Source organism: Cupressus sempervirens, chromosome 9, assembly GCF_028749045.1.
Source record: "Cupressus sempervirens isolate cs-2001-9-10 chromosome 9, ASM2874904v1, whole genome shotgun sequence".
In the NCBI taxonomy this organism is placed as follows: Eukaryota; Viridiplantae; Streptophyta; class Pinopsida; order Cupressales; family Cupressaceae; genus Cupressus; species Cupressus sempervirens.
In genome coordinates this window covers 828,639,262-828,711,350 of record NC_143126.1, presented here as the reverse complement: position 1 = coordinate 828,711,350, position 72,089 = coordinate 828,639,262, and positions in this window count along the sequence as shown.

The following is a 72,089-nucleotide window of genomic DNA, read 5'->3' as shown; positions in this document are numbered from 1 at the left end:
TATAGAATTCATTTATGTACTCTTGTATAGAAGAAATTTTTTTCTTCAAATTCTAGAACTTATGAAATAGGGTTTGTGAGAAGTCTAATGGTAAAACTTTTCTCGAAGCTTTTTCTCCATCTTGCTCCACATTTTGATATTTTCCTTTTATTTTCTAGTTCATTCCTTCTGGAGGTGATCCCATTATATCATTGCATGTCCCTTTAATTTTGTGTAGGCAAACTTCATCTTTTTTCCCTCTGCCATAGGCTTCCATTCAAAAAATTTACTCATCTCATTTAGCCGGTCTATCAACTCTTCTAGCTTAAGTCTACTAGCATAGTTTGAGACTTCGATCTTGATCCCTTCATTTTTCCCTTCTAAAGCCTAAAGCACTCTATCTTCATAGCTAAACTCTTCCAAGGGTTCTTCTTCATTTTTTTCATTTTGATTAACACCTCTTCGATTTTCCTCTTCATCTGATTTTTCGTCTCCTTGTGCTACTGGTATTCCTTGATTATCCATTCTCTCATTTAGTCATTCAATCTACCTCTACATATCCAACATAAATATTTGCATTGGAGTGACACCTCCTCTTCCTTTTCCTCTTCCTCTCCTAGCCATTTTCCCACTCTGATACCAAATGATGTAGCCCAAACCCCTTTCAAGATAATACTCAAAAAAATAATAACACAACACAAATTTTCAAGACACCAGCTTCTTTATTCAACTTCTCCAACTCTATGCTACCTTACAATGAAAGAAAATGCCTACTTATTACAATTCTAAAATTTACCATATTTGATAATTTTTAGAAAAAAATAGAATTTTCCATTTTTGGTAATTTCCAAAATCCATCCTACAAATCTCAATTTTTTCCAAGAAAAGCCCCCAAGTAAGGCAAGATGAATTGCTAAATAATCTACAAAATCAAGAGTATGATTTCAAATTTATTAAAAAAGAAACTTTCTAAAAAATTGGAAAAAAACACAAGAACTCAATGACAAAGGTCAAGATGAAATTTTAGGCTCTTGAAAAGATGTCAAAAGAACCACCTATCAAGTTGAGCTCCATCATCAATTCAAATAACTCATTCTCATGTGATTGCCTATAAAATTTTAGCCAAAACCCATATCCAAGTCAAAAGTTATGACTCCCGAAAGTTGATACATCACAAAGGTATCGTGAAAACTCTTGAACACATTGCCTTCATGATTGATGATCTTGATGAGATAGAAATATGGAAAATGGTGGATGTAGTAAAAAGAGTTCATGAGGCATCTCATTATGCAGATACATTTCCATTAATGATGAGAGAAGTTCATCATGATCATTGCACAAATAAAGGCCATAATAACAAACTGATCACTAAATAATATGTGATGTACTTACGTCATTATGGCAAAGTGCTTTACATATAGTTATTACTTCTTTGACCTTTGGTACTTATTGGTTTTAAATATGATTATGCTAGAACATCTCTTTTCTCTTTGATTTATGTAAGTTTGACAATCAACAACTTTTTATTTTTTATATGTGGTTTTTATGTGAATTTATAAATGTCTTCCATATTCTTTTTTAACTTATATTAGAATATAAGGAAATTCAATTTTTTTAATTCTTCACATGATGTGTATAGTTACTTTCATAACTCTATATTCAAAATATGTGTAGGCTATACTTTCATAATTCTATATGCATGACTTTCTAATATGTTTGGTATCAAAATATTACTTTATATGGAATCAAAAATATGTGGTAACACAAATAAATCAAACATTAAATTTATTTGCAATAAATCTTAATTCTATGCATAACCCTCACCATCATGTATAAATCGTAAACCTAACCATTATTTTTTTGTATAGATTTATGTAATATGTATCATTAATAGAACTCTAAAATAGATAGCATTAAATGGACATGGAAAATATAGATGAAGTATTATTTATATTGTACATACCAAAAATAAACTAAAATCTAAATGCCTCTCGAACCCAAGTTCTAATTATATGCATAATCCTAAACATAATATCAATCTCAAGATTGCCCATTATCTGAACTTTAACATTAACATTAATCCTAATCTTAAGTATTTGACCTATAATAACTAGTATTGTATCATAAACATATTAATAATATTCTCCATCCTAACTATTCAATCACCCTAATCATAATTCTAATCTCAATCCCTACCATAAACTTAACTTTGATTTAAAGGCTAAACACAATCATAACCATAAAAATAAATTATGACCCTAACCATAAATCCAACCCTAATAATAAACCTTAACATAAATCTAACCCTAACAATAAACTTTAACAATAAATTGTAAGCATATCATGATAAAAAAAAAAATTTCTAACTTGACCACATTTTTATAATCATAACATAAGTCCAAGCCTTGACCCTAACCCTATCCCTAACTTTAATACTAACGTTAAGCATATTTCCACTCTAAACAAGATGATAGACCCAACATTAACATAAAACCTTATCTCTAATTATTATAACACAAAATATATGGTAAGAGTAATCCGAATACTATACCTAACCATAATATAAGTTGTAAAGTTATATTTCAAATATAATCAAATTAATTATTCAATGTGTTATGCACATTGCGACTGCTACTAGCTAATATATACTCTATATATAAAATATGCCAAGATACATTAAGGCATTGAATTTTTTCATTATTCACTTTTAATATGCATTAAAAAATTCAATGCCTCGATGCATCTCGACCTATTTTACATATAGAGTATATATTAGCTAGTATTTAATAAGTAATAACAATTAGTAGCTATACTAATTTAATTACTCATTAAAAAGTACATTAAAAAAAGAATTTATTAAATTATTTATAACATTTAATAAACTTAGACTGAAAAACATATTAAAAATATATTTTAAGGCTCGTCGGCTTGCCTTCTTTTGCAGCAGCCTACTTGTTAGAATGTGGTGATTGATCAGGGAAGTACTGTACATACTCCATAATTCCTCGATGGGATTCAAGGCTATTTTATCAACATTTTATGGCCTACATGTTGTAAGTAATTTTAACCCTAAAGTGGCAAAAAATATAAAAGGGCTTAGGGTTAGGGATTGTTTCATTATGGGTGATCTAAAATTTGCTTCTTGCAGGGATATTGAATTGTAAGGATTACATATTGTAATTAGGTTGTAATCACTAGATTGTAATAATATTTAACTTGTTGTTTCATTGACGTAGCCTAGGGTTTGGGTGAACCACATTGAATCTTGGTGTCTTGTGTTGTCTTTTGTGTGATTTACTATTTTATGATATTATTTATATTTGCATATAATTGTTATTTCTGTTTGAGCTTAATCCTAACATTGCTACGACCACAACAAAGTGTTGCTACCTTAGTAGTACCTGCTGCTACAGGAGCAGTACTAGTGTGTAGCCAATAATAAACCGTTGCTGGCCTTTAAAGGAGGAGGAGGTAATGGGGGTGGAGGGGTGGTGGCCAATGCTCGCCTTTTAATTTTTATTTTTTTTAATAGTAAAAAAAAAACCCTCACCATAAAACATGAAAATCTAGCAATCCAATTTCTTTAATTTACAGTTTTATAATTATCACAGTGATTATAAATTACTATTATAAGTATTTAAATGCATTTTTTTAATAATTTCCCAATCTAGAGCTGATAGGGTAACAAAATTTAACCAATTAAATTTAGTAATTTAAAATTGGTTTTCTTTTTAGAACCCATATCTCGAATCCCAAGCAATCAAATTTTGAAATTCCAAATTCATTAAACTAAGCTTCCAATTTATATACAGATATTTCTCAATCGAAGAATGATAGTTTGCATACAAGGGTTTCAATATTCATTTGTTTATAGACATTTTAGGAGCAAAAACAATACATTCACAACTAGGGTTTTCAGATTAAATAATAGATAATACAATAATGAAAAAAAAATTCCTCTCAAACAAGGGTTTCAACCCAAATAAATTTTGAAATAAATTCATCAATCATGAAGAAGACAATATAATTTCATAGAAGAAACTACTGCACAAAACTCACAAGATTCTATTTGTACCTGATGCTAACCAAATAAAAGCACAAAACATGCAAGCAATTCACTTTCTTTTGAAAAACATATTCCTAAAAATTGACTCCTCCAAATCTTGATGTGGAGAAAAGAACTCTAATTTCCTAATAAAGAGTTTTTCCCCAAATTAGGGCTTCAATTGTGCAATCCCACAAAACCTCCTTTTCCTTTATTATTTTATTATATTTTTTAGTGTAATTAAATATTCACTAATTACAATTACTTAAGCTTACTTCAGATAATGCCTTGCATAGTACTTTGTGATTGAGACACTCAGGAGTTTGCACCTCAATTAAACACATGGTGTAGGAGAATTCCACTCTAGGTGCTAATAGTTATTTTCTCATTCCACCTTTAGTGCACATATCACATTACCATCCTCATCATCACACATACTTCATTACATAATGGAGGATGATCCACCTTTCATGGACATGTGATTCCACCTTGTGTGGGTGATAGCTTATCTACTCCTTATCATTGTCTCTTATCAGCTATCCTATATAAGGAGGCCTATTATATACATTTTTAATCAATCAATTCAATGTCAATCAAGTCCATTATCAATAATAGCATTCTTGAATCTTCATGCAATTGTCTTGCCATTCTCTTGTGGAAGTTATCTTGGCCTTGTTGTAGAGTCACTTAAAACTCTAACATGGTATCAAAGCTCTCATGGTGTGAAGGACTCTTCTCAAGAAGTGCAATCTTGGCTTTACTTATTGTTGGTTTAGCATTGACAATTTGGACATCACAATTTGGAGGAGATTTTGGGAGTCATATTTTCTGACCTTTTATTGCAAGCAAAAATTGGAGTAGAGGAGGTCCAAAAACCCTTAAATTGAATTTTGTTTCGTCCAAATTAGACATTTGAGGCCAAATATAGAGCCATTTGGTTTTTGAAGGTGTGGTGGTGATTTAGAAAAAATAATTTTAGAGGAAATTTTAAAGCAACAATATCTCCCTCATATGGACTCCTTTTTTCAAGCAATTGTTTTTGTTTTAGGATAGAATTTCACAATCTACATAGTGGTGTAGGTGATTTTGGATCTCTGTCTCTAAATTTTTCTAGAAATTGCAAATTCCATTTTTTGCAACTTGCAAGGCTCTATTTGGGCACATTAGGTAACATTTTCAAGTGCAATTTTTTCTGAAAGTGCATGATTTTTCTCTACTTTCTAGATTAGTAATAAGATTTTAGTGATTTGGAGTGGACATAGTACTTTTGAAAATAGGTCTTTTTTGGCTATATTTGCACTTGGTGAATACTTGGATTTTAATTTTCTTAATTGAATCAATAATTTGAAGGAGTTATTAGTTGATTTTAGTCATTCTTTGATTCATTATGGATTTATCAAAAGTTCCATTACTCACTTCATATAACTATCATGAATGGAAACAAGCAGTTTCTAATTAGTTAATGAGTATTGGATTGCTTAGAATGATTCTTGGATAGGATCTAGAACCAGCTATAGGTGTTGTAGAAAGAAGGAAATGGTTTGACAGAAGGGATAAAGCACTTAGCTCTCTTAGATCTACCATCTCCAATGATTTTCTATATCATATTGCATCTCCCACACATCCTCATGATGTTTGGACAATATTGGAAGGAATCTTTGGTAAACTTGATAGAATAAGAAAATTCAAATTGGAGAATGAGCTTATAGGTCTAAGTTTGTGTGATTTTGACAATATTCAAGACTTTTTCTCTAAGTTCAATTCCATTAGATTGGAGCTTTCTAATTGTGATATTACTAAAAAAGATGAGAAATTGATATTATCTATTCTTTCTAAGCTAGGTCCTAAATATTCAATATTTTTTTCCACATTCTATGTTACTATGGATGCTCTTGGTAGTGAATATGAACTTCCTTCTCTTGATGAATTTATAGCTTAGATCACAAGGGAACAAGAAAAGTTAGCACACATGCGTCAATTGAGGCCTTCAAAGAATCAAGCATTGGTTGCAAATGACTCCTCTCCTAAGGCTTCCAAAGAAAAGGGAAACAACACAAGGACCCTAAGCAACATGAAAAAGGTGATGACTCTCCTTCACAACATAATATTGAATCCAAGTCCTCTTCAAGAGAGGACACATCTAGAAGAAAGAGAGATAAATGTGCTTATTCAAAAAATCTAGGACATGATGAGCATAATTGTTTCCATAAGAAGATTGATGAGCTCACTCACATTCTTCAAAAGAACAATATCTAGTTGCTCTCATTAGTGTCTTCTCCTTCTTCTCAATATCAGGTAGCTGCTACATCTACATCATCATCCAAAGGTAAAGGATAAGCACTCATTGATTCCACACATCCCAAGCAAGGTAAATGGCTTCTTGATTCAGGTTCATTAAATCATCTGACATCTTCTATGGATATAATTTCTTCTATTGAACCTTGTACTTCTCCACCTATATTGATGGGTAATAATACATACACGAAGGTTTGTGGGAAAGGTTCTATTCTTATGGGTGAGGGTATATTTAATTATGTTCTTTGTATACCATACTTGACCACTAATATCCTTTCCATTTACCAAATTACTCATGGGGCAAAAGGTAAAATTATTGAATTCACTCCTAATTATGTCTATATTAGGGACATGGATACTAGAGATGTCATAGCTATGGGAGTTGTTGATCATACATCACGCTTGTATTCTTTTGTACATTTTTTTGACAATGATGATGATATTCATGATGTACCTAACCCTTTATCAAGGGTTAATATTCATGTGAGGAGAACATTGGACACTTGAATCATTTTGTTCTTGAGACAAGTGTTGAACTTTCTACTCCTCCACATCCCACTTCTTCAAACATGAGTTCTACTATTCAGCAAGATGATCTTTATGCTTTTGATCTTGTAGTGTGGGATGTATTCTTGGATTCTCTTTTAGATGAGTCTTATAATGTAGATTTGGTTAATACATCTAAAGGGATTTCTCTTCAAGATACTTCTTCACCTTCTTTGGAGATTGGATTTCTCAACTCTTCATGGTCTCTGATTTTTTCACATCTCATAGGTCAACTTGATGGTGTGAAAAAATCTTTGAGCTTGTAGACACCTATTCAGTCTTTAGAGATGCATACATGGAGACCTTCTTCCTCCTTCCTCACTTTTTACATGGAGTGGCTTCTCCATCATTTTACGTTTTTATCTATTCCTAAGGGAGACATATTTCTTATAGACATTGGATTATATTTTTCTTGCAGGTACTCTTCATCTACATTGAAGCTTCTTCATTATGGGGGGGTATCATGTCTCCTTATTTCCTTCATATGGGGGGTGATCATTCTTCATATATTCATGATGTATGCAGTCTTGAGTAATCTATCCATCCATGCATATTGTTTTCATCTATCTTTTGGAGGATGGTTTTTCCCACGAGGTTTTCTCTCTATCTCCACTTTATGAGATATTACATTTCATATATTGCTTTGCATATTGTACATGGGTACCTAAAATGGCCTAGTAGCTAGGACCCATCTTGCATTGTGAGTTTAACTGTATTCCCCTAAGTTTCACTTAAGGGGAGGTCTTGGTGTAGTTAAATATTCACTAATTACACTTACTTAAGCTTACTTAGGATAATCCATTGCATAGTAGTTTGTGATTGAGACACTTGGGAGTTTGTACCTCAATTAAACACATGGTGTAGGAGAATTCCACTCTAGGTGGTCATAGTTGTTATCTCATTCCACCTTTAGTGCACATATCACATTACCATCCTCATCATCACACATACTTCATTACATAATGGAGGATGATCCATCTTTCGTGAACATGTGATTCCACATTTTGTGGGCTATAGGTAATATTTTCCTTATCATTGTCTCTTATTACCTCTCCTATATAAGGAGGCCTATCATGTACATTTCAAATCAAACCATTGGATGTCAATCAAGTCCATTATCAATAATAGCATTCTTGCATCTTCATGCAATTGTCTTGCCATTCTCTTGTGGAAGTTATCTTGGTGTTTCATTTGATCCTGGTGGTGTTGTAGAGTCACCTAAAACTCTAACAATATTTTAATTTCATGCATAATTTTTTTGTAATTAATTAAAATAATATTTATTAATCTAATTCTTTATTAAATCGAATGCTTTCCCTCTTTAATTAAATCAAAAAAATATTTTTAAAAAAAATATTTATTAATTTAACTAATAATATTATTTAGAGTTTATTCTTAAAATGAAACTCCTAAATAATAATTATTAAATTTAAATAAAATCTTTTAAATTTAATTAATCTATTTATTTAATTTCTCAATTAATCAAGTATTGAATTCTCTTTTTAAAATTTTCATTAAATTAAATCATTAAAATATCTTTTAATTTTTTTTAATTATAACTAAAAAACACAATGGACCCACAAATCCAAATATGAAAGCTCAACTGAAGGACAAAGCATAGATTCAAACTCTAGTGTCAAAATCATGAATTCACATCACTTGACAATTTTGGATGGGTAAACAACTCAGATATTTGTCTTACTTTGTAAGACAATTAGCTAAGATTAGGATTTGGACTCAAGAATTATCTCCCCACTTATACCATTGAGATACTACGATAGGGTACATTCACCCTGGTAATTCAGGGAAGTTGATACCTGGCACCTGCAATCTGCATACAATCCATCCATGCACATACTCATATATTCTAAACTAAATAGGAAATGATAGGGAGTAGTGCATCATGTAGATCCCAACTAGTAGGTGAATACGACTCCCTCCCTCAACCACATCAGGAACATCAATCATAAAGTAAAACAAACTAGTACGCCATACACTTGCAAGTATGGGGTAAGTGACCATAGAACTACATATAAATAATCCATCTACTAATCATCATGGGATAACTAAAGTCACTAAATGAGCATACATATATCATCATTGAAAAAATCATTAACACATGAAATAACTAAGTAACCCATCAAATATATAAAAGAAATCAAGCATGCCTTGATCACTTCAGCCAAAAGTATCCCCAAGAACATAAGCTCATCACTAAAAAATGGAACTATCAAGGTGGTGGACTAGGACTAGAAGAAAGAGGCATGTAGTGCCCTATTGAAGCACACAAGTGGGAATCAAAGTCAGGTCTTGGCTTTGGCATACCCACAACTGGGGGCACCAATACGAACGGTCACACTTTTTTGAACATCCATCGTGACCTTGTCGAAATTGAAGACATTCCTGAGGAAGTTGAAAAGAGAGCCTACGACAATATCCCAGACCAAATCTTCCTAGGAGACTCTATTCTCCAAGAACTATCCATCCACCTCATTGACCTGCCACTCACCCATCCACAACTCATAGATTGGGACCAACCAAGCATCATACACATTGATGAGTTCACATCAGAGGAAGCACTTCTGAGATTCATGGGAGCCAAAACTCCTCATAAGCAAACAAAGATAGATTCTACCTATCTCTATAAGCTAGCTCCCAAGGGGTATTTTGGAGAAAATCCCCAACCTAGTTCCAATACACCCAAAACTAGAACTAAGGTGAATCCAGGACTAGCTAAGGCAGTGAAGAGAACCCCTCAGCAAGAAAATCTAGAGCCACAAGCAGAACATGAGGATTTAGTATTGCCTCCTCAAAATAATCGACTAGAGGTATCATCTATTCTAATTGAGGATACTAGAGAAGTCAACATCGGTTCTTCAGAGATCCCTAGACTTGTTCACATTGTTGCATCCCTATCACAAGACCAAGTTGATCTCCTCTTTGAGGTCTTAAGAGAGAAAATTGGCCAATTTGCATGGTCATATCAAGACATGCCAGGGTTGGATCCAAAGCTTGTAGTTCACCATCTTGCAATTGATCCAAAGATCAAGCCCGTCAGACAAAAGATTAGAAAAATTCACCCCAAGGTGGCATTACTGGTCAAAGCTGAATTAGAAAGAATGTTAGTTGCTAAGCTTATTTGACCTATTGACTACTTAGAGTGGATCTCCAACATGGTCCTTATCACTAAGCCTTCCGGTGACATCAGAATCTACACTAATTTCAGAGATCTTAACAAAGCTTTCCCAAAGGATGATTTTCCCTTGCCCAACATAGATATGATTGTAGATCTTACAGCTGGACATGAAATTCTATCCCTTATGGATGGATTTTTTGGGTATAATCAGATCAAGATTGCAGAAGAGGATCAGCATAGGACAACATTCACTACCCCTTGGGGAACCTTTTGCTACACCATGATTCCTTTTGGCCTAAAGAATGTTGGGGCTACCTATCAAAGAGCTATGATAGCCATTTTCCATGATCTTATCCATAGCATTTTGGAGGATTATGTGGATGATATCCTAATCAAATCTCACAACTTCATGGATCATCTCACTGACCTAGAGAAATTCTTTGATAGGTAACCCAATATCATGTCATGCTAAATCCCAAGAAGTGTGTCTTTGGGGTCACATCTGGCAAGCTTCTAGGCTTCATAGTTTCTCAACGAGGTATAGAGATTGACCCCAAAAAGGTCAAGGCTATCTTAGACATGCTTCCTCCCCAAACACTGCGATAGCTTTGCTCTCTTCAGGGAAAGCTTCAATCTGTCCAGCACTTCATCTCCCAGCTTGCAGATAAGTGTACACCATTTTCACATTTATTGAAGAAGGATGAGAGCTTCAAGTGGGATCCTTTATGTCAGTGTAGCTTCGATAAGCTCAAGCAATATCTCACTAATCCCCCTATCTTGGTTCCACCAGTTCCTGGTCGTCCCCTAATTTTGTACATATCAGCAACGCCTACTACTCTAGGGGCACTTCTAGCATAGCTTGATGATTATAGCAGAGAAAGAGCCATCTACTACATCAGTAGAACCCTATTTGGTTATGAACTCAATTACACTCCTATGGAAAAAGCTTGTTTGGCAGTTGTTTTCTCAACTCAAAAGCTTTGCCACTACATGCTAAGTCATACCATCCAACTAGTCTCAAAGATCGACCCTCTCAAGTATATGCTCTCTAGAACAACACTCATAGGTCGGCTAGCAAAGTAGGTTATGCTACTAAGTGAGTTTGACATCTAGTATGTGGACAGAAAAGCAATCAAAGGGCAAGCTATAACAGATCACCTAGCTGATGCACCTCTAGTAGATGCATATCCTTTGCTCACTGAATTTCTAGATGAGCATATCTACCTAATTGAAGAATAGCCCCCATTGAAGCTTTATTTTGATGGCACATACACATCTCATGGATTAGGGGTAGGAATATTGCTGGTCACACCTCAAGGAGATTATATTCCAAAAGCCTTCAAGCTACAATTTCCTAGTACCAACAATATAGCAGAATATGAGGCTCTCATAGTAGGATTAAAGATAGCAGCCGAATGGAACATCACTGAGTTACAAATCTTTGGTGATTCTCAGATCATCATCAAGAAAGTCCTAAATGAATATCAAACCAAAGATGAAAATCTATTACCCTACAAAGAGCTAGTTGATCAGATGACCCAGCATTTTACAAAGCTTCAGTTTACACAAGTGCCTCGAATGTAGAACAAGGCAGCAGACGCCATGGCCACTAGCAGCTCGCTCTTGGAAATTCCCCATGAAGCTATGCAATATGAGTTTTTAGTCGAGCAGCTCCTCACACCCGCTTATGCGAATGAGGATTCAAATCGTGTTTGTATCTTGGTTGGTCCCTAATCCCCTTGGTACCATGAAATTCATGCTTACATTAACAATGGTATCACATCCCCTCACCTCACACATACCCAACACCAGAACCTCATCCGAAAATCATCCCGCTATGTTATCATAGCCAATACCCTATATCGTTAGGGTTATCATGATACTCTCTCTCGATGTTTAGATGAAAATGAGGCCGCGATGGCATTAAAAGAAGTACACTCTAGACTTTGCGGTGCACACACGAGTGATATTGTCCTAGCATGACAAATCCTTAGAGAAGGCTACTATTGGCCTACCATTGAAGAAGACTCCTGTGACTTTGTCAGGAAGTGTCTCCCATGTCAGCAGCATGCAAATCTTGTGCATGCTCCAGCACAAGATCTACAGCCTATTGCACCACCTTGGCTTTTCGCTTGTTGGGGCCTTGATCTAGTTGGAACTATCACACCTCTCTCATCTGATGGACATAAATGGATAATAACAACTATAGACTATTTCACTAAATGGGTGGAAGTAGTCCCCCTAGTCTCAGCTACAGGAGTTCAGGTCTCCAAGTTCATCTACATCCCATCCACCATCTTCACTAACCACGGAGGTAACTTTGAAAATGTCAACATGGAAGAATTATGCACTTCCCTCCACATCCATCATCGCTTTTCCAGCCCATATTTCCCACAAGGTAATGGCTAGGAAGAGGCAACTAACAAAACCCTCCTCAAAATCTTAAACAAAGTTGTCAATGATTTTGGCTACCATTGGCTCCTACAAATAAATTCGGCTCTATGGGCCTATCAAATCTCCTTTCGTACATCCATAGGAACAACTCCATACTCCCTAGTCTATGTTGCCGAAGGAGTATTACCTATAGAAGTTGAACTTCCCTCACTATGCATATCTTTGCAAGGGCAAATATCACATGAAGAATACAGAGTAGCTTGGCTCACCCAGCTAGATCTCTTAGACGAGAAGAGACAACAAGCCTATGCCCATCTCACAGTCTACCAAACTCGTCTCAAAAGAAATTTCAACAAGAAGGTGCTCCCACGACACTTTTAGCTAGGTGACATGGTCCTCAAAGAAAACATGAAAGTCCAAGCAGATCGAGAAAAGAAAGGCAATTTTGAACCTACATGGCTTGGTCCTTATGTTGTCACTGCATCCTTTAGCTCTGGAGCCTATCAATTATCTACACTAGAAGGAGAACTCTTGAATGATCCCACTAACATCATTCATCTCAAGAAGTTTTATGTTTGAAGCTCCTTGGTATACCCAGCTTTTGAAAAATACAAAAAAAATATATAAAAGAGAAATAAGCGTCCAATCGTGAAAACTTGGCAATTCAAGCACCTTGGATAGGTACCTTGGTGAAAACCTGATAATTCAGGTGCCTTGTGTACTAAAGACTAATCCATTATCTATCACTATCCTATCCCTCATCCATCCACCCACCATGGCCTTAAAACACCTACTTGTTCCCTTGGTGTTCCAACCAAATATCCAAAATCTGATGGAGCTTGTAAATAACTCCTGTACAGCTTGTAAATCTTGTACCTCAAATTGTAAATCTTGAACCTCAGCTTGTAAATCTTGTACCAAAGCTTTTATTATACCTTGTAAATCTTGTACCATACCTTATATATCTGAATCTTGTCCAAAGCTCGTACCATATTCCAGCTTGTAAATAATCTTGTATCCTAGCTTGTATCCTATCACATGCACACAAAGAACCCCATTTTCACTTAAGCTTTTTTTAAACCATCTACCTATCCACCTATCAACTATTATAGACATCCCATCCTTCAAAAACATTTCCATCTCAAAAAAAATGAAAAAATGAACAAACTTTTACATTTGTAACATATCTTGGTCCATCAGCTTGTACATCCTCTTTAGGTTAGCACCATTATATCTATCGAATGTTCGTGTCAGTTTGTCCTTGATCAACATCTTGCACACATCGCACACCTTGGTTAGCTATTCTGATGCATCCTTTAGCTAGATTTCCTATCACCAAATTGTTATCCTTCTTAGTTCAGCTTGCCAGATGCATCACTCATCCAAATCCACCAGCTTAGGTGCTCTCTGATAGGTCCTTGCTGGATATAGCTTTCCTCATATCTGATCTTGGTCCGTTAGTACCTCATCCTACCCATCTCGTTGGTAAACGGTTCTCTTTTGGATTTTCACTTTCTTTTGATTTGGGATCTTCCCTTTTGGGTCTTGAAATATCTTTTCCAAGCAATCTCCTTGTTCCCTCCTCAAGGTTTCCATGATCTTCCACATCATGGTATGCTGTGAATGGGGCAATCAAAGTGTAAGGTCTTGATCATGTCTTTTTCTTGTTTTCTTTTTCTTCTTGTGGGTTACCCGGTGTCGTTTTCATGCTACTTCCTCTGGGATTCATGTGTGATACTGGGGCAATTCTTGCATGTTTGTTTCAAGTCAGTTCATCAATCCTCTGGACGGTTGGTGAAAAGGCCTTGATTTTCTTGGTAACCTTGACCAACAGTCCTATAGAAAATCTAGTGCTCAACTACATGGTGGTACTTCTCTTTGAAGTATCCCCCCGCTCAAAAAATCTTCAATGGATTCCCTTCATCTCCATTATTCTCCATCCATCTCCAGCATCTGTCACTCCTCCCCCAACTTATGCATCAGTATCTCTTTGAATCACTCCTCACGCTTAGATTTAAGGATCCACAATCCTAGTCTTAGGGATCCACCAATCAAATCAATCCACCAAGCCTCATCTTTCGAGATGCACAATCCTAGTCCTAGGGATCTCCGAAACCCATCTTCCGCCAATCTGACTCTTTGAAATGTTATTGCATCAGCTTTATCATCACATCATCCATCTCCCTATCCTGGATTCCTTTTTTATAGCACTCCACTCCTTCATCCCTCCCAATCTTGGAAAGTCTTAAGCTTGCTTTACTTTTGTGCCTCTAATTTCCCTTTATCATTCTCCCGTAGTGAGAGTTTGAGCTAATTTAGCCCCTTCTCTTCGCCAACCTGCGTCTCATCTCATCTCAATTTCTTGTACTTTTCAAGAAGTCGTCGAGCCTCCTTTCTCTCCTCGCCGCCTTCTTGAGGGGGCATCATCTAAGTCTAGTCTCTCCTCTTCTTATCTGAGACTAGGGCAACCTCGTTGCTAAAACATTTTCCTCGTGTCATCTTCATTCGAACTTCTTTGAAATAGTGTTGTCTCAACACTATGTCAAAGAGGGGCAAAATGTAGACACCTAAATTTGATTACACTGCTTTAATAATCCTATTTAGTTATCTCTAAAGGCATCATTAATTAAATTATTATTTAATTAATCCTTTTTCATCCACTAGCTGATTAATTTAATTAATCATCTATAGTCCTAATTGATAAATCAAATAACCTATTATTTATCAATTAAATCCTATTCTTCTATCTAATTCCAAAAATCCCCATTTATTAAATAAATCTATTTGATAAATAAAATCCTCAAATCTAAAAACCCCTAACCTATCCCTAATCCTCCATTTAGCCTAATCCACCCCATCCACCCATACTAACCAAGCTTAGCCACTAACTCACCCATCCTCATTAATGCCATCCACTTGCACATCTCTAACATCCCTAATCTAATCCTAAACCCAATCCTAATCCACCCCCTAATGTTGTCACATTCCCTAAGAAAGCTTAAGACTTTCCTAAACCAAACCAAAGTCTCCCCTCAAAAATCCCAACCACCAAGTCATGAGTGCTCTTACAAACTATAAAAGACTCTTACAAGCTCACTCATGACTCTTACATCCATCTTCCACACTCTTCCCTCTTCCACACTCATTCCTCTTACATCTCCCTTACATACTCAACCCCACTCATCATGCCTTTAACCAACCCTTTACCCTACCCTCTCACACTCATCCTCCTTGTGACAAGTGTCACCTTCCCATTGGTGCTAAACAAGCACAATCCATGTGCTCTCCTTTGAGTGCATCCTAGCCCTCCTTAAGCCTTCATCTCTCTTTGAATCTAAGCCCTCCATCCCTCTACCCCTTGGCCTAAAATTGAATCCCATCCCAAGCCATTTAAACAACAATCTTTGAGCTAAAGTTACCATGCTATTTTGAGAACCAAAGTCATCAATCTTAACCTTATAATGCCAAATTGAGAGCTCACAAAGCTACCAATTTGCTATTATCCATCTCCACCATTGAAGCAACTTTGAGCAATTGAGCATACATCCACATCAAAGGACACTAAGATCTAGTTCTACATTTTGGCATGCTCGGTGGGACCCCACTGTGGGTCATTTAATCATCAATTTCTATCTATATGTTGTTTTTCTAACAAACTAATATTTCTTGTTGTTTGAGTGAGTTGTAGGGTGTTTCACTTATTTTTACAGGTTGAAGAGCACACTTGGGAAGAAGACATACCCTCAAAAATTTGAAAATAACAAAAAAAAAAAATTCTAGAAAAAGTCCACATTTTTCAGCTTTTTTTTGAGCAGTGTCGTCTCCATAGTCTGGCATCTGCGCCTGCAAACTATCGTCTTTGCTAGCTACTCTGTTGTCTCCACAACCAAATTGTCGTCTCCATAGTTTGGCATCTCTGACTGTCATCTACACATCCTGGATTGTCGTCTCTGTAGATCAGTGCCTCTGTCGGCTACTTTGTTGTCTCCGCAAACTAAACTGTCGTCGCCGCCGCCGCCAACCTAATCTGTCGTCTCTGCAAATTAGCATCTCTGCTACGCCTAATGAACTATCATTTTCACCTGTCTCTATTGCACTTCTGTTTTAAAATCTCTGTTGACCATTCTAAGCATTTTTACATGTAGGCAAAATAGCAAAAAAAGTTTAAAATTTTTTTCCCATAGTTAAGCTTTCATTTTTGAAGATTTTTCGTGACTAACTAAATTGCTTTTTTTTGTCTCATTGCAGGTTGGAGCACATATGAAACCACTAACCATGTTTCTTGCAGGTTCTCATGTTGCTAAAAAATAAACTTGAATGTTTAATCATTTTTCTTTGAATGCATGTTGCTAAAATGAACTTGAATGGTTAAACACATTTTCCATTGAATGAATGTTGCTCAAAACACACTCTTGAATGCCATGGATTAAAATCATTTTTTCTTGGAATGCATGCTTAAAACAAACAAACTCAATCTTGAATGCAAAGAATCAATGAATCAATGCAATATCTCACACTTCAATTTTTGGGACATTAAAAAGAACAAACAAATCTCTCTTTTGCATGCAATTTAAGAAAAGTTTGATTTTTGTACAATTAAGAAACTTTGTTAAGTTAAAAAAAAATTTGCAAAAATCAATTTGAGTAGTTCCTTGGACTCACCTCTTTTCTAATCACTCATCAATTCAACCATTGGTTGCAATCTCAGTGTCATTTATGGGGATGGGTCCACTTGAAAAAGGTGTTTAAGTGTTCCACAATCTAACTAACTCACTTGGTCTTTGAACGTTTGCTTTAACTTTATCAAAATTCTTAAATGACCAAAACTCTAGATTAAATCAATCACACTTCAAGTTTGGACACTAAAACTGAACAACAATTGATGTGGAGGGCCTCTGGGCGTGCGCTTGAAATCGAATCTCACACATCTTTGTTTTGGGTTTAAAACGAACACACACTCAATCTTGAATGCCTTAAAGAAAATCAATCAATACTTGACGTGGAGGGCCTCCGGGCATGCGAGTTTTCTTTTGTTGACCCTAACTCTTCTTCTTGTTTGCATTCTTCGATCAATTTACTTTTGTTGGTGCTTCAAGTTGGAATTGAACATTGTCTGTTAAACATGAGTGCTTGCAAGGTCTAGATTAGCACACATAAGAGTCAGTTGGTAAAAGAACAAGCGTGTTTTTTAGCCCAAGGTCATCCAAGTCTTCTCTCCCATTGTCGTCTTTCAAGGCCATCTTGGGTGTATAAGATTAGGATCCAAAACTTTGTTTCTTTTTTTTAAGAGGCATGCTTGGAGATTTCATCACCCCTTGGACGACCTCAACTCCAGCGTTTTGGCAGAGTATAAGAATCGGGAGGTGAATCGAAAGACACTTCTCTTGGGATCAAGATTTTGTCACTCGGGCTAAGCCTCAAGGAAATTTATACCCTTGAGAAGTGAAAGAGGAGAAGTGGGTTACCGCTCCTCTCGGCTGTGTGACATCTTTTTGGTCTCATCTATGGATTTGGGCCTCATGTACCTTGCGTATATCGAGGACTGCCTAGCTAAACCAACTATTAGCCTCGTAGAAAAACATTTAGGGTGTTAATGTGTTTGAAGTGACTGATCGAAACATTTGTAGAACATACACACTCCTCGACGCAAGTATCACATTCTGAGAACCACAAACTTCTATCTGGGTGTTCCTATCTATTGCTTGATTTTATTTTACTTGTTGAATGAATGTTTGCCAAACTTGGTCAATCCTAGCTTAGGGCACACTTAGCGTAGTCACTGCCTATTTTAGAAGTTGAACAAGTTGAAGCAAAACAACTGAGATCTCTTAAAGCCAAGAAAATTTAGGAATTTATGTCAGAACAACCCAAACCCAAATAGAAGTTTCACAAAGTCAAACTCAAGCCATCTCTGGCATACCAAGAACTTTCAGCCAAGAGAAAAGAAATAACACCAAGCCTGCGAATTGCCAAACTCCACAAAGCAGAGGACAAAGCTGCCGATGAAACACATCAAGAGGCCTAGTTAGAGTGCACCATCAAATTTAGCCAACATCCAGGAGTTAATCCTGCTTATGCCTTACCAACTAGGCATGACTTCTATGATTAGACACCCTTGTTTCTCCAAATCTTCTTGGATAAGCTTCACTTTAGAGTCATCTTTGTAGAAAAGCCAACCATCTTAGGTTATCCCATTAAGCATTATTAGCTCATCCATCTCATTTAAAACCAAACCATCTAGCCAGCAATCCAAAAGCTTAACATCTAAGCTTTCAAAATTGTTGTCACCTTGCCAAAAGTTTGCCATTCCTAAAATCTTCCAAATCCACCAATCTCACCAAGGTTATCCCTTTGATAGAGCTTTTTCTAGGGTAATCTAGCTTTGTCACTTGTTATCCCTCATCACCTTGAGCTAAAGGTTGGGATCCACAAGTGGTCAATCTCGTGTTCTTCCTAAAGGATCATTAGTCTATCCTTAAGTTGACACAATCACCACCAAGCTTGCACATAGGAAAGCAGACCTTTCGTGCTTTGGAAACATATCTTTGAAGTTAGAATCCCCAACCCAATCCTCCTTAGATTTTTTCATATAGCTTTGCCTTAATCCAGGAAATCATTTGCATAGAAAAGCCTTCCCCCTTTTGCATCCATCAGCATTATTGCATCTCATCTCTAGGAACATTCTGCATCTTCATGCCACCCGTCACTCGCTTAGCCAAGAAGAAAGAAACAATGGAGCCCTATCATTTGGATCGAACAACATCACCCCCCTTGAGCACTCAACCATCTTTCAACCCAGAGAAAGCTATGCCATCACCTACTGACAGTGAAGCTTTCATAAACCAACCAGGAAATGCAGTATTGGTAAATGCCATTATAGACAAGAACAAAGAGACAATCATGGCTAATTTTTGAAGGGAAAATGTAGGAACCTTTGACTTTTGAAGACCCCCTCCATTATCAGATCCATCTCACCCATTGTTTGGGCAACTGCTGCCACCCATCGGCTCTTATGATCCAAATTATCCTCAATATATGCCAAAAGAAGAGCCTCCAACCAATCCATATGATCCAACAGACCCAAACATACCATCCTCCACCCAAGTTGAAATCTCCATGCCACAAGCCAATCCAGCCACCACCACTCCATCCTTGGTTCATACCTCTCCACTCCAAACCCCCTTTACCCAAAACACCTCACTGTTCACCCCCTTCACTATTGCTGCTGCTGCTCCCCAACCCAGCCTTCCAAATCCACCCATCTCCCAAATCAGTGCTAGCATCTTTGGCCAACCTCAGCAATATACAATAGGGATGCCACCCATGGGACCAAGTAATCAACCTTTCATCACCCCTAGCTTATTCACCATAGCCCAAAGCACAATCCCATCATTTCTATTAGGTCTTGGGAGCTCAATACCATTAGCCACAAATCCACAAGCTACTACCTTCACTCCACAAAGCTATCAAATCCCACAAGCTATTGCCAATTTTCTGCCAAGCTCCCAAGTGACCCTAGCTCCCGCCACCACTCTACCAAGCTTCCAAATCTAGCCACCAAGCTATCAAACCCCATCAGTTCCATTCCCAAGCTTTCAATTCCCACCACCAACTAATGCATTACCTCCTATTACCAACTACTTTATAATGCCACTTCTAGGAGGTAATCCACATATCCAGCCAACCACCAATTATTTGCAGGTACCATCCCAAATGGGGGCACAAACCACATATATTGGTCAAACCCCACAAGCCCCCCGATCCTTTCCCAAAGCTTTACAACCATCTTATACCTTACCTCCACAAAGCCATTCATTTATCCCACAGCTAGCTTGTGTTCCTCAATCCCAAACTCAAATCTCATATCAACAGCAAGCCTCACAACACATGCAGCAATATGTGCCACCTCCCCCTCAACAACCCGTCATCCACCATGCAGCTACCCACACAATGTAAAATCCCTATCAGAAAATCCCTCATAGCCATCCATATTCAGTGGCCCCATCTAGTGCATACCTACCTCAAGGAACTCCTATATTGGGGGCACCCCAACCATCACCTATCAATTCAAAATGGGAGCAAATGAAGACATATCTGAAAGCCATCCAAGAAGGGAATGATCTGAAGACATTCAAGTTTGAGAATGTGTGTCCTTACCCATTTGACAAAGCCATTACCATGACACCATTTCCCAAACACTTTGAGGTACCCAAATTTGACAAATTTAGAGGAAAAGGAGACCCTATCACACATATCAAAGAATTTTACATGCACTACCAAGACGTGGCATACAATGATGTCTTCCTCTTGTGCCTTTTTCCCAAAAGCTTGGCTAGACCAGCTCTTGAATGGTTTTACAGAATCCCCTATGGCACAATTAAAAACTTTGCTAAATTATCTGAGGCATTTGTAGCCTAATATGCCCATGTTGTTGAAATAGAGCTATCAATAGTTGATGTTTTCCACACCAAGCAAAAAGGTGGAGAAAGCCTTGCCGAATACCTACAAAGATGGAAAAACCTTACCACCCGCATATCTTGCACCTTACCAGAATGCCACGTGGTGAAAATGTTTATTGATAATGCCCATCCCAGCTTGGCTCACCACATGACCATGAACTGTTTGCAGAGCTATAAGGATATCAAAGAGAAAGGAATGATCCTTGAGCAAGGACTCATTAAACATGGTGTGGTCAAGATTTACAAAGAGGCCAACCAAAATCAACCACATTCCAATGACAAGTCTAGGTATTTGAACAAAAACAAGCATGTTGCAATAGATGGGGTTACTGACACCAGACATGTAAATATTGTTGGTCCTTCTCAAAACCAGTCTAACCCACCATATCAACCAAACAACCAACAAGCTATCAATTACCAACAATGGAATAACCAAAGCTATCAAAACCACAATACAAGACCCAACTTTCAAGGGTCTAACAATCAAGCTAATGCCATCAATGTAGCTGCAGGGCAAAAACCCAGATTCCAACCTGCTCCTAGAAACTATACACCCCTTGGTGAGCCATTGGATGTCATTTTTGAGAAATTGGCTAAGGAAAACCTCATCAAATTTCCTCCTACCTAGAAAATTGATCCAAGCCAATCCAAAGCTGCATGGTACAAGGATAATGAGTATTGCAAGTACCATAGGGTAAACGGTCACACCACCCTCAGATGCATGAAACTGAAAGATTATGTGTAGGACCTCATTGATCAGAAAGAAATCACTTTTGGTGCCCAAACATCTCCCAATGCAGGCTTACAAATTTATCAAAATTCTTTTCCTCCACACAACAACCAAAATCCTAGAAAAGCACCTATCCAAAACAACAACAACACCAACAACCGCCAGCCAAACCAACAGCATGGGAAGAACAATGACCACACTTCATCCTATATAGACTATGGTAGCCTTATAGGTTATATATCCAAGAAAGAGCCTTCTGTCAATGTTATCAATATCTGAGGACCAGACAATGAGTGTGCAGTCACCACTTGAAGAGCATGATTTAACATCACAGGCCCACCAGTTTCATCAGCACCATCAGCTCCATCAAAAAGATGGTACAATATCTTGGAACACCTTGGGAACATGCCAGCCCAAATCTCCATTTTAGACCTTCTCCGCACTAGTCCTGTGTACAAAGACATCCTTGACAATGCTCTCATAGAATCTCGTGTCCCTTCTGATATCAATGCTACTGATTTTTGTAATTTCATCAGACACCTATCCTCCTCATGTGCCCTATCATTCAAACCCACCGACATACTCCTGGTCGAGCCAGATCACACCCTTTCGCTTCGCATAGCCACCATGGTATCCAATTTTTCCGTGAAAAGAGTAATGATAGATAATGGATTAGCCTTGAAAATTTGCACCCTAAAATTCATAAAACAAGCTGGGTATACTGAGGCAGATATGATCAGTGAGGTTATCACCATCAAAGCTTATGACAATTTGGAAAGAACCACAGAAGGGACTATTTTGCTACCAATCAAGGTTGGGCCGGTCATCCAAGAGACAGTTTTCCATGTTGTTGATCTAAACCTACCATTTAACATCGTCCTTGGTTGCCCATGGATTCACGCTATGAAGGCCATTCCATCCACCTACCATCAGTGCATCAAATTTCTGCATCAGGGCACTGAGGTGACCATCCATGCTGATCCAGAACCCTTTACTTACTGCAATGTGGTTGAAGCTTCATATACAAACCATTGCCCTAGAATAGACATTGGCATAGCCAACGCCAGCTCATCCCACACTTGTAATGACACAGTAAGAATCCTCGCCTCCACCCTATCTACTGTAAAGATCAACAACAAAGGCTATGGAGAGTATAGTCTATCAGATGCATTTGCTGTCAGAGCAATCCCAAATCCCACTTGATCCACATACCCATGGACGGCCGACATATCACAAAACTAAGGAGATTCCACCTCCTTGATACAAACAGTTTGGCCCAACAACCTTTGTATCCTAAAAAACCCCTCTTCATGAGGAGCTCACTCCAGATATCAACAATTGGTTACATAAGGATGCACCTTCAAGAAATCAAGCACGCCTTGATCACTTTAGCCAAAAGTATCCCCAAGAACATAAGCTCATCACTGAAAAATGGAACTATCAAGGTGGTGGACTAGGACTAGAAGAAAGAGGCATGCAGTGCCCTATCGATGCACACAAGTGGGAATCAAAGTCAGGTCTTGGCATTGGCATATCCACAACTGGGGGCACCAATACGAACAGTCATGCTTTTTCGAACATCCACCACGACCTTGTTGAAATCGAAGACATTCCTAAGGAAGTTGAAAAGAGAGCCCACGATGATATCCTAGACCAAATCTTCCTAGGAGACTCTGTTCTCCAAGAACTATCCATCCACCTCATTGACATGCCACTCGCCCATCCACAACTCATAGATTGGGACCAACCAAGCATCATACACATTGATGAGTTCACATCAGAGGAAACACTTCTAAGATTCATGGGAGCCAAAACTCCTCATAAGAAAACAAAGCCAGATTCTGCCTATATCTATAAGCTAGATCCCAAGGGGTATTTTGGAGAAAATCCCCAACCTAGTTTCGATATACCCAAAACTGGAACTAAGGTGAATCTAGGACTAGCTAAGGCAGTGAAGAGAACCCCTCAACAAAAAAATCTAGAGCCACAAGCAGAACATGATGATTTAGTATTGCCTCCTCAAGATAATTGACCAGAGGTATCATCTATTCTAATTGAGGATACTAGAGAAGTCAACATCAGTTCTTCAAAGATCCCAAGACTTGTTCACATTGTTGCATCCCTATCACAAGACCAAGTTGATCTCCTCTTTGAGGTTTTAAGAGAGAACATTGGCCAATTTGCATGGTCATATCAAGACATGCCAGGGTTGGATCCAAAGCTTGTAGTTCACCATCTTGAAATCGATCCAAAGATCAAGCCCATCAGACAAAAGCTTAGAAAAATGCACCCCAAGGTGGCATTACTGGTCAAAGAAGAATTAGAAAGAATGTTAGCTGCTAAGGTTATCTGACCTATTGACTACTCAGAGTGGATCTCCAACATGATCCTTATCACTAAGCCTTTCGGTGACTTTAGAATCTACACTAATTTTAGAGATCTTAACAAAGCTTGCCCAAAGGATGATTTTCCCTTGTCCAACATAGATATGATTGTAGATCTTATAGCTGGACATGAAATTCTGTCCCTTATGGATGGATTTTTTGGGTATAATCAGATCAAGATTGCAGAAGAGGATCAGCATAAGAGAACATTCACTACCCCTTAGGGAACCTTTTGCTACACCATGATGCCTTTTGGCCTAAAGAATGTTGGGGCTACTTATCAAAGAGCTATGACAGCCATTTTCCATGATCTTATTCATAGCATTTTGGAGGATTATGTGGATGATATCCTAGTCAAATCTCACAACTTCATGCATCATCTCACTGACCTAGAGAAAGTCTTTGATAGGTTAGCCCAATATCATCTCATGCTAAATCCCAAGAAGTGTGTCTTTGGGGTCACATCTGGAAAGCTTCTAGGCTTCATAGTTTCTAAACGAGGTATAGAGATTGACCCCAAAAAGGTCAAGGCTATCTTAGACATGCCTCCTCCCCAGACACTGCGACAACTTTTCTCTCTTCAGGGAAAGCTTCAATCTGTTCGACACTTCATCTCCCAGCTTGTAGATAAGTGTACACCATTTTCACATTTACAAAAGAAGGATGAGAACTTCAAGTGGGATCCTTTATGTCAGCGCAAGTTCGATAAGCTCAAGCAGTATCTCACCAATCCCCCTATCTTGGTTCCACCAGTTCTTGGTCATCCCTTGATTTTGTACATATCAGCAATGCCTACTGCTCTAGGGGCACTTCTAGCACAGCTTGATGACTATAGCAGAGAAAGAGCCATCTACTACATTAGTAGAACCCTAGTTGGTTATGAACTCAATTAAACTCCTATGGAAAAAGCTTGTTTGGCAGTTGTTTTCTCAACTCAAAAGCTTTGCCACTACATGCTAAGTCATACCATCCAACTAGTCTCAAAGATCAACCCTCTCAAGTATATGCTCTCTAGAACAGCACTCACAGGTCGGCTAGCAAAGTGGGTTATGCTACTAAGTGATTTTGACATCCAGTATGTGGACAAAAAGGCAATTAAAGGGGAAGCTATAGCAGATCACCTAGCTGATGCACCTCTAGTAGATGCATATCCTTTGCTCACTGAATTTCCAGATGAGCATATCTGCCTAATTGAAGAAAAGCCCCCATGGAAGCTTTATTTTTATTGCTCATACACATCTCATGGATTAGGGGCAGGAATATTGCTGGTCACACCTCAAGGAGATTATATTCCAAAAGCCTTCAAGCTACAATTTCCTAGTACCAACAATATAGAAGAATATGAGGATCTCATAGCAAGATTAAAGATAGCAGCTGAATGGAACATCACTGAATTATAAATCTTTGGCGATTCTCAGCTAATCATCAAGCAAGTCCTAAATGAATATCAAACCAAAGACGAAAAGCTATTACCCTACAAAGAGCTAGTTGATCAGCTGACCCAACATTTTACAAAGCTTCAGTTTACACAAGTGCCTCGAATGCAGAACAAGGCAGCAGACGCCATGGCCACTATCAGCTCGCTCTTGGGAATTCCCCAAGGAGCTACACAATATGAGTTTTTAATCGACCAGCTCCTCACACCCGCCTATGCGAATGAGGATTCAAACCATGTTTGTATCTTGGTTGGTCCCCAATCCCCTTGGTACCACGAAATTCATGCTTATCTTAACGATGGTATCATATCCCCTCACCTCACACGTACCCAACACTAGAACCTCATCCGATAATCATCCCACTATGTTATCATAGCCAATACCCTATATCGTCGGGGTTATCATGATACTCTCTCTCGATGTTTAGATGAAAATGAGGCCGCAATGGCATTAAAAGAAGTACACTCTAGACTTTGTGGTGCCCACACGAGTGGTATTGTCCTATCATGACAAATCCTTAGAGTAGGCTACTATTGGCCTACCATTGAAGAAGACTCCTGTGACTTTGTCAGAAAGTGTCTCCCATGTCAGCAGCATGCAAATCTTGTGCACGCTCCAGCACAAGATCTACAGCCTATTGCACCACCTTGGCCTTTCGCTTGTTGGGGCCTTGATCTAGTTGGAACTATCACACCTCTCTCATCTGATGGACATAAATGGATAATAACAACTATAGACTATTTCACTAAATGGGTGGAAGCAGTCCCCCTAGTCTCAGCTATAGGAGTTCAGGTCTCGAAGTTCATCTTGTACCACATTGTTTGTCGCTTTGGCATCCCATCCACCATCTTTGCTGACCATGGAGGTAACTTTGAAATTGTCAACATGGAAGAATTATGCACTTCCCTCCACATCCATCACCACTTTTCCATCCCATATTTCCCACAAGGTAACAGCCAGGTAGAGGCAACTAACAAAACCCTCCTCAAAATCCTAAAGAAAGTTGTCAATGATTCCGGCCGCGATTGGCACCTACAACTAAATCCGGCTCTATGGGCATATCGAACCTCCTTTTGTACATCCAAACGAACAACTCCATACTCCCTAGTCTATGGTGTCAAAGTAGTATTACCTATAGAAGTTGAACTTCCCTCACTACGCATATCTTTGCAAGGGAAAATATCAGATAAAGAATACAGAGTAGCTTGGCTCAACCAGCTAGATCTCTTAGACAAGAAGAGACAACAAGCCTATGATCATCTCACAGTCTACCAAACTCGTCTCAAAAGAAATTTCAACAAGAAGGTGCTCCTACAACACTTTCAGCCAGGTGACATGGTCCTCAAAGAAAACATGAAAGTCCAAGCAGATCGAAAAAAGAAAGGCAAGTTTGAACCTACATGGCTTGGTCCTTATGTTGTCACTGCATCCTTTGGCTCTGGAGCCTATCAATTATCTACACCAGAAGGAGAACTCTTGAATGATCCCACTAACATCATTCATCTCAAGAGAAATAAGCGTCCAATGGTGAAAACTTGGCAATTCAAGCGCCTTGGATACGTACCCTTGTGAAAACCTGATAATTCAGGCGCCTTGTGTACTAAAGACTAATCCATTGTCTATCACTATCCTATCCCTCATCCATCCACCCACCATTGCCATAAAACACCTGCTTGTTCCCTTGGCATTCCAACCAAATATCCAAAATCTAATGGAGCTTGTAAATACCTCATGTACAACTTGTAAATCTTGTACCTCAGCTTGTAAATCTTTAACGTCAGCTTGTAAATCTTGTACCAAAGCTTGTATTATACCTTGTAAATCTTGTACCATACCTTGTATATCTGAATCTTGTCCAAAGCTCGTACCATATTCCAGCTTGTAAATAATTTTGTATCCTAGCTTGTATCCTATCACATGCACACAAAGAACCCCATTTTCACTTAAGCTTTTTTCAAACCATCTACCTATCCACCTATCAACTATTATAGACATCCCATCCTTCACAAACATTTCCATCTCAAAAAAAAACAAAACATGAACAAACTTGTACATTTGTAACATATCTTGGTCCATCAGCTTGTACATCCTCTTTAGCTTAGCACCATTGTATCTATCCAACGTTCATGTCAGTTTGTCCTTGATCAACATCTTGCACACATCGCACACCTTGGTTAGCTATTTTGATGCATCCTTTAGCTAGATTTCCTATCACCAAAGTGTTATCCTTCTTAGTTCAGCTTGCCAGATGCATCACTCATCCAAATCCACTAGCTTAGGTGCTCTCTGATAGATCCTTACAGGATATAGCTTTCTTGATGTCTGATCTTGGTCCATTAGTACCTTGTCCTACCCATCTTGTTGGCAAATGGTTCTCTTTTGGATTTTTGCTTTCTTTTGATTTGGGATCTTTCCTTTTGGGTCTTGAAATATCTTTTCCAAGAAATCTCCTTGTTCCCTCCTCAAGGTTGCCATGATCTTCCACATCATGGTATGCTGCGAATGGGGCAATTAGAGCGTAAGGTCTTGATCATGTCTTTTTCTTGTTTTCTTTTTCTGCTTGTGGGTTACCTGGTGTCGTTTCCACGCTACTTCCTCTGGGATTCATGTGTGATACTGGGGCAATTCTTGCGTGTTTGTTTTGAGTCAGTTCGCCAGTCCTCTAGATGGTTGGTAAAAAGGCCTTGACATTCTTGGTAACCTTGACCAATAGTCCTATAGAAAATCTAGTGCTCAACTACATGGTGGTACTTCTCTTTGAAGTATCCTCCCGCTCAAAAAAGCTTCAATGGATTCCCTTCATCTCCATTATTCCCCATCCATCTCCAACATCTATCACTCCTCCCCCAACTTATGCATCAGTATCTCTTTGAATCACTCCTCATGCTTAGCTTTAGGGATCCACAATCCTAGTCTTAGGGATCCACCAATCAAATCAATCCACCAAGCCTCATCTTTCGAGATCCACAATTCTAGTCCTAGGGATCTCCGAAACTCATCTTCTGCCAATCTGACTCTTTGAAATCCTGTTGCATCAGCTTTATCATCCCATCATCCATCTCCCTATCCTGGATTCCTTTTTTATAGCACTCTACTCCTTCATCCCCCCCAATCTTGGAAAGTCTTAAGCTTGCTTTACTTTTGTGCCTCTAATTTCCCCTTATCATTCTCCCATATGAGAGTTTGAGCTAATTCAGCCCCTTCTCTTTGCCAACCTGCGTCTCAGCTCGTCTAAATTTCTTGTACTTTTCAAGAAGTCATTGAGCCTCATTTCTCTCCCCGCCTCCTTCTTGAGGGGGCATCATCTAAGTCTAGTCTCTCCTCTTCTTATCTGAGACTAGGGCAACCTCGTTGCTAAAACATCTTTCTCGTGTCATCTTCATTCGAACTTCTTTGAAATAGTGTTGTCTCAACACTATGTCAAAGAGGGGCAAAATGTAGACACCTAAATTTGATTACACTGCTTTAGTAATCCTATTTAGTTATCTCTAAAGGCATCATTAATTAAATTCTTATTTAATTAATCCTTTTTCATCCACTAGCTGATTAATTTAATTAATCATCTATAGTCCTAATTGATAAATCAAATAACCTATTATTTATCAATTAAATCCTATTCTTCTATCTAATTCCAAAAATCCCCATTTATTAAATAAATCTATTTGATAAATAAAATCCTCAAATCTAAAAACCCCTAACCTATCCCTAATCTTCTATTTAGCCTAATCCACCCCATCCACCCATACTAACCAAGCTTAGCCACTAACTCACCCACCCTCATTAATGCCATCCACTTGCACATCTCTAACATCCCTAATCTAATCCTAAACCCAAGCCTAATCCACCCCCTAATGTTGTCACATTCCCTAAGCAAGCTTAAGACTTTCCTAAACCAAACCAAAGTCTCCCCTCAAAAATTCCAACCACCAAGTCATGAGTGCTCTTACAAACTATAAAAGACTCTTACAAGCCCACTCATGACTCTTACATCCATCTTCCACACTCTTCCCTCTTCCACACTCATTCCTCTTACATCTCTCTTAAATACTCAACCCCACTCATCATGCCTTTAACCAACCCTTTACCCTACCCTCTCACACTCATCCTCCTTGTGACAAGTGTCACCTTCCCATTGGTGCTAAACAAGCACAATCCGTGTGCTCTCCTTTGAGTGCATCCTAGCCCTCCTTAAGCCTTTATCTCTCCTTGCATCTAAGCCCTCCATCCCTCTACCCCTTGGCCTATAAATTGAATTCCATCCCAAGCCATTTAAACAAAAATCTTTGAGCTAAAGTTGTCATGCTATTTTGAGAACCAAAGTCATCAATCTTAACCTTATAATGCCAAATTGAGAGCTCACAAAGCTACCAATATTCTATATCCATCTCCACCATTGAAGCAACTTTGAGCAATTGAGAATACATCCACATCAAAGGACACATCTACAAAATCAAGGAAGCATGGAGTGTTTTCTCTTTTGAGATGTGCACTTCTTGTTTGCTTTCTTTGTCTAAAGCTTATATGTGAATTTAGTTTTAGTTTGTGAATGTTTCTCTTATTGCTAATGTTCTTTGCACACTAAGATCTAGTTCTACACCCTAAGCATAATAAATGTAGAAGATCTCATACAACCATAAAATATACATTAATTCTTAAACAAGAAATTGGAAAGCACTAAAAACATCACTGATCAAAATTCACATATTTCACTAATATAATCATCCAAAAAGAACTAATTGAAGACTCGAAGGTTACACCAAAAAAATCACAACATTCACCTCAGTTCTATGAAAGAACTACAAAACATCAAAAGATAATTGATCAAAGATTCAAAGGTTACATCAGAAAAACACACCATACACCTCAATTCTATACAAGCAACTGGAAAGCATTAACAACCAACATATCAAACTCATCACAAAAGACATATGACTACATCACCATGGTCAGGTATAAAAGATCATATAAAAAACATCATCATGACATTACAACACAAACCCCCAAGCTTTTGGTAAACATCCTTATTGGTTAAGCACTAAGTCAATTCCAAACTCAACATCAGTAAACCACACATCATATAAAGTACAAAAGAATGCATCTTTCATAACACAATAAGTTTTAAGAATACAAAAGTTCAATTTTCACTCATAGGTATTTCAAGTTTTAATTCCTTTTTCCAAGTGTCATAAATACTAAGCTTTTGATTATACAAAAGAAATAAAATTTCAATAGTATAAAATCATTTATATACAATTGAATTGTTTAATAATAAAAATTTGATCTTTAGTAAAGAAGTTCATTTTACCCCAATTTTACAATTGTCAAATCTACTATCCAAATATATTTTAATGATAAAATATTTTAATTTTAATTTTTGTACTAAAAACATCAATAATCATTAAATTATTAAAGACTAAAATCATTAAATCTAATAGTAAAATAAGAATTATTAAAAATAATAACAATATTAATAACTTTTAATAATTAATAATTAATAACAATTAACAACTATATTAATTTAATTACTAATAAAAACTATATTTAAAAAAAAATTTATAAATTTTTTTATAAAATTCAATAAATAAAAATAAAAAATAAAAATATTAAAAATATTTTTTAAGGTCCATCAGCCTACCTTCTAGGCTGTTGCAACAGCTTGCTATGACCGCAACAAAGTATTGTTGCATCAGTAGTACCTATTGCTATCGTAGTAGTACTACTATGCAACCAGTAGTAAATCACCACTAATGTTGAGCAGAGGAGGAGGTAATGGGGTGGGGGGTGGTGGCCTGCGCCCACCTTTTAAATTTTTTAATTTTAATTTAATATTAAACAAAAAATCTTGCACCATAAAACATTAAAATCTAGCAATCTAATTTATTTAATTTACATTTTTATAATTATCGTAGTAATTATAAATCACTGTATTAAATATTTAATTTTTTTGAAAAAATAAAATTTCCCAATCTAGATTTGATAGGTTAATGAAATTTAACCAGTTAAATTTAGTAATTTAAAACTGGTTTTCTTTTCAGAACCCATATCCTGAATCCCAAGCAATCAAATTTGGAAACCCCAAATTCATTAAACTAGGTTTCCAATTCATATACTGATATTTCTCAATTGAAGAATGATAGTTCACATACAAGGGTTTCAATCTTCATTTGCTTATGGACATTTTAGAAAAAAAAACAATAGATTTACAAGAAGGGTTTTCAAATTAAATCACATACATTACAATAATAGAAAATTAATTTCTTCTCAAACAAGGGTTTCAACCCAAATGAATTTTGAAACAAATTCATTAGTCATGAAGAAGAGAGTATGATTTTATAGAAGAAACTACTATGCAAAATTCATGAGATCCTACATGGATTTGATACTAAACAACCAAAAGCATATAACACATAAGCAATTCTGTTTCTTTGAAAAGCCCTCTTCCCAGAAATTGGCTCCTCCAAATCTAGGTGTAGAGAAAAGAGCTCTAATTTCCTAATAAATATTTTTCCCCCAAATTAGGGATTCGATTGTGCAATCATGCAAAACCCCTTTTTCCTTTATTATTTTATTATATTTTAATCTCATGCACAAACTTTTTGCAATTAATTAAAATAATCTTCATTAATCTAATTCTTTATTAAATCAAATGCTCTCCTTCTTTAATTAAATCATGAGTTATTTTTTAATAATATATTTATTAATTTAACTAATAATATTATTTAGAGTTTATTATTAAAATGACACTCCTAAATAATAATAATCAAATTAAATTAATATAATTACACCAAAATTAGAACTTTAAATTAAATCTTTTAAATTTAATGCCTTTATTTAATTGATTTCTCAATTAATTCAATATAATTAACTTCTTAATTAATTAAATATAATAAAATATTGAATTTTCTTTATAAAATTTCCATTAAAATAAATCATTAAAATATCTTTTAATTTGATTTAACTATAATTGAAAAACACAATAGACCCACAAATCCAATACAAAAACTCAACTTAAGGACAAAGCATAGATTCAAAATCACCAATTCACGTCACTTGATGAATTCAAACAAGTAAACAACTCAAATACTTGTCCTACTTTCTAGGAGAATTAGCTTAGGTTAGGTTTTGGACTTAAGAATTATCTCCCCACTTATACTATTGAGATACTATGGTAGGGTATGCACATCTTAGCAATTCAGGGAAGTCAATACCCAGTACCTACAATCTACACAAAATCCATGCATATACATACTCATATATTCTAAACTAAACATGCAACGATAGGGAGTAGTGCATCATGTAGATCTTGACTAGTAGGTGAAGGTGATTAGAACTCCCTCCCTCAACCACATTAGGAATGTCAATCATAAAGTAAAACAAGCAAGTATGCCATACACATGCAAGTGTGGGGTATGTAACCATTAAACTGCATATAAATAATCCATCTACTAATCATCATGAGATATCTGAAGTCACTAAATAAACATACATATATCATCATTGAAATAATCATGAACACATGAGATTAATAACTCATCAAATATATCAACTGAGTATGAAATAACACCTAATCAAATCTAGTAACCAAGTATCGATGATCATAAAACATAATCATAAAATAGGCCTAAAGGAATTCGATAATAAAATAGAAAGGCCAACTAGGGGTAGGCATTAAAAATTGGCTAAGGACACTATAAGACAAAACTCAATGAGGAACCTTGGTTTGTTAGATAACTTTACCTAGGTGTTCCTGCACCATACTCCCGACAAGAGAAAATCATGTTACTCTTGTAGACAATATGTCATCAACTATTCCCCTCTTCTTGAAATCTGTAGTTGCAACCCATTTTTCCTATGACTCTAGCTTATTCTTCCACTTGATGAGGTGTTCCATATATACCTTGTGTCTTGTAGTCTTCTTGAATCTTGAATCCAATACCTTCTCTATCTCTAGCTATACCTTGGGAGGTAGGACATAAAATGGTACATCCTTGGTGACCTCCTATATGTTCACATCTACTTCAGTTAGAGGTCCCTTAAACTTGGTTAGGTCCGCCACATTGAAGATGGGTTAAAGGTTCAAGTCAATAGGTAGATCCACCTTATAGGAATTATCTCCATACTTAGCTAGGATCTTGTAGGGTCCTACTCTCTTCATCTATAGTTTGGTATGTACTCCTTTCTACAACATATACTTGTTCAAGTGTACCATTTTATAGTCACCTATTGTAAATTGAACATCCATTCTCTTCTCATCCACTTTTGCTTTCAACCTTTGGGTGAACCCTTATATTCTTCTTTACCTATTCTTGAATCTCCTTCATGGTTTGAGTGAAGTCTTCATCCTATCTACTCCTATTTTCCATAGCCCTAAGGTCTCTAAGCTCACACACACCCCTTGGATGCATCCCATAAATAATCTCAAATAGGCTTCTACTTTTTTTCATGTTCATACTATCATTATATATATTCTTCTTGAGGAATAATCAAATCCCATGTCACATCATACTCCTTAGTTAGGCACCTTAACAAGTTACTCAATGTCCTATTGACCACCTTAGTTTGACCACCAGTCTTAGGGTGGTAAGCTGATCCAAAAGATAGGTTTGTTCCCAGTTCCTACTCCACAAGGTTTTTCAAAAATGACTCATAAAATTGACATCACTATCTAACACAATGCTTAGGAGTATTCCATGAATCCTTGCAATCTCCTTAAAGAGTAGATGTGCTATATGGCTAGCATCTTGGGTTGTCTTACAAGGTATGAAGTGACCCAACTTGCTAAATCTGTCCACCACAATATAGATGCTATCCTAGCCCTATTTGGTCTTGGGTAACCCCACAATGAAGTCCATGCTAACACACTCCCATGACCTATTAGGGATTGGTAAAGGTTGGTACAAACTCACATTACTAGCTCCCCCTTTTGCCTTCATGTACACTACACATTGTTCCACATATCTTGTCACATCCCTTAACAACTTTGGCCAATAATAGAACCTTTGAACTAGTTCTAGGGTCTTTTTGGTGCCAAAATTTCCACTCAAGCTTCAACTATGTTTTTCTTTTATAAGGTTCTCCCTCATAAAACCCTTAGGAACACATAATTGGTTCCCTTTGAATAATATTCCACTTTACAAAGTATATTCAACAAAAGAACTATGAAAGTGATTCTAAAATTTAGAGCATACCTTGTAGGCTTCAGAAAAGGTATCATCATCCTTGTAGATGTACTTGAAAATCTCTATACCAATGCTATGGAGTTGGACTTCTTGAATGACCAACATCCTCATGCTTAGTGTATCTTCAATCTTATTCATCTGCCCCTTGTGATTGATGGTGAATGTGAATGTTTGAAGATATTCCATGCACTTCAAATTTCTATTGCTTAAATTTTCTTGGGTACTAATATAGCTAAGGGCTTGGTTGTTAGTATATATCACAAACTCCTTGGGTAGAAGGTAATGCCTCCATTTCCTAAGAGACTAAACCAAATATTTACAACTCCAAGTCATAAGAAGAGTACTTCTTCTTAGCTTCATTTAGCTTTTCACTGATGCAAGAGAATCTTGGGTGTACGAGCAATCTTGCATCACCCTAAAATATTTTTTTTTTTAGCCTTTTCTATTTTTATAAGGACTAGTAGCTAGGGGGGTTACTATTTTTGGGAACTTTCTATTTTTAGTAAGTTTTTCATATGAGCTCAGAATATTCTCATTTTCTAAATGAAGGTTCATAGTGAATTATAAGCCTATCATAAAAATCTCACTGCCCCATCTTAAGTATCAGAGAAGTTACTATGGATTTTTGGTGGAAAGTTTTGGACAAAAATATTTGAATTTAGTTTTAAAGGCCTTAGAGGCCCTGAATGAGGTCCAAAAAATCGATAGAAGGGCACTTGCACACTTTTAATTATGTAGATTAGGAGCTAACATTTCCAAAAAGTGGTTATAATAGCCAATTATAGTAACAGTTTGAGAGTTATAGCCTTCCAAAGCTAGGCTAATTAAAATTTCTAAAATAATTGTCAAAGATGTATTTGGTTAACTCTATATGTATTGTTAGGGTCTATCAGCCCTAAGTATTAAGTTTCAATGTCTAGAACCTTCCCAAGTAGTATAAAATTGCCTATATAATAAAGGCTTGAACATTGTCTAGAACAACTCTAGGTGGTAGTTCATAGCTTAGTCTTGTAGATTACTCTAATGAAGGCATCCACATGTACTTGTGAATTCTATAATTTGGCATTTGTGGAGATGATAAGAAGTCCATATTTTGTTCTCACATTTATTATTGTTTCTTTATTTCTATTATGGGTTTATGGGTTTATGATATTAAGGGGAGCACCCTTCATCATTCACTAAAGAAGGCTACTGGCCTACCTTCTTGACTCAACACACCCCCTAATACTTTCCCACTTGCATAACATTCTTGGGTAAACAATTTATCAAAACTAGGCAATTTAAGGATAGTTTGTGTGGCTACTTTTTCTTTTAGCTTTTAAAATGTATTTCCTTTGTCAAGAGTCAATCTAAACATGATTTTTGCTCCCCCTTTAATGGTATCTAGAAATGGTACAAAAATACCACTAAAATTTCTAATGAATTTCGTATAAAATTGAGCTAACCCATGGAAATTTTTTACCTCTATTGCTGTGGTAGGTGGTGGCTAGTTTGGGATAGTTGCAACCTTGTCTTGGTCCATATTTAAAGTCCCTTTGGATACTACAAACCCTAGATATACAAGATCTTGATTCATAAATTCATACTTTTCTAAATTGATTGCAAATTTCTCCTCATGCAACTTTCTTAGCACCATCTCCACTCTTTCTAGGTGTTCTTCTCTTGTCTTATTGAAGATGACTATATTATCGAGATATACCACCACAAACCTTCTAGTGTAATCCTTCAATACTTAATTCATGGGTCTCATGGATGTGCTAGGAGCATTTGAGAGCCCAAACAACATCATAAGCTACTCATACTATCATCTGTGGTTTTAAAAGTTGTCTTCCACTCATTACCTTCCTTTATCCTTATCTAATGGTAACCACTTTTTGGGTCCAACTTTGTGAAGTATTGAGCTCCTCCAATATAATCCATCAAGTCTTCAATTCTAGGTATGGGAAATCGTTACCTTATTGTGATCCTGTTGATAGCCCTTGAATCTATACAAAGATTCCATTTTCCTCCCTTCTCGAATGCCAAAACTATGGACACTTTACAAGGACTAACACTCTTCTTTATTAGATCCTAATCTAGGAGTTCTTGCACTTGCCTAGTAACCTCTCTTTATTGATTTGGGGTAAGCTTATAGGCTATCTTATTTGGAAATGAAGCACTAGGTACAAAGTCAATATGATGACCTATCACTCTCCTAGGAGGAAAGTTGTAGGTGTCCCATCACTGACAATGTCCTTATACTTTTCAAGCATCTCTTGGATTTCAATGGATAAGGGATCTTGTTTGGTCTTTTCTTCTTCCTCAAGATTAAGAAGAATGGTATACCCTCACTATATTTATGCTTAAGGGAATTACTAAATTATTTTCCACTACTTAACGACACAATAGGGGTTTTAGATTGTGATTCATTCTCCTCCAACAAGGACTGAATCTTGAAAGTTCTTCCATCTTTCTTGAAAGAGATAGAGTTCTCCTTCCCATATAGACAACACCTATCTCATATTTCTAAGGTCTGCTAAATAGTATATGGCATGCATCCATAGGCAATATGTCACAAAGAAATTTGTCCTTATAGCTTGCAATTGAAATTCAACCCAAGTTTTCTCATTCACCAACAAACTCTAACCTTTGTTCAAACATGTTACCTTGTATGGGTTAACACAAGGTACCTTTACCAACTTGATCTTCTCCACTGCTTCCTCTAATATGATGTTTTCTATGGAGCCTAAATCTATAATCACTTTGGATACCTTGCCCAAAATATTGCACTTAATTATGAACAAGGATCTTCTATGCTTGGGTTCATCCTTGGCTGGCTATCTAATCAACACTCTCTTGAACATTAAGTTCTCTCCTCTCTTTGACTCAATACAATCTACCTTAGATACCTTAGAACTCATGGTGTCCTCATGAGCATAGGAAACTCTCTTATCACTACTTCAAGAAGTAGGCTTGTTAGGACATCTATAGGTAGGGTGGCCCAAATGACCACAAGTATAACACTTTATACTTGCAAAATATGAGTTGCTTCTACCTATACCTCTTCCTCTATTTGAGCCTCCTTGATTTCATCTTCCTCTTGAATAACCTCCCCTTGGAGTAGATTCACTACCCTTCTCTATTAGTTTAGACACACCTTGATTTCTCTGATCATTGCCTCTACCTTAGTATCCACTTCTATTCCCTCTTTGATCTCTTCCTTTGCCTCTTCCTCTAAAGTTAGAGTCTTCATTATTCCTATTCCTTTCTTCCACCTTAAGGGCCAATTAATGAAACTTTTGGATAGCGGTAGGGGGCCATAGGCTTAGTTATTCTTGGATGCTCCATTTAAGTCCACCCAAGTATCTTGCTACCTTAACAAGATCCTCTTCCTGAATCTTGGACCTTAGGAATAGTTTTTGAAATTCCTCTATGTAAGAGGCCACACACAAGTTTTTCTTCTTCAAGCCTTTCCGCTTTCTATGCAACTACACATCATAATCCTCTGGTAGATAATTCTCTTTCACCTTTCTCACCATGGAATTCTAGTTAGCTATAGTCTTCTTGCCCAAACTGATCCTTTCATCTTGCAAGTATTTCCACCATGTCAATGTTGATCCTCTGAGTCTTGATTTGGAAACCTTCACCTTTTGTGGCTCTATGACACCTTCACATTCAAAATTATTCTCCATCCCCTCAATCCATTCCATCATTGTATTAGTGTCCATCTTTCCATTAAACAATATAATTCCTTCTAGGGATTTTCCTCATAGTGCTTTGATAGCCTTCAAGAATGGTTCTTCCTTCAATGAAGGGTTTGGTTCAAGTGTGAGACTCTCTTCATCAATCTTGGCTTACCCTCTATCACTACTTTCACCTTCTTTGTCTTTATTCTTTGCTGCCTCAACAACCTCTTCTAGCTTAGTCTTGATTCCTTCTAGGGCTTCTTCAAGGATCACATATTTCTCCTTTTTCTCACCCATCTCTTTGGCTAACTCTACATTTTCCACCATGTTATTTTTAGCTACTGACTATTCTTTTGTCTAAAACATCTATCCACAATCCCAAATATTTTGGGGCTCTGATACCACTCTGATGTAAGGACAAGTCTTGCTCCTTAACTCTAGCTTCTCCTAGGGTCTACTCTAGGCTTCTTCTCTAGCCTTTCAGGGTTCTTGCAATACCCCTAACTTATGAGGATCAAACTCCCAAGTCCTTCCTCTTTCAATTTGTCCACACCAATGTAAAAATTAACATCATCCAATCACCACTCCTTAGATGCCTTATTGGCTCATCTACACCGAACACCCACACATGGTCACAACCTACTCAACGTGAAAAGAGATGATTTTTCCTAGGTTTTTTAGTCCATTTCAATTCTCATCCACAAAAGATCCACTAAAATCTCTATTTATTACAAGAAAGTGCTCCAATTTAGGCCTAGAAGGGCTGTAAGGAATTAGGCCTCCAAACACACCTTTTGGAACTTAACTTAGAAAAAGGATTAATGAGGTGGAAAAATAACTTCATATCCTAATAAAATTTTGGAAGACCTTTGAGAATCACCTAGTCTCACTTCCCCAACCTATCCATACAATGGGATGCTAATTTAAGTGTAAAATTAAGGGTTTGCAAATTTGTTTACAAGATTCATAAGGGTTTGATCAAATCCTTATCTAGGCATGTCACCAAGAGGTATCCTTTGGCACATGACTTCTTATCTCTAATTCCTTCTATCCATCCACTTAGGCTGAAGTGTTCATTGCATTCAATCTCACAAAATGGTATTTCAGACTCTGTGATCCCTAGCCATGCTCACTTGGCTTGCCTAGGGCATCACTGCAAAATGGTCAAACTTACTTTCTAGGGTCCAAGCTCTTATAGGATTATATTAAAAGGAGTCTTCTCACACACCCCAAGAGACCATACCGTTTCCATGGTGGAAAGGTGAGTTAAGACTCCATTTTCCCAAACTACCTGATTTAGGATAATAACAGTGCACAAACCAAAGTATTTACAAAAAGAAAATGAAATGGATCCCAAAAAATATCTAATCAAAAAAAAAAATATTTAAAAACATCTAAAAACTCATGAAAAAGGTACAATATGGAATTCAATCCATCAAATTCCCTCAAGAAGCCATAAACCTGTACTGTGATAGAAATGAGATTGAAATATGCTTTCTCATTCAACCAAATTCCTTTACAATGACATAGAACTCTTGTTACAAGTCAAGGGAGGCCTTATGTATCTCCACTACACCTATTCCAACTTTTTTGAAGTGGTTACACAACCATCTTATTGAAGTTGCACTTTTTTGCAATAAAAGTTGTCATGACAATGTTCGTAGCTTTGCAAAATTTTCAAGCAACTTTACAACTTTTGTCCTAGGTGGACCAAACTTGGTCCAAACCCCCTAAAACTCTACCAAGTTCTTAGATATGTCACTTATGACATGAAAAAATTATCCTACCCCTTAGTTGACTAATCTATCCCTCTAGATGCATAGTTTATATCCTTAGCAATAATGATAATAATTTGAACATCATTTAGAAACTTTAGACAACTAGGTAGTAATCAAGACCCACTTAGACCTCCTAATGGATAAGTCCTACTTTAAAATTTTCTATCCCACTTTATTTTACTAGTGTCTTCGCTAAGGCCACTACAAGAAAAAAAACTCAATGAGGAACTCCAAGTTGTTAGATAACCTTACCTAGGCGGTCTTGCACCAATAACAAGGCATGTTATCTAGTGGAAGATGGTGCAATTGAAAAAGAATCAAGAGAAAATAATGATGAGGAAGAGAGAGTATTTTTTGTGGTCAAGGAAGAACCATCTACTAGTGAATAGAGAATCAGTGATGAAAAATAATTGATTTTAATCATGAACAACAATGATGACTAGATAATAAACAATCAATGTACACACCATATGAACAATGGAAAAAACAAACTCATTTCAATGGAAGAATGTGATGGTGGTGTAGTTCGATTTTCTAATGGATCTCCATGTATGATAAGAGTAAAAGGTTCAATAAAAATTAATGATAAAATTAATTATGATGATGTATATTGGGATGGTGTGTTAAATTATAACATATTAAGTGTTTCTTGATTAAACAACAAAGGTTTCATATTTGAAATTAGTAATAGTATTTACAAGATCTCAAGAAAGCCTAGTGAATTGGTTTCTACTGGTGAACATGCAAGAGGAAACCTTTTCCTATTGAATACTACTAATGGACATTATTTGATAGATAAATTTGAGAAACTATTTACATGTAATCAAATATTTTTCTATGTCAATTTTGATATTGTGATAAAGGTCAATAGGAAAAGATGTGTTAGAGGTTTTTGTACTTTAGTTAAGCTTGAAAATGCTCTGTGTAAAGAGTCTCTGATGTAAATAGCATAAAAGGAGTAAAAAATAAAAATTGGATAAATTATTATCCCTTAAAAATACATGAAATAAATTTCATTCTTAGATATCTCATGAGGCAAAACAAAACTCTTTCCAATACTAGTTTATAATACTTCACCATTCACATGGTCTAACTTCTATACCAAAGTACATTATTCATAACTTTCAATCCTGAAATTTTATTAAAATTTTTTTTGGGTAATTTGTTTCAAATTTGGAATAATAAAACATATCCAAAGATAAGGAAAAAATAATAAATCCATTACACGTTATAGTCTCTACATGCAGACCCATTTTCTCTGTCATAAATCAGAAGTAAAAATAGTAACCCGGCCTAGGGTATCTAATAACTTCCCCAAAATGACTCCAAATGAAATCAAACCAATTTAAAATAAACCTTATATGAGTCTAGTTTCTAAATTTATAAGCCATTAATTTTTTCAATTCATAAACTATTCTAGAAGCACAAATCATTGTCTACAACTCCAAAGGAGATCCTTAAAAACTAGTCTTTATGAAAATGAACATAACTTACACATATCTAAATGAAAATGACTCAAACCAATTGGAAATGAAACATAGTTCATATATCCTTCCAATTAATATAACTATAATTTATTTTTCATCCAAATGTGTCTGTATCAAACATTTAAATCCAACTATAGCTTGGCATCCTCAAATCTGAAAATAACCACTTTTACCAAAACTAACATAACTTTTTCAAAACTTAACAAAATTTATCCAAACAAAAAAGAGAAAGAGTATTATTCATCTTAGTATTCAAATGTATAAAATATACATGGGTTCCAACATGTAAATGGCCATACAAGACCTAGAACCAACACAAAAATAGTTAACACCAATCAAAATGACAAGTTCTCAAGAATCCAATTGTTTCAAAATGATCTCTTCTTCTTCTCATTCATTCCTTTTCTATTTGGAACAGGTTGTGGTGTTTTAAAACTTCCGAACCACCTTTTAAACTAACCCATTACATTCTTTTAACCCTTGTACATTTTTCAATGCTTCTTTAAGCACTTCCATTACATGCAAATGTTTTTCTAGTTTTTAAATACATCACAATGCAAAGTTAAGCATTTTAACCATTTATTCAACATGTTTATAGAAAATTATAAATGAATTAAATATTAAAATATTATGAAATTCATCATAATGTATGAAGGGTCAAGATGCTCCTACATTAGTCTCAATTGGGAAATATGAAAAGTTATAGCTATAGAGTAAGGTCTATGAATGACACAATATTATTGATCTAGTAAAACTGACTTGTGTGGACCTATTGGAATTGAAAGCTACTATGGTGATAAGTAATTTATCATGTTTATTTATGAGTACTCAAGGATGATTTCTATCATATTTTTGAAATTTAAATCTGATTCATTTTACATGTTTAAGTTGTATAAAGCAAGAGTTGAAAAATAGATAGATAAAATACTTAAGTTTCTTAGATTTGATAGAGAAGGTTAATTCACTTCACATGAATTCACTAAATTTTATGAAGAACATGGAATCAAGAGGAAAATAATACTACCAAGGGCACCCCAAAAAAATGGAGTTATTGAGAGAAGAAACAAATCCATATTTGAATGTGCAAGATCATTGTTGAAACAAAAAATAGTGGCTCAAATGTTTTGGATAGAAGCAATGAGTATTGTTGTTTATACTTTGTGTACAAGGTACAACATAAGAAAGGTAAAAATTAAACATCTTATGAATTATGATATGGTGATAATCCTAGCGTAAGTTATTTCAAAATCTTTGGAAGAAAATGTCACATAAAGAAGGATGAACAAAGTGGAAAATTTGATCGTGAAAGTGATAAAGGAACATTTCTTGGCTATTATACTAGAAGAAAAGATTACAAGTTCTTGAACAAGAAGACTAACAAGATGATTGAAAGTTAAAATATCAAGATTGATGAATTTCTTGATAAAAATGAGGAAGATGGAAAGAAGGAAAAATAATACTACAAGGTTTTTTACATTGAACCACTAGTGGAACTAGAGACACTACCACAAATGGATGAAGATTTGAATGATACAAAATCAAAAAATATTGATGAAAGTAACCAAACAAAATACCTATTACTTCTAGTGTATGCAATATTTAATCACTCTCAAAATGAAATCATTGAAGATAAAAATGCTAGATTAATGACAAGAAGTAAGACAAGGGAAATTACATATTTACTATCTAAATTTGAACCTAAGATTGTGAAAGATGTGTTGAAGGATGATGATCAAGTTAAGGCTATAAAACAATAATTATAATAGATTGAAAAGAATAAAACATGGAAATTGGCACAAAGTGTATCTTTAGGAACAAGTTGAATGAAAAAGGAGAAGTGATTAGGAATCATGCAAGCTGGTTGGTTTGCAAAGGATATGCATAAGAGGAAATACTTGATTATGTTGAGAGTTTTCCCCTATTGCTAGAATTGAAGGTGTGAGAATACTTCTAGAATATGGTGCCTATAAAGGTTTTAAGTTTTATAGAATGGATGTAAAAAAATTATTTATAAATGGAGTATTAAAAGAGGAAGTATATATTGAACAACCAGAAGGTTTTGTTGCTGAAAAACGTAAAGGCATGGTATGTGAATTGCATAAATATTTATATGGAATAAAAAAGCACCATGATCATGGTATGAAAGATTCCATGGCTATCTTATTCAAATAGGATTCATAAGAACCAACATTAATAGCAATGCATATCTACAATCTGAAAGAGGATATGAAACTAATTGCTAAAAAAATTGTTGATGACATGTAATGCCCCACCTGGAGATCCTTGGAAACAAGGATGAAATACAAGCCAAGAATTTTTTGTTTTTTACAAGTATGAATGTACATGACAACATCATACAGGGATCACAAAGATCGCAATAGAAGACTTCACCACAATCCTGGCAACCAACGAATCTCCAAATGCCACAACCAAATTGACACACACAACCAAAGCCAACAACAACAATGCACATGATGAGGGCTCAAGACATGACCACTCATCAACAAAACACCAAGTTGGGTTGAAATTTAGAATCCTAAAAATTGGCTAAGTCTGGATTTTTGAAGCCCTAAAATTTCCTAGAATCTTTAACTTATCTCTGAGAGGTCTGAAACCTATCTCAAAAGATTCGTCGCATATATTAAAATATATCTTAAGTATAAGAAATTAAATATACGTATAAGAAATTAAATATAAGTCAACTTATACTTAAACGATATATTTTAAACCTTGAAGGACAAAAATAGAAACACAAAAAATTGCTTTGTAGGGAAACCCCTAGAATTCAAAATGCAACAACATAGGGTTAAAGAATTCCCAAAAGGGTATCCAAAACCACTCTCAAAAAGTTTGAATCACAATGAAAAGTGCTCACTGCTGGCCCATGCAAGTTTTTACAAAAAACTATGCAACACTTCTTACTAAGGGAGGGTGACACTTCTCCTTAAGGCATGCGACACTCTTCCAGTATCGTACGACATTTCTCTATAAGGTGTGTGACACTTTACAGTATCATACAACATTTCTCAAGAAGGCATGCGACACTCTTCTAGTGTTGTATGATATTTCTCAAGGTGTACGATACTTTACAGTGTCGTATGACACAGTTTGCATGGGTGTGTCATACATTTTTAATGTGGCACCATGCTGAAAAAATGTCACCCAAAGAACACAAAAACACTTCAAGAAACACAAAAGGCCAACCACTAACCAAAATAGAGCAAGGAACCTCCACACCGGGGAGTACTGGATCCACAAAGGCTCGAGGAATGAACACTCAAGTGCAAGAACAACACAAAATGATGAACACCTATCCATCTGAACTACAACAACAAAGAACATACTAAAAGCAACATCACAGTGAACAGAAATACATCTTAGGAACAAAACAACCAAATTAAGTATGCGGCTCCTCCCAACCGTCAATAGCATCATAAGACCATCGTGGGTCCTAGCCATCCCCTGCGCATAACATCCCAAGCCACCGACCAGATCGTCGGTACTGTTGTAATAGGGACATCACTACTAAAACATGCATAAGTATAAGCATAAATAAATCTAACATGCTAGTGATAATGCATAAGATAATCCTATAGTAGATAACATCACCTATCACATGCTAAACAACAATAAGCAATAGATATACTATTAAATCAAATAAAATCATCTAATCATATGCTAAACATCATAATATGAAAATACGTCAAATAACTAACATCATCTAAACATGATATCTAAGCATTCCAATGAAAGCATAAATCACAAGAAAACATACTCCAAAACTTGAAGTACCAAGTGAAAACATCTAGCAACGGTTGCACTAGGACAAAAGACCATCTCTGTACGCCGATCCCTAGCAGTGGTGAAGGTAGCTATGCCTCCCAACCATGTGGAACCCTTAGGTCCACACCCACTATGCTGATGGAGATAATGATCCAACCACAAACACACAAAAGAACATCTATGGCTAACACTCACACTAGATAGTATGATGGCTAAAACCAAGAACCTAAGACAATGCAAGGAGTAGAGGTCTTGGTCAGACACTCAAAAGGCTACTAAGTAGGGGCTGACATCATGGAGAGTCACTTGGCATTGACAAGCCCAAGCTCAGATCATGCATTTCAACTCCTCAACAGAGGGCCCTGCACACACATTTTATTATATTAAGTTTTATTACCAGTCACACATTTTCTTTAATTATCATTTATTTAAAACTTCCTATCCTCCGCCAACCCTATGGGATTAAGGTCACTAGGCTGTGAGATAGAAGCCCCCTCCATATGCTACCCTACCCTACCCATGCTCATCCCACGACAAGTGCTCATGGGTATGCATACTCCCATCCCAACCCCAATGATCATAACTTCTGAAAGTACCATGAAAGATCGAGCCTCGCAAGTCACCCGACAAATGTACGCACACGTACTCGTGTGTGGTGCACCACCATCACAAAGATCAAAACACAAAGATAGGATGAGAACACAATGCAAAGAAAACACCCAACTGAAAGAAATAAGGGAAGGATAGATTCTACACGAATCCCAAGCCAATAAAATCATACATCATGAAATCACTCAATCGGCCTCAATCCGAGAGTATGGATTCTACACGAATCCCAATGATGTAACAAGACCAAACATCATGAACTTAATCAATCGGCCTCAATCCAAGAGTATGGATTCTACACAAATCCTAGCATACACGAAACAAAAGCAAAGGTCTAAAAGAAACAATAACAACAGGTATAAAATCACTCAACCGAACACAATATCAGGAGTATGGATGCAACATGCATCCCAATGCAACATAAAAGTGCAAAAGTGGTCTAACTGATATCCAAATGAATCATCAAGGTCCACGACCCACATTGTGCCAAGAAAACTCGAGAAAATAGGGTGGCACGCAAAATGAGGCAAAAACCCCTAAATTTAGAAAAACTTCAAAATTAAAACCCATTTGACCTTTGAGCACAAAAACCCCAAAAATCCAAAAATAAATAGAATCAAAAACCATATGCAAAAATGGGTAGCATAATGGTGCAAAACTCCAAACCCTCATCTCAAAAAATAAAGAAATGTTCGTACCCGCCCAACCAGGTAAAACTAGCATACAAAAACGGAGGGGAACACTAGTTCTCAGCCTCCAAACAAATGGCTACCAAAAATAGAAGCAGAAATGGAGCAGAAATAATAAAACAGGAAATCCCTACCTCATAGCCAAAAGGGCAAAATGGGAACTAGAAAATAAAATGCTCGTAGAAGTGGCTGAAAATTGTGACAATCCAAGGTTTCCCCGAGTTGGATCCAACGAGCCCAACCTCGCGATGATCCCACGCCCGTGGCTCCCACAATGAACAAAATAATAAATCCTCATGAAGAAGATTTTGGGTTTTACTCTCCAACTTTCTAATTCAAAAGTGAGAAGTGAGGAATTAAATTCCTCTTTGGATATTTATTCACTTTTCGAGTAAATAATCGATTAGGGCAATTGACCAGCCAACCTAGTTAAACCCCGAATTGACCTAAACGAAAATAGGCTATTCCTATAAATAGGAATTAATCTATGGAAAAGCTGCCAAAAATTAAAATAAATCAATAAAAAGCTCAAAAACCCAAAAACACAAAAATCTCCTTAATGACTTTCACGAAAATGCGAACTTCTAAATGCATAGACACGCTTACTGGTCTAATCATGTAATGCAAATGAGTTCAGATTTAATAATCACCAAAATGTTTAAATTAAACATTTAATTAAAGATACGTCGACCATATAAGGATGACATTGGTAAAATATGAAAGGCTGAATCACTAACTCCATGTGCCACTGCCAGGGATATAAATCCTGCACACTAAACAACACGATCAAGTGCAATGGCATATAATAACATAGACGAAGAAATAAATGCATTAAATTACCTAATTTAACCATTTATTTAATTATATTAAAATAATCTATTTACATCACTCACGTTCGCATAAAGCATAACCACACAGGAGTGAAGTAAATAACCATAGCATTAAATCCATCACATAATGCAATTAGAGATATGTCCAAATACCAGATAACTAGATATCATCATAAAACACACTGTCATCTCAAAATGGCAACATCATGCAATATGATCAACTGAACAACATAGTAGTCTAATATCTATGATACTAAAATCAAGGAGTAACATCTAACCCTTGGGTCGCCTCAAAAGTAAAACATCACATAAGTAACATATATCTCTCAGATCAAAATATAACAAGGTAAATGTCTGCAGCATAGAATTAAAGAATCCAACATGAAAAATCCATTTAATTACTTAAGTATTTAATAATTATTGTTTACTCTACATTAAAAAGGCATTTAAAACATATAAAAAACCATAGTCATAAACATGACTAACCACTATTATAGGAACCTAGTCCAATGTAGCATGGTAATAGTACATAGTGCAATCTCTGCACACATCTCAAGGTAATCGTGGAACAACCTCATGATACCACATCGATCATGATAACCACTGGCACAAACCTTAGTGAACCATAAATCACATCGTAATCTCATAGATCAGTCAAAAGCATAATCAAAGCAACTGATACAGAAACATAAATCCAAACACCTCGACGGTGTAGACCACTCAGGGTCACAATCATGATCCATCACAACAAAAGATCAACAAGGTTGCATCAATTAGGATGACTTACAAAAGTCAAATGGGAGAGGCACTACATGACATAATATTTTGAGTAAATGAAGCATTGAGCAAGTAATATTTTGAAGAGATGAGAAAGATTTTGAAATGTCAATGATAGGAGAGATTAAATTATTCATCTGCCTTCAAGTTCAACAAATAAAGAAAGGGATACATATATTAGTTAATCTATGTATATCAAAGAGATTATGAATTTTTTTGAGATGGAAGACTCAACACCGATGAGAATACATATGATCATAGGCTAGAATTTTTCTAAGGAGGATGATTCTAAAGAGGTAAATGAAACTTTATACAGATTAATGATTAGTAAAATATAGTGTGTTATTCATAATAGACTAGCTATTGCACATGTAGTTGGTATAGTTGTAAGGTTTTCTTCAAATCCAAAAGAATCACACATGATCGTTTTGAAGAGGATCTTTAGATATCTCAAATGGACATAAGATTATGCCCTATGTTATGGTAAAGATAGAAATTTTAATTTGAATGCATTTATTGATGCATATTGGGTCGATAATCTTGATGATAGGAAGATAAAAAGTACTAGAGCATTATTTCTCGGTAAAATATTAGTATCTCAGACAAGAAAGAAGTGGAAATGCAATAAAAATACTTACCATAGAGCAGAAATATGTTATTTCTACTATTAATTGTCACCAATTTATATGGATAAAACAAATTCTTGAAGAGATTCATGAAAAGGTCATAGATCTTTTGTGATAACAATAGTGCAATAAATATTTCAAATAATCTAGTGATTCATTCAAAGAGAAAACACATCTCAATAAAGTATTATTTTCTAAGAGAAAAGGTACAAGAGAAATAGATTAGGCTTGAGTATGTACCTACTAAAGAAAAATGTATTCATATATTCACCAAACCTTTACCAAAGGACACCTTTGAATTTCTCAAAGGTAGATTAGGGGTCATTCTAATTTCAATAATTAATTAGAGGAAGGTGTTGACTGCAACAGTTTATATATACTTAATTAGAATATCATATGTATGAAATGATGTAGAGGTGGACTACTCCATTTTGGGAGGAGTCTTAAATGATTGTTGGAGAAGTCTTAGTATGATGGTGTGATGTAGTGATGAAATAAAGTAAAAGCAAGTTACACTCAATAATAATCAAAGATTGGTTTGATAGGGAGAGATTATGTGAAGGTATAGATATGAGTCAAAGGAGAATAGAGTTAAACTATTCATGAATGCTACTAAGAGAAAGAAGTTTTATATGGAAAAATGGAGATAAGAAAGTGACAACTAAATGAAAAATGGTTTTTCTCCTTTGGAATTTTTGTCAAAGGAGGATAGATTAAGTAAAGGAGGAAAACATATATTAGAAAGAGAATTTTATTGATGAAAATGTTCCAATCAAGAGGAGGAGATGATGGATATGTAGAATTTGGAATATTGTTAAGAAAAGAGATGAAGAGATGAATTATTGTCATTGTCATATAGGGACTATGTGCAATAGATAGAGTGATTCCATTAGAGAAATATGAGTATAACCATTAAAGAAGAAGTTAAGAGAAGATGTGAGAGTTGTCATATTGTAGTGATATGATATTGTAGTATTTCCATCAATGCCAAAGGGGGATATTATTGGAATAATTGATGCAGTGATGATAATTCATGGAGAAATTATTGAAGTGATGCTACATCTTGTGTTGATAAATATTGGTATGTATTTGATAACAAGTGAATTAGTTATTTGGTTCTCATTGATGTCAACTATTTGGCTAACTTTTTTTAGCATGTTTCTTATTATTGATTGAGTAAACCATGAGTTACAGTGGTAATTAAGGGTTTCTATTCTAAAAGACGGTTGTGTTATGTGTCATGATTCTATGTTTATGATATAACCTATTGATTTAAAGAATTGATTATTTATGTTTGATAAGATCAAACCATGTAATTGCTAAAATAGTTACTGGCAAGAAATAAATTGATTTAAATGTTATTTCAAATTGGTAATGCATTTTTTAGATCAATTGTAGGACATGATTGGTGACAAGGTATGTGTAATGCAGTTGTGATAGCAACTTATAATGTGCATAGGTAAATGTAGTTCAATGATTGGAAGTGATGCCAACAAATAGTAAAGTTTGAATAACTAATGAAGATTTGTGGGAGTGTGAAAAGATTCAAATTCTTATTTGGATTGATGGTGTTTTTCATATATTAGAAAGGTGTTTGTGTGATTTATTGAAAGGATTTGATGATAAATTGTTCATGGTATATGTCTAAGGAGGATTGTTCAAGAATTTTCTTATTTGTTCAAAACATCTTTTGAGATGGTTTAATTTTCAAGGTGAAATCCAATTGTGAGCCAATGAGCTCTAAGGAGAATGATTTATAGATGGTTAGATACAATTTATCATATTAGATTTGATTTTGATCATTAGATCTAGGATTTATGTTAAGATGGTGGAAGGAATTCTGCTTAAGAGAAAAATAATGAAGGACTGAGTGCTAATTATAGAATTGAAGAATGTTATGATAACGACACAAGTAATAAAATCAAGTGTAATCAAGATAGAGGAAAATATATGGTCTAAAGAAGAGAATCTTAATTGGATCTGATCATGCAGAGGTAGTGCAATTTTAGAAATTATTTCTATTTATTTCTTTCTAACCATTGTAAAAACAAAATACCTTACCAGGGTGGATCCTAACATGTCCACATTGTAAAACCCTCTAACAAGGTGCTATTAAAAAAGAGCATTTGAAATCCTCTAACCAAGTTTCTCATGATAGGGAAAATACTTTAAGAGGTCTATTGGTAAAACTCTTAACTAAGTAGCTTCTAATAGTGCTTTTTGTGACCCTTACCTAGACAAGCTCCTCACAAGGTGTATTCCATAAGAGTGCATAATTTGTAGGGTTAAAGTTAACCCGAGATTTCAAGTTGTGAAGAGGCAATAATAAGTTCAATGATTGAATGAGTTAGGTGATTGAAGGAAGAAGTATCATTTATTTTTGATAAAGTAAAATTTGTAAAGGTTGCAAAGGTGCAAAAAGGGTAACTAGAGTAGTAAGATTGCAAGATATCATATGCTCATTGACAGTTAAAGTTGACCTAGAGTTAAGGCTATGAAGTAGCAAAAGTTCTTCATTGTAAAATTGCAAGCAGTTATAAGTAACTTGAGGTCAAGGCTGTGAAGGAGTGAAAGCATACTTCTTCAAATTTGTAGGGTTAAATGATGAGTTAGAGAGTTGAGTTGCTAGCATGTGAAAATATAATAGTTAAACTCAAAAAGGTCATCACAAATGTTAAGACTAACTTACAAATCAAGGTTGCAAAGTGAAAAAGGTAATCTGTGTGGATAAGTGTGAAGTGGTTGCAATATTTGTTAGAATCTGAAAAGATTAATAACCCAGAAAACTAGTGCAAAGAGTAAATATCTAAACTATGAATGCAAATGATACAAAATCAAAATAGCATCATAGAGTTAGTCTCCAAGAGAGTAATGCAAATGCTTGAAGAAAAATAGCATTATGAGGATGCAAAAATATGAGATACAAATACAAGCCAGGTAGCATGCTTATATAGGCAAGGAAGAGAGAGGAGGTGGCAACACCAACCAATGAGGAGCAACCATCTATCGGACTAAAGATAGCAAAGTATCTTCCCAAGATAGCTAATGGATGCTCACATGTAGGAAGGTGACACCTCACAGCCATTCACCTAATAAGACATGCTTTATTAACCTAAGCGAGATTATTAAAAGTGTAGGAAAAACCTAGCAAAATAGGAAAAAATAAAAAACTACACTAACACCCCCCCATAAGCGAAGCTTAGGTGGATGTAGAAATGGGTCCCGGCAACGAGGCCATGTTAGGTACCCAAGTACAATGCAAGAAGATGCAACCTCTGAAAGCGGGGAAAGAGAGAAAACCACAAGGGAAAAACCCTCCCCCAAAAAGAGGTAAGAACCTAGTGAAGAACTGAAGAAGTCTCCCGCTAGGGAAATTGTCCCCTAAAATAGGAACAAGGAGTGATCATGAAGAAGCAGCATCACTGAAGCATGAAGAACCGCAAAACTCTGTCAAAATGTTGATCTGTAGAACCCCCATGGAAATAGAAGGCGCGAACCATCAACCAAAGGAACCTCCTTGGAAATAGAAGGCACGAACCATCAACCAAAGGAACCTCGATGGAAATAGAAGGCACGAACCATCAACCAAAGGAACCTCCATGGAAATAGAAGGCACGAACCATCAACCAAAGAAGCATAGAAAAATAATATAACCTCCCCTTAAGGTAGGTGAGGTGACAGGCAGCTGAAAAGATGGGCCAAAAATCTCCTACAACACAAGAGCCAAACTCACCGAGAGTGAGGTACAAACACAAATAAAGGCATGTGTCATCGACACTGCATGAGGAATTAGAGAAAGAGGGCCTATAAGCGGCAAACAACTATCCCCCCCATGGCACTTTATATAATAATGTGAGTACAACGAATCACAATGATGAAAAGGATCCCGAATCGCAAGAGTGGCACTTTATCTCAGTGCGTTGCATAAATATGCTTACAGTGAATATCAACAATGATCAAAAAAAACATAAGGCTGAAACAATAGAAGGTAAAGCCCAAAACGAAGCAACTGAAGCAACAAAATCGATCTCCGGAGCTGAAACAAACAGAATATCCACCAGAATGCTAAAATGCAAAAGACTGAATAGGATGTGTTTGGAACAAAATCTGGAACAACAACCAGCATCACTGGAAAGAGCACAGAGAGAGCTTTTCAACGATATAAAGAAGTCCAAAATTGGAGATCGAAAGCACAAGATACGCCTCTCAGAGTGCAAAATAGAACATCCATCTTTGACTGCCATAACAGGCAACTAAACTGAATCAAAACTCAAAAACATCTATACCAGCATCTTTGTCTTAGAACCAGCTTTTTGGCACTTCTTTCAGATCGGAAAAATACCTCCGTATGCAAAAGTTATGGCAAAAAAACCACAAGTAGGTCCAAAACCAAATAGAAGGAGAGTGCAAGCAAGGATGATGACACACTGCTGACGTCAGCATTTGAGGGGAAAAAATTTGATGGCCCGTCAGCCGTCGTAGCAAAAAAGGGCCACGTGGCAGCAACATGGCAGTGCTACATGGATGCCACGTGGCGGGCGGATTAAGTGGCAGGTACGAAAGATGACGTGGTAGGGGCCATGTGGCACGCCTGCCATGTGTCACGCGCAAACTCGCGCTGACATGGCACCTGCTGACTGTGCTTAAAAACGTTGTCACAACTGACTGTGCAGACTGGTGGCAGGCAGAGCGGCCAGAGGCGGAGGCGGTCGCAGGGCAGCGGAAGGAGGTTGAGCCGCCGGCGGAGGTGGCAGTCGGGCGACGGCCGGGAGGCGGCCGGGCCGCAGCGGAGCCCAGGCGGCGCTGCCTGCTGCAGCCGCTGCAGGCTGTGCGCGGGTGGTGTGGCAGCGACGCCCGAAAATTTAAATTTTTGATGCCGAAAATCGTCCGTACGATCCGTACGGAAGCCCTGCAACCAAAAAAAATTGCCTCGCGGAGCTCTGTCTCCAAAAATGACAAGTTTTATATGAATCCTGACTACAAACGGCCTTCCGGATCCAATAGTGATGTCCGTTCGGGCCCAAAGTGCTCTGAAAATTTGCTGATCCCTTGATTTGAAGAAAAATTGCATTCAAATCTGCGATCGCCAACGGAGAGGGGTATGGACGTAGCTTTGCATGCTCGAAAATATACAGCTTGCATGCAAAATCTAAAAGATACCCAGATGGTTTTTCGGGGCTGCGAACAAAACCCAGAAAGTGTTTTTTGTCAAAACTTTTCTGATTCTGAGGATCATCCAAAGATGCAAGAGAAGAGCATACTTCATTTTTCAAAAAACTACAATAAAATTTATTTCCCCCCCCCCCCAAATCTCTCAAATAAAGAAACTAAAATCTACTCTCGCACATAGAAAAGCTCTGATACCATGTTAGAATCTAAAAAGATTAATAACCCAGAAAACTAGTGCAAAGAGTAAATATCTAAACTATGAATGCAAATGATACAAAATCAAAATAGCATCATAGAGTTAGTCTCCAAGAGAGTAATGCAAATGCTTGAAGCAAAATAGCATTAAGAGGATGCAAAAATACGAGATACAAATACAAGCCAGGTAGCATGCTTATATAGGCAAGGAAGAGAGAGGAGGTGGCAACACCAACCAATGAGGAGCAACCATCTATCGGACTAAAGATAGAAAAGTATCTTCCCAAGATAGCCAATGGATGCTCACATGTAGGAAGGTGACACCTCACAGCCATTCACCTAATAAGACATGCTTTATTAACCTAAGCGAGATTATTAAAAGTGTAAGAAAAACCTAGCAAAATAGGAAAAAATAAAAAACTACACTAACAATATTGCGAGTGAAAAAAAGGTTAAATCTCATATTGCGGCAAAGTTGCAAGGTAGAAATTTGATGGTGATTGCATGATCACAACTTATTTTTTGTTTGAAGGTTTCTAAATTGTGATGGTGCATAGAACATAAAATGGTAGTCAAAGCTAACAATTATAGTGTCACAAGGTGTTAATGTTAACTCTTAAAGAAGGTTGTGAAGGTGCAAGAGACAACAACAATTTAGTCAATCAGTTATCACAAGGTCATAGGCTAGAAAGTATTCAAGACATTCCAAGTTTCAAAATGATGGAAAGCAATTGATAGTTAAAGAAATAAATTTTTGCACCATTGCAATGTTAAGCCATGAGTGAAGATGTCAAGTTTTGCATGATGGAACATAATGAGTATACTTTATTACATCATCACATGAGTTAAAAGTATTATATGATAGATAGTTGTGAAGTTGTGAAGGTGATAGTTAAACTCAAAATGGTTACCACAACATCATGGGTGGAAAAATGGGCAACGCTTTTCAAGTTGTGAGGATGAAAAAAATGAATAGAAAAGTTAGAGTTAAAGGCTAGTGCAACATTGCAAGTGAAAGAGATGTTAAGTCCTAGATTACGATAAAGATGTGAGGTAGTCAGTCTGAAGCTTTTGCAAGTTCACAAGGTTAAAGTCGTGGTTGGTCTGGAAGGTTGTGATGTTGTGAAAGTAGATGATCACAACTTCACAAAATTTGCTCATAGTTAAGTTTCAAGGTAAAGAAGGAAGGATGAAAGGATTGTCATGTTTAAATCATGATCATTGATTCAAGATCGATGAGTAGAATTCAAACTTGATGTGACTGTTAAGATACAAAATACATGTTTTGGTGCCAAGGTGATTGTTATAGATTAGAGAGGAATATGAACCATTTTGAGAGTTTCTAATCATTACCACTTTCTTTCTCTAATGTATTGAAATTGTAACTAATGAATGTTGGATTTCTAAGCAATTCAAGTGATCTACTAATGTAATTGACAAATTTGTAATTGGCCAAGAACCCTAAGAGGGGGCCTATATATGTAATTTATAAATGATCAACAATTTTGTCTAAAATTTCCCTCTACATTTCCAGATGTTGAGTGAGAATAGAAGAGTTAGATGGAATAAAGGATTTGTATGATTTTCAATTAAGTAATGTGATGTTCTAATTCCATTCAAGACTAACATGTCTAGGTTCCTTTCATCATCTCATTTAGCTGAACTAACCTTGTATTTCATAGGTAGTTTCTATGGGATTGTAGGACAAATGCATTTGGAGATTCCATTTCATCTTTCATATGCATCTCTACTCTCTCCCTAGATTATTTTTTAGTAGGACTAATCTACATTTAGATTAGAGTAGGAGTAGTATTAGAAGAGCATCAAAGAAACTTGTGATATCTATTCCATTGGGTGTTATAGGTTACCAAAATCTATTTCTACCTGGGGTGTTTTTAGTTATGAGCATCCTAGTTTATCCTCTTCTTCTCTTAGGTTAAGATCATACCCCCATCCCAATGATCTATTAAAGACACAATTCATTGCATATCTTGCATATAAGGGAGTTGTACCTTATAATTCAAAGGGTAGTGATATAACACATACACTAACCCATTTGTTGGTACATCCTTTTGTTTCCTCACATTATGGGCATCTAGAGTCAAGGTAAAGCCAAGTTAGTAAGAGGGACAAACTGTTAACCAACACCTACCAAAGCTATCAAAAGATCAATAATTTACAACAATATGTAGGCAGCCTCCTCATAAATTTCCATTGTTTATTCCAGAGAGATTGGGTTTTCTAGAATTCATTTGGCAAATGATGTGGGTAGAAAGGGATATAGCCCAACTAAGAAGCAAGGGTAATATGCTCCTAAATTTTATTTTCACTAATGGTTATTTTATTGGGTATAATATGATTCAAGAAGTATAGGAGTATATTATGAATGGTTACTGGTTGGCCAATAAAAGGGTAAGAAATATGACCCTGAAGGGCATATTACAATAATGAAGGCTAGATAAACTCATTGCTTGAACTTGGAGGATGATGTTATTAGACATTGTGATGATTTGGCACAAGTTTATCAGAGACTAAAGAAGTGGCATGTTTTATCTAAAATTGAGGAAAAATAGTTAAGGGTCTGCCCTGATTCTATTCAAATATAGAATTGGAAGTGATGAGAATTGAAAAATGTAATCAAAACTTTAATGAACTATACCAAGAATACATGAAGTAAGAAAACACTAAGGGTGTTAAGGAAACATTGGTTTCTTCTCAAGCTAAAAGGAGAAAAGTGGACATAATTGAACCTAGTCCTAACACTTCAACCTCCTTACCACAGTAGAAGGAGGAATCCAACACATTATTGGTTTCATATGATGATTCTGATGATGAAGCATCTAAAGAGATTTCTCAAGTTCTTGAAAGCTTGAAGGATGATTAAGGGCCTAGACTCTTAGGGCCTTCTTTCAAATATTTAGAAGAAAAATATGGGTATTATGCCCAAAAAATAGAGATTGATATGCCAGCAGATACTGAAGATGAGAAAGAGGACATATCTCTATGGTTTATTGAACAAGAAACTTGTATTCAATCATAGGAATTCAATCATTCCTAGGTTAAGTACAAAATGAAATATTTTGAAGAGAAAAAGGCCAAGAGACTTGAAGGAGTAGATGAGTCCCAACATTATGCAATTATACTATAGGTGATAAGGGAATTAGATCTAACCAATATCACCTATATTGAGGAAGAAGCTAGAGAAATAATAAATAAGAGTGAAATCCTAATTCTAATAGGTTTGACTCTCAAGGAGTTGTTCTTGACCGGATAATGAAGCAGGAGGATTCTAACTTTTTGTTAGATTTTGAGTCAGTAGATAAGGTGGAAGGAACATTTTATGATCCAAGAATGGAGACACTAGCCACCTAGGTAACATTAAAAGAAACAAAATCCTAGGCCAACTGACATCTCACAAGGTGAAGAAGGAATGGCCCCAATGTAGACTATGGATAGTATAGATCTAGAACTTACTACTGCCAGACTCACTCATGAATCAATCTTCATCCAAGCTCAAATTAGGCATATGAAAGAAATGATTAAAGAGTTGAAACAAAGAAAAATTTATATGAATGCCATTATTAATAAATGTATGTAAAAAATAAAAAATTGGAAAAGGAAGCATGTGAGAAGGGCTCTAGTGAGATCTCTAGTGTTGTGGTTGTTCAAAAAAATCCTGTCATTTCTGATGCAGAGATTCCTAGTACAAAATTGATCCAAAAGATTGATCATCATGATTGTTTCTTCAACACACTAGAGGAAATGCTTACATACATGGTAAATGTTATTTTGGAAAAATATAAATAAGTTTTTGAGGGATACGGTAATATTTCAAGTATGTTAGATTTCTTTGCAAAAGGAATAGAAAAGTTATCTAAATTAGAAAGGAAATGGGGCCCATAAAAGTTTGAATTAAATAAGTTATTTGAAGTTATCAAAAGGGTCCCTAATGCACCAATCCAAATTATGAATACCATTTATTTCCTTAACATAGTAGCAAAGAATCTAGCCTACATAAATCAAGAAAAGTAGAAACCTAGAGAAAAGAGAAAGGTAGTCACTGTTGTTGAGCATTTGCATATTCCTTCGATTGTTGATTAGGATGGAAGGATTAAATCACTCACATATTCAAAGCACAAATTTCAAATGTTTCCATAGTTAGTGATAACAAAATACAAGGGTGACAAGGCTTCTCATATGGATATATTTCACAAATTACTCAAAAAATTAATTTCCTTGGAGAACAAGCTTTCCAAATTCATCATTTATGTCAAAGTAGCATGGGGAAAGATGTGAAGTGATCTAAATTATTTCTCTCCAATTATTTCTACTCTCACGTGGCCCACTAATGCTCAAATAGCCAAATAGATTGAAGTATACATGAAGGTGCCTAAGGAGGTCGATGGTGTGACTATTGCTACAAAAGATGAGGCTGAACAAGTATGATAACTATCTTACATTTTATGTCTATTTTTTGCATAATTAGGTAATTAGTTATAGTTATGTAAACATCTAAAGTTTTTTCACACCTTTTCATTTTTTAAGGAAAAGGTACCAAGGCCTATATTTATTAGAGTAACATTTTGAAACTAATATATGACAAGAATATATTGGAGACAATAGTTGTAATTTTTAGTATGAATTAAATAGTTTATCTCTATGTATTTACTAAATTTCCCTTCAATTTGAGCTCCTCTTTTTTATTTCCTTATGAAATAATAGAAATAATGATAGTTCCTTTAAATATCTTTTGGCTTATGGTGTATTAAATGTCTCATGTTCTTCATTATTTCTTAGATTAATACTATTGTATTGATGAATGGAAATAGTGCATGAACTTGTTTTACATTCGTCTCCTTAAGTTGGGGTTAAATTCATTTAGGCATGGGATTGCATTTATCTCTCTTATCTAGTAGTTGATGGGGTGCACACTATTGATAAGGGTTCAAATAATAATATTATGTGAGAATTGACTCTATTTTTCCAAAAGGACTAAGGATGGGTCATTGTATGTTTCTTATAAGTGTATATGTATGGTTGTAGGTTAGTGAGGTCCAATCCATTAGTATTGCATATATTATCTCATAATACTTTCATTCTCTCTAAAACCTTTCAAGCACTTAGATTTCTCCTTTAAAACATTTTCCAACTCAAGAGTATCATCAAGTTTTTATTTATAAACATTAGCCATCTCTAGCATAGGTACAACCACCTAGGTCTTGAAAATCCTAAAGTGTGGAAGTTGAAAAAACAAAGATTTGACCTTCTTCATTAACTAAAATTGTGTTGAGTTTCCCAAGATTGACTAGGAAAACTCATAGGAAGTCAACCAAAGTTTTTGTGCACCAACAAATTGGTGACTCCATTATGGAGGGTTGCACACAAGCCATATTGTGTAATTAACCAAAGCTTTTAGTTACATAGACTAGAAGTAGAAAACAATAAACACATTTTGTTCAAAGTGTGATTTTTCCGAAGAAAGAATCCATTAAATAAATATTTCTTTTTCTTTTAAAGAAAAGTGGTGACTCTATAATTCAGACTATGTTTTCACCTCAAAGAAAACCAGTAATCCCATATGATCTTGACATATTAGATCTAAGAATATTTGTATACAAACTAGAAAAGTTATGTTCAACTTTGATAAGCAATTTACCAAGATTTTATGGAGTGTGGGAGGGATCAATATATGATCACTTGGATGCATTCTATGATTATGTAACCGATAAATATATTCGTAAACAAGGTAATATAATGGTACTTTTTGAAAAATCTCTTAAGGGAAATGCAAACAATAGGTATTGATCATTAACAACATGATGCGTTTCATCATGGCCTCAATTAGAAGAATGGTTTCTCCATACAATCCATGCTGCTAGTACAAAAATGGAAAATCCAAAATAGTATAAAGATGTCTTAATGACATCTTTCTTGAAATCAGATAATAGATGTGTGATTTTTGTTATTGATATTCTTGCTCTTGTAGCCTTTCTAGTATTTGGCCTAAACCTTATATCTTTCTTCATAACTTATTTTGAGAAATTAAGACATATATTCTTTATGTCATCCCAATCTATCTGTGTAATATCTCCTACAACCATTAGATCAAGTTCTTTAGAACTACCCTCATGGATTCATATAAGAAACAAAATTTTGAGATTCTTCATTCAATTCATGTTGGGTGTTCTTTTGAAATTTAAACCAATACTGAGAGACATAATCCTCTAAACTCTCATCTTCCTCCTATGTCATTTTAAAGATATCATCACCCTTCATATCACTTCCTCTACAATACTCCTTGTACTTTCCCAAAAAATAGGGTTTCATCTTTACAATCATGAATAGCATCCCCTCTTAAACCCTAGAACAACATTAGAGAAGAGTGCTTAAGGGTTGTAGGAAACAACTTGATCCTATGAGCATCAAGAGTATAAACATAGCTTTGACAAGGAATGTCCAATTACAACAAGAATGTGTTAAGGTCCTCTATAACTAGGCCATATAATTTTGGAAGGGATGAAGATGGAATATTTTTAAGGTTTTTATTATCATGTTGTTCATGAGATTGAAAAGGGAAAAGTAGGTAGTAGGTCTTTCATTCTTCTCCTAGGATGTTCTATGTTATTATAGGGTCCTTGATATACCACTAAAGTTCTCTTGAAATCATCTCAATTCTAGTTGTTAGTTTGTTGGTTATGGTAATTTAGTTGACCCAAATACAAATTGGCCAAAATTCTAGTATAGGGATCAATGTTCAAGGGATATTCAAATATATGGAATCCAAATTGATCTTATTCTAAAGATGATGAAGAGGTTGTAGGAAAATATTGTGGAGCATCAACATTGGGATTCTCTTCTTCAATTTGTGGGGCATGCACGAGCTCTTATTGGTTAATGGATTATTTTCTTCATAGATAAACCTACCTAGTGCATCTCTAGTTCCTCTTCTTCGACTGAAATATACATGTGTGGGAATTAAAATCAACTACATGATCAACAAAACTCATGCTAATGAAACTGCAAAAAATATTCTAAGAAATCTTTGGAATATTACCCTTGTAAATGACTTAGCTTGAAACCATCCCTAGTAATGATGCCAACAATGCTTGCTAAATTAATCAGGATGGAAACTAGAGTAAATTATCCATTACTTATGGATTGGAAATCCTTAGAGTAGTTACCAATTGACTCCTTAAGCTTATTGTGATGTGAATATCAGGATTTAACTGTGTGATTTTTGAGTCAAACTCGATGACCCATGTTTCATGAGTAGTGATTCAACATGAATCCATCTCTCATGAGAATAAATGGAACACTTAGCACTCATTGGATCTAGGTGATGCTCACAGGGGTGAAGCACCGGGACTTCCCGGGAGGTCACCCATCCCAGTACTACTCCAGCCTGAGCGCGCTTAACTACGGAGTTTCCTCCACAGTTAAACCCAAAGCTTGCAACCCCATTTGCAAAACCTTCACCAAGTGTTGTGCCTTATGAACCATTCATTAGAAAGCCCCTTGAGCTCATCAATTGATAATTAGGAGATGATTTCCACAGCTAGTCAAATTGTGATGTGAATATCAGGATTTAACTATGTGATTTTTGAGTCAAACTCGATGACCCATGTTTCATGAGTAGTGATTCAACATGAATCCATCTCTCATGAGAATAAATGGAACACTTAGCACTCATTGGATCTAGGTGATGCTCACAGGGGTGAAGCACCGGGACTTCCCGGGAGGTCACCCATCCTAGTACTACTCCAGCCTGAGCGCGCTTAACTACGGAGTTTCCTCCACAGTTAAACCCAAAGCTTGCAACCCCATTTGCAAAACCTTCACCAAGTGTTGTGCCTTATGAACCATTCATTAGAAAGCCCCTTGAGCTCATCAATTGATAATTAGGAGATGATTTCCACAGCTAGTCAAATTGTGATGTGAATATCAGGATTTAACTGTGTGATTTTTGAGTCAAACTCGATGACCCATGTTTCATGAGTAGTGATTCAACATGAATCCATCTCTCATGAGAATAAATGGAACACTTAGCACTCATTGGATCTAGGTGATGCTCACAGGGGTGAAGCACCGGGACTTCCCGGGAGGTCACCCATCCCAGTACTACTCCAGCCTGAGCGCGCTTAACTACGGAGTTTCCTCCACAGTTAAACCCAAAGCTTGCAACCCCATTTGCAAAACCTTCACCAAGTGTTGTGCCTTATGAACCATTCATTAGAAAGCCCCTTGAGCTCATCAATTGATAATTAGGAGATGATTTCCACAGCTAGTCAAATTGTGATGTGAATATCAGGATTTAACTGTGTGATTTTTGAGTCAAACTCCTAATTATCAATTGATGAGCTCAAGGGGCTTTCTAATGAATGGTTCATAAGGCACAACACTTGGTGAAGGTTTTGCAAATGGGGTTGCAAGCTTTGGGTTTAACTGTGGAGGAAACTCCGTAGTTAAGCGCGCTCAGGCTGGAGTAGTACTGGGATGGGTGACCTCCCGGGAAGTCCCGGTGCTTCACCCCTGTGAGCATCACCTAGATCCAATGAGTGCTAAGTGTTCCATTTATTCTCATGAGAGATGGATTCATGTTGAATCACTACTCATGAAACATGGGTCATCGAGTTTGACTCAAAAATCACACAGTTAAATCCTGATATTCACATCACAATTTGACTAGCTGTGGAAATCATCTCCTAATTATCAATTGATGAGCTCAAGGGGCTTTCTAATGAATGGTTCATAAGGCACAACACTTGGTGAAGGTTTTGCAAATGGGGTTGCAAGCTTTGGGTTTAACTGTGGAGGAAACTCCGTAGTTAAGCGCGCTCAGGCTGGAGTAGTACTGGGATGGGTGACCTCCCGGGAAGTCCCGGTGCTTCACCCCTGTGAGCATCACCTAGATCCAATGAGTGCTAAGTGTTCCATTTATTCTCATGAGAGATGGATTCATGTTGAATCACTACTCATGAAACATGGGTCATCGAGTTTGACTCAAAAATCACACAGTTAAATCCTGATATTCACATCACAATTTGACTAGCTGTGGAAATCATCTCCTAATTATCAATTGATGAGCTCAAGGGGCTTTCTAATGAATGGTTCATAAGGCACAACACTTGGTGAAGGTTTTGCAAATGGGGTTGCAAGCTTTGGGTTTAACTGTGGAGGAAACTCCGTAGTTAAGCGCGCTCAGGCTGGAGTAGTACTGGGATGGGTGACCTCCCGGGAAGTCCCGGTGCTTCACCCCTGTGAGCATCACCTAGATCCAATGAGTGCTAAGTGTTCCATTTATTCTCATGAGAGATGGATTCATGTTGAATCACTACTCATGAAACATGGGTCATCGAGTTTGACTCAAAAATCACACAGTTAAATCCTGATATTCACATCACAATTTGACTAGCTGTGGAAATCATCTCCTAATTATCAATTGATGAGCTCAAGGGGCTTTCTAATGAATGGTTCATAAGGCACAACACTTGGTGAAGGTTTTGCAAATGGGGTTGCAAGCTTTGGGTTTAACTGTGGAGGAAACTCCGTAGTTAAGCGCGCTCAGGCTAGAGTAGTACTGGGATGGGTGACCTCCCGGGAAGTCCCGGTGCTTCACCCCTGTGAGCATCACCTAGATCCAATGAGTGCTAAGTGTTCCATTTATTTTCATGAGAGATGGATTCATGTTGAATCACTACTCATGAAACATGGGTCATTGAGTTTGACTCAAAAATCACACAGTTAAATCCTGATATTCACATCACAATTTGACTAGCTGTGGAAATCATCTCCTAATTATCCTTAAGCTTAGTTAGTAAAATATCAGACCAAGGATGTTAACTTGAAATTGTGAAGCAAAATATATTATCTAAGCCAGGGAAATTGTCATAAACATGCTATGGAAATAAAATGTTTGAAGCTAAAATTTGAAAATTTAGTCCTATATTAGAATATGGAATATGGAAACATATATTGTACTAAAAAAATTCAACAATTAGATAGGATTCTACTCCCCCTACATTTTCCATAGGAACAACCACAATTTTGATTACTGGTTGGCTATAGGAACAATAGAGTATCAAGTTACTCCTAAGAAAAAATAAATCTAATAACAAGATTTACTCATCAAGTGAGCCCCCTCAAACAAAAGAATAGAAAAAGTACACAAGATAAATTGTTGTGACATCAATCACAAATTGAAATGTAAAATGCCTTATTGACTAATGCTTCTTTAGGTTACAATATGACTTCTTATAAATCACTAATAGAAGTTCACAAGGTAACTTATTAATAACAGGAGATCTTTAAAAAACTTCCTAAATTTATGATCCTTCTAACTACAAAAATATAGAAAAGTCTTAATAGGTTACAAAAATCTAAAATTTTCTTCTCATTTTCATAGAACAAATCCTTCTAACAATGGTTATCAAAACATATAGAAACTCATGATGTTGGAGTTGCACCTAGGTGAACATTTATTGGCTTGACCTGCTAGTTGGAGAGTGGATGTCTTTATGAAAATTAGTTGCCTTTCTTCTTGTGGCTATTGTTGAATCAACCAATCTCCTTATTTAGCTATGCTCTTATAACCTATTTACTTATTCCTACAATAGGCTAGTAGCACATGCCATTTTTTTCATACAATAATTTCATCCAAGAATTTATTATACTTACTTATTCTTCTATACATATAGGGATAATTTTTTGTAGGAAAATTTACCCAATAAGAAATTAAGTTTTAGAAGATAATCATTTCATTCATATGTATACTATTGATTATATTTTCATTCATAACCATAAGTATTGACTAAAACACTATATCAACAAAACATCAAACCATGATGGGCTTAGACAACATGAAACTTTATACAAGGTAATGTTTAAAAGAGTCTTTAGGAAATAAAATAACAAAAACCCCTAAACTATCATATAAGTTAGGAATATGCAGGTCGTTAATTGGCCTCATCAATAGGTACCAATGGAAAACTCTATGTACCCTTTCTCTTGAACCAAGATCCTTTATTATTTGCATACCTAAGTTTCTCTATAGGGTCTATGATGAGGTAACCTTTCCAAATGTAACTTGTTCACCATGTCATAAGAGACTAAGTTGTCATGAGAGCTAGATGTCAAGGTTAAAGAGATTGAACTAACAATTACATGAAAATATAACCAATATTAGAAACAAATAATACACACTAAAGATAACATAAGACAAAAATATTTAACATGGTTCACCCTATACTTGGGCTACATCCACCAACAACAAGTCCAATGCTATTATTATCTAGTGATTTCAACCTAACTATATTATATAATCCCTTATACAACAATTCCATTATAAGGTAAAAGTACAAATCTATGTCACCTTTGTTGGTACCCATATGGACCCAGTATTTAAATTTTTTAGTGTGAGGCCTTGAATCTCTTTGAACTAAAGCTCACAATAGTTTGAAGTGGTTTAATGGTTTACATGGATCATCTTGCAAGTCCAATACACAAGTTCAATATTGTGAGATTTATGGTGATGTCAATCCACATTCAAGTTCCAGATTTCATTCAAAAATTACATGTTGATTCAAATGCTCAAGATTTTAGGGTTAGCATCTCTAATTTTGGGTTTGAGGTTAAATTCAAATGTGCACCACTCAGATTTAAAGGATTCATCATTTTTCACAAGTATAGATAGGAAAATGTGGAGTTCATATTGCTTGAACTTATTTCAAAAAGTTAAGTGGAAAACCTTTATAACACATAAAGCTTGTAGTGGTGATCAATCATGTAGATCAAAAGCACATTTAGTTTCCTAAATTTATGGAAGTTAAGTTCTAGATGACTCTTTGGTTTAGAATAGGGATCATAAATTGACAAATTAAGTTTAGTAGTATTAGAAACTCTAAGAGTTCAAGCCTCTGATCCATAAAATGGTAAATTTGAAATGTGTACATCATCAACAATTGATGCTTGCTAAAAATCTCCAATAAAAAACAATAGATATGTTAGGTTATATGTGGAAGTCTTAAATCAAGACTCAAATGCTATATAGATTATTCAAATAAAGCTCCAACATTGTCAAGCTCATGTTAAATATGAATATCAATGAATGTAAAGATTCAAATGGCTATCTATGGCCTCCATGTGAGGATTCCAAACATAATCAACAAAATGATGAAGTTAGCTCATTTCTATTACTGAGGTTTATCCATATGGAAACATGGTAAAGGGAAACAAATGGCTTGAGGCAATGCTAGTTGGAAAAATTTGATGACATGTTCTCATTTTGGATATATTCATGATGAGTCATGCTCAGTCTATGATAGTAGTAGGGAAGTTAGAAATAATGGCATCTCAAAAATTTGAAATCATCTTCATTGATATTCAATTTTGAACACCAAGTTGACACGAGGAGCACTAGTGATCAACATTCTGTTCTACCTCATGATGAAAGCCAACAAACATTGATGAAGGGTGAGGGTTGAACTTCATCAATCCTCATTGATGGATTGCCAACAGTGCATATTAACCATTTGAAAGAATGCACAAAGTCATTGAAGCCAAGCATTGGTATGAAGAGCGTGAGGATTTTTTAAAGGGCCAATGAAGCATTGACATGGCAAGGAAAGCGTCATGTAGCTATAACAAAAAGGGAATGTTGTGCAATAATCCCCTACAATGATTATGATATGTTTAATGTTGGATTTGTCCATGTTGAATACTATCAACAAAAAACTCAAATATCATGAAAGAGTCACCCAAACCCATTTTTTCGTTATCTTGTGATTGGGCATGCATTGGAAATGTACGTGATCTATTTGAAAAAATGTCAAAGAATACCACAGTCATAGTATTTCATCAAAGCTAGAGTTATAAAACCAATGAACCATAGGCATATCATTGGCATGGTGCTCAAAAATAAATTATTTGATAAGATGTCCAAAATCATAAATTGAAGGTTTGTGGACCTTGTATTACCCAAATTGGTGTTATTCATTTGCAGAAGAATTATGCATTCACATTGAAATGTGTGAATTAGAGAGCTTGAATTGTATTTGCCTTAGTTAGACCTTGAGATTGGAAGAAGTTATAATCTCAATCCTCATGCATGGAAGAGTCCTGATAAATGGGAGTAATTCTTTCATGGAGACACTCATGTGGTCAATCAAAAAAATTAAATCTACAAACTGAACATATCTCTTTCAAATAATGAACTTTGTGTTAACATGGGGAATCATTGAGATAGTTGGGCACTTAGGTTGATACTAAAGAAGTTTGATTGTCTTGACCATCCACGGAAGTGAAAAAATTCATCGGTAAACGCATAAATATAAACCACTCATAGATAAAAACACTTTTATATAGCACATTGATCTCCATAATGCTTAGAATTAAATAGTGGTAGGTATGCATGAGTGAAAATTTGGGAAGGAGAAAGTAATATATTATAATATTTTATTAAACATTATAATTACCCTCGACACTTTACCATTCCATAATAATCGGATATATAATGTTATTTTAAAACCATACAAGGATAGGCAGATAAGAACTTAAGAATCAGTTATGTAACCGAAATGTTATGGGAAAGAGAAGATGTTAAATAAATCACAAACAAGAAAAATAGGGGTTGGAGTTTTTCTGAAGTTCGCTAGGGGAGACTTTGAGTGGCACCAAAATTAGGGACTATGAATACAAGGAGAGAAGGGAGATATTTCTTTTTCAGATAGTGGTTTTGTATGTATCAAACAGTAAAGTCAGTTTTATTTTGTTGTGTTCAGAGGAGGAGTATTTTAATTCATCGAAACTTTGAGTTTGTGTTTTAAATCTCTAATCAATGTTGATCTATGTACTCTATTGGTTATCTCTAAATGCAATTTGATATGTACGATTACTGTCATGATTATATTTTGGACTTTTTTCTTTAATTGTTTATGTGTTTGAAAAAGACCATTCCTCTTTTTCTCTATGTTCGTTATGTAATGCAACATTTGGGTGAATGAACTGTCATTTACTATTTATTTCCTCTTAACTGCTTAGCTTTTCTACATGTATTTTGTGTTTATAGAGAGATGTTTGTAAACCTTTTGTGCTTTCTAGTTAAAAGCATTCGTATTTGTATTTCTATGAGTTCATTGTAAATCATATGTAGGGAGCTTTACCCAGATAAATTCAGAGAGCACTTATGCTTTTCAATAGTGAGGTGACCAAACTATTAGTACACATTCAATCTTCCTATTTAGGCTTTTGGGATTAATTTGTATTTATTTCTTTGGAGGATAATTTGGTCACTAACAATTTTTTTGCGACTCTGCTAGGGATCCAAAAATGAAGATCAAAGTCTATATTTGTTTCCTCAGTTTTCTGATTATCTCCATGTGCAAGAGATTGTCAACTCTATGTAAAGATCATGTCAGATATGAAAACCATGAGAAAGACGAGGCCAAATCCCAGTCTCATGGAATTTTTATTTGATGGAGGATAAAGTCTTGCGTAAATTTGTGGACAGCTATAAAGAAAGCATTTCCTGAGCTATTAGAAATAATACAAGTTTGGAAGATGATGTCATGTCTTGGTTGTTCTGGAGAAGACTTTCTGCTAGATTCCACAAGTTGAAAGAGTTAGAAGTAAAGAGAAAATTTTTGCAAATATATTAGAAAAGGGTTGAAGATTGATGAAGAAGCTCTGGTTGTTTCAATTTCATCCTTTTATTTCAATCACCTTGTCATGAATGGCCGAGAAGTCTAGCTAGAGTTACTCTAGTCTCATGCTGATCTAGTTTTAAAAGATGAGAATATTTGCGACAATAGTGGAGAAATGGTAAGCAATAATGATGAAATCTTTCCTCAAGTTCTTTTTCCACCTCTTGTAGAAAGATTCATAGTTGAGGATCATGATGATCATATTTTTCTTAAAAATTCTATTGAAATACTTTCTAACCATGCCCTACCAGAAGATGAATCTTTAGATGTCATGGAAGATGGGTGGGAATACTGATTCTTTGAAGAAGGCCCCATTCTAGAATCCTTTTACTTTGAAAATAATGTAGCATTAGATCTTATTGTTAATGCTGATGTTGAAAATGGTGCTAAGGTTTGTCCTAAAGGGAATTCTGTTGTAATTGAATATTTGGCCAAAGTGCTAAATATGGAAATAAAACTAGAGCAAGAGGCCTTCCTGCTTAAAGAAATGTTGCAACCTCAAGACAACCAGACATGGGTAGAGAAAGACATTCAAGCTAAAAATGAAAACCATGGTAGCAATGACAACAAAGATAAAGAACGACTGATAGTAAAAGAAGAAGATTCCCCGATAACATCATCTTACTTCACCTCTCACAATTATGTAGTTTTTTCATAGCATGATGGGACTTAGGGAAACATTGATGAAGGTGATCTTGAATTCTTTTCCTCTCTAGTTTTAGAAAGCTTGGAATTTGAAATTAATGATGGTCATCTTACTATAAAAGTTCCTATTTGTGGAAAAAATGCCAATAATATGTTATCAAAATTTGAATACTTTGTCTTTAATGAGAAGGCTGAAAGTAATCTTTCTTGTTGTGAAATTGGTGGTCAATCCATGGGAGAATCATGTCAATCTGAAAATAAAAGAGATGTTTGTGATGAAGAAAATATGCCTTTAGTTGGAGCTTCTCATGATGAAATTCATTTTGAAAAACTTGATGACTTAACCAAAATGCTGACAAATACTCTTCTTAATGAAAAAGAAGAAATCATGTGTATTTCTACCATCACTCAAAGAAAATCATCTCTTCAATAATGACTCAGGTATTCATTCAAATCAGATTGAAAATGAAATATTCATTGATAACTTTTCTTTTCATTCTTCTATGTGTGGCTTTGCTGATTTGGATTGTGGAAGTGATGACACTTTGGTAAAGAGAAGGGATAACATACATTGCATGCTTGATGGTAGTTTAACTCTTTAAAGGGATGAGGAGAGCATGTACTTAAGAATCAGCCCTATGTTGGATAAGGCATCTCTTTACCCACAAGTCAATCATGATATCAAATGCCATGTATAGACAGTGAGTCTTTGTGACAACATTTTTTAATATTGTGCATCTTTTATTGAGGAGGCTTCTTCATTTTTATTTTTTCAACTTGAAGTGAAACCTGGCTAGATGTATGTTGAAGATAAATTCTTGGGTAGAAAAGAGTGCTATGATGATTAATGACTATTTGGGAAAAGGTTCTTGGTCAACATATTTATATGCACCTTTGGTTTGAAGTTTAGCATTGAAGAAGTCGTTAGTAAGAAATAGTTTGGAGCTGCTCTATTGAGACACTATTTATTGTGGTAGAGAGGACCCTACTTCTCTTAGCCATTAAATGGATTCATGTGACTCTTTCTTCTTTTTGGTTCTTGTGGTAGGTTCTCTTCCTACCTTTGTATATATTGTAAATGTTCTTTTGGTGTGTGTAGTGTTAGTTTGAATAATGTGCAAGCTTCATGCTCACTCGTAGTTTTAGGAGTTTTTGGTTAGTTGGCTTTGCCTTGCTCCCCTCCACCCTCTCTACAAGAAACTATCAATTTTTCTCTTCTTGGTGACTATATTGCCCAATGGATAAGGCACTTGTCTTTTTCTAGGGATTGTTGGAACTCTTTACTTTCGAGTCAAATGGAGTCCCACACTTAGAGCCCCTATTAGTACCCATATGGACCTAGTATTTAAAATTTTTAGTGTGAGGCCTTAAACCTCTTTGAACTAAGGCTTAAAGTAGTTCAAAGTGGTTCAATGGTTTACACGGCTCATCTTATAGGTCCAGTACAAAAATTCAATATTGTGAGATTTTTGGTGATTTCATTCCAAATTCAAGTTCCAAATTTCATTCAACGTTCACAACATGCTGACCCAGATGCTCAAGAATTTAGGGTTAGCATATCTAATTTTGGGTTTGAGATTAAATTCAAATGTGCACCACTTAGATTTAAAGGATTCATCATTTTTCACAAGTACAGATAGGCACATGTGGAGTTCATATTGCTCAAACTTATTCCAAAAAGTTAAGTGGAAAACCTCAATAACACATAAAGCTTGTAGTGGTCATCAATCATGTAGATCAAAAGAACATTCAGTTTCCTGAATTCATGGTAGTTAAGTTCTAGATGACTCTTTGGTTTAGAATAGGGATCATATATTGACAAATTAAGTATAGTAGTATTGGAAACTTTAAGAGTTCAAGCCTTTGATACATAAAAGGGTAAATGTGAAATGTGCACATCATTGATGGTTGATGCCCGCTAAACATCTCCAATTGAAAACAAGAGATATGTTGGGTGATATGTGGAAGTCTTAAATCAAGACTCAAATTCTATATAGATTATTCATATAAAGCTCTAACATTATCAAGCCCATGTTAAATATGAATATCAATGAATGTAAAGATTCAAATGGCTATCTGAGGCCTCCATGTTAGGATTTGAAAAAATAATCAACAAAATGATGAAGTCAGCTCATTTCTATTGCTAAGGTTTATCCATATGGACACATGGTAAAGGGAAACAGATGGCTTGAGGCAATACTAGTTGAGAAAAGCTAATGACATGTTCTCATTTTGGATATATTCATGACGAGTCATGCCCAATCTATGATAGCAGTAGGGAAGTTATAAATAATGGCCTCTTAGAAAATTTAGATCATCTTCATTGATATAAAATGTTTAATACCAAGTTGACATGAGGAGCGTTGATGATTGACATTTTGTTCTGCCTCATGATGAAAGCCGACGAACATTGATGAAGGGTGAGGGCTAAACTTGATCAATTCTCATTGTTGGAGTGCCAACAGTGCATATTAACCATTTGAAGAATGCAAAAAGTTATGTAAGATGAACATTGGTATGAAGAGCATGAGGACTATTTAAAGGCCCGATGAAGCATTGA